Raw genomic sequence first — 71,585 nt, 5'->3', positions numbered from 1 at the left:
TCGCATTTCAGCTGAAAGCTGATTTGCAAACACCTCCTCTATGGGGGATTGAGGTGGGCTCCCTAAGATGGTCGTAAGGGCCTCAGTCCTATCAGTGAGATGAGTGGGAGCAATCCCCTCTCGGGAGAGATGGAGGACTCGAGCAATGAAATCCTCTGAAATGGAAATAGGGACATTTGCTACAGTCCCTTGGATACCACCGCCACCCCGTGTGACGGTCCCATAAAATTTTCTAACTAACCCTGGGTATGTAGGGAGGTCAAGTGAACAAAAATACTCTAAGCCCTGGGCCCTAAGATGATGCCCTAAGGTGAACCCTTCCCGGAAGAGGAAGTCAAAGTAGACTTTCCTCCCGGTAGTGACAACCCTCCCGGTGTACGGACGCGAGGGAACCGGCCTAGACGGAGAAGGAACCGGACGTGTTGGCCTCACGGGTTCGTTCCGTGCCTTGGACCGTCTCTCGGCGCCGCTCGCGGTGAGAGATCTCTTCCGGCTCGGGATAACGACTTTCCTAGGCATTTTGACCTAAAAATCGAGGGAAGGACAAGAAAAATAGGAGAAAATATGAGAGAAAGGGCCAAAAATGGGTCGGGGACGATGTAGGAGATGACTCTAGGGCTTTTGAACAGTGGCGGCTGAAAATAGAAGTGAAGAAAAAAATATTTTGCTTAGGGTTAAAAGTCGGATTTCCGACCTCGAGTCGACTCCTAAACATGCGCGAGTCGACTTGCCCACGAGCCGACTCTAAAATCTATTCGAGTCGACTCGAACTCTGGCACATAACCAAAAACTCAGTTAATTTCGTGCCAAAGGAGAGAGATATGGAAATCTTTAGAACTTAAGGAATGATTTGATGACCATAGATGAGAAATCCTATATCCAATATAAGCTAATCATCAAAATCAATGAATTATAGGAGAGTATCACAAAAATGGATCAATCACTTCTAACCCTCTTCTAAGAATACAAAATCGATCTTCACTCAAGAATTTTGTGAAGATATCGATAAGTTGGTCATCAGTACAAACAAATTCAAGCATCACATCACCATTTAACACATGATTTCTTATGAAGTGATGCCTTATCTCAATATGTTTAGTTCTTGAGTGTTGAATTGGATTTTTAGTTAGATTTATGGCATTTGTATTATCACAATTTATGGGAATCTTATCTTGTTTAATGCCATAATCTTCAGGTTGTTGCTTGATCCATAAAATTTGAGCACAATAACTCTTGGCAGCAACATATTCGGCTTCAGCCGTAGATAGTGCAACCGAGTTTTATTTTTTGCTAAACCATGAAATTAAGTTCTCTCCTAAAAATTGACATGACCCGCTGGTGCTTTTTCTATCAAGTTTACAACCAGCGAAGTCTGAATCAGTGTACCCTATTAAGTTTATGCTTGATTCTTTAGAAACCATAGACCTATGTTTTTTGTTCCTATTAGATATTTAAAAATTCTCTTAACTGCAATTAGGTGTGATTCCTTAGGATTAGATTGATATCTAGCACACAAGCATACATTAAACATGATATCAGGTCTACTTGCTGTAAGATATAATAATGATCCTATCATACCTCTATACAGCTTTTGATCTACTGATTTACCTGATTCATCTTTGTCTAGTTTGCGTGATGAGCTCATGGGAGTGTCAATTGACTTGTTTCCATCCATATTAAACTTCTTTAGCATTTTCTTGATGTATTTAGCTTGATTGATGAAAATTTCTTCCTTGGATTGTTTGATTTGAAGTCCGAGGAAGTAGTTCAATTCTCCCATCATGCTCATCTCAAATTCACTCTGCATTAATTCAGCAAACTCTTCGCAAAGACGATTGTTAGTAGCACCGAAAATAATATCATCTATATAAATCTGCACTACTAACATATTTTTGTTTTCTTTTTTCAAAAATAGGGTTGTATCAATATTTCCTCTAGAAAATTCATAGTCTAATAAAAATTTGCTAAGTCTTTCATACCATGCTCTAGGCGCTTGTTTTAGACCATAAAGTGCTTTATTTAGTTTATAAACATGATTGGGGTATTGATGATTCTCAAAACCAGAAGGTTGTTCTACATAAACCTCCTCATTAATATACCCATTCAAGAAGGCACTTTTTACATCCATTTGGAATAATTTAAAATCTTTATAACATGCAAATGCTAGTAACAATCTAATTGCCTCAAGTCTAGCCACAGGAGCAAAAGTCTCATCAAAGTTTATACCTTCTTCTTGATTATAGCCCTTTGCTACTAGTCTAGCCTTGTTCCTAACCACAACTCCATTTTCATCAAGTTTATTTTTGTATATCCATTTAGTTTCTATTATTGAGTATTCAGTGGGTTTTTCAACTAAGTTCCATACTTTATTATTTGTAAATTGGTTAAGTTCCTCTTGCATAGCATTTATCCAATTTACATCACTTTCAGCTTCTTCAATATTTTTAAGTTCTAAATGTGAAACAAATGCAAGATGATTATTTAAGTTTCTAAGAGAGGTTCTAGTTCTAACAGGTTGAGATGGATCATCTAAGATTAACTCTTTAGGGTGACCGTGAGCATACCTCCAAGCCTTTGTAAGCCCATGTTCGGCAATTACCATTGGCTTGTTGAAGTTTCTTCAACTTGCTTGGGTTCATCCTCTTGTAGAGTCATGTGATCCATCTTTTCTTCAATTATTCCAATACCCATGATGTGACCTTGGTTATCATCTCCAAAAGTCACCACACCTCCTTTTTTAGGTTCTAGGATGAAGAATTGCTCCTTGTCACACGTCATGTGTCTTGAGCAGCCACTATCCAAGTACCAACAGTTTTTATTGAGCTTGGTTGCAGGACACTCCTACACAAGAAAATCATATAATCTTAGGTACCCAAGTTTTCTTGGATCCTTCAAGGTTAGCTATGTTGGTTCCTTTTGGAACCCAAACCTTTTTAATTTTTCTTTTAGCTTTTATTTTTCTATGGTCACACATATTAGCTTTATGTCATACTTTTCCACTACAGAAATAAGTTACATTTTTAGTTTTACTTTCTCCGGCTTTTACAAAAAAGTTTTTAAGAAATTTTTGCTTATTCTTTGGCTTATACCATAAACCGGCTCTATTAAACACAGCTCTTTGACTATTAAGAATCATTTCTAATTTTTCAGAGCTATAGGTAAACTTCTCAACAATAGGTTTATATTTTTCAAGTTTTTTTGTTAAGTTCAGTTTTTTTGTTTTTAGTAAGCTTAACTCTTTTGTAAGATTATCTTTTAGAGTTTGTTTATTGTTTTTAAGTTCTGAAATTTCTTTAGTTAGTCTTTCTTTGTCTTTAATTTGGGTACAGTTCTTTTGAGTTAGCAATTGGTTGTTTGTTTTAAGTTCTAAGTTCTTCTTAACAATGGAATCCTTTTTCTTAATCAGATTATCATTTTTATGACTGTAGGATTGATTAGTTAGCCTCAAATCTTTGTTTTTAGGATTTATTGATTTATACTCATCCATTAGCTCATTAAAGGCATCATACAATTCTTCAAAAGTAAAATCTAAATGAGTTTCAGATGTTACCTCATTTTCCTCTTGTTCCTCATCCGATGATGATGATGATTGATCGGAGTCTGTCAAGGTGGAGACAAGAGCTTTCTTCTTCTTGTATTTGTTGCCCTTCTTCAGCAAGGGACAGTCGACTCTGAAATGTCACGGCTTCTTGCATTCATAGCATCCGATTTCCTCACTTTTCCTTTCCTTACCTTTATCCTTGTTGAAGAAACTTGAGGAACCTCTCTTCTGATGAAAGGACTTCTTCCGGTTGATGAATCTTCTGAATTTTTGCATGAGAAGAGCCTCTTCTTCATCTCCCTCATTGTCTTCTTCTTCGCTGCTGCTACTGCAAGATAGATCCTTGTTAGAAGAAGTAGATTTGAGGGCCATTACCTTTTTCTTATGAGAGGATTCTTCTTCGCTGTGTTGTTTCATTGTGAGCTCATGCATCATTAGGGATCCAAGAAGCTCCTCGAGTGGCAGCTTGTTCAAGTCCCTTGCTTCTTAGATTGCCGTGACTTTCGCTTCCCATGACTTTAGTAAAGAGCGAAGAATTTTTCTGACAAGATCACTGTTAGTATAACTTTTGCCAAAGCTTTTTAGGCCGTTGACAATATCAGTAAATCGAGTAAACATGCAAGAGATGGTTTCATTAGACTCAATTTTAAATAGTTCATATTTATGAACTAGCATGTTTATTTTAGATTCCTTGACTTGATTTGTGCCCTCGTGGGTTACTTCAAGTCTATCCCATATCTCTTTTGCAGAATTGCATGTAGAGATTCTATTGAATTCATTAGGATCCAAGGCACAATAAAGTACATTCATTGCTTTGGCATTTAGTTGTGCCTTTCTTCTATCATTATCATCCCAATCTTTTTCAAGCTTGGGTATGGCAATGTTATCTACATAGATAGAAGGAGTATATGGTCCATTAACTATGATGCTCCAAACATCATAGTCTTGGGCTTGGATAAATATCCTCATTCTAGCATTCCAATAGGTATAGTTAGTTCCATTGAACAATGAAGGCCTATTGGTAGATTGCCCCTCACTAAGGGAAGATCCAAAAGGGATTGTCATTTTAATCTTTTACTCTTTTGGGGATTGGAACACCAATCGATATAAGAACACCTGCTTTGATACCACTTGTTGCCCAAGGAGACAACTCAAGAGGGGGGGTGAATTGGGTTTTAATTAATTATTGACAAATTAAAACTTAATGAGTAATTAATTAAATCTATTGCAAGCAGGTTAAATAGATTACTAGATGTAGTGAATGGAGAGAGTGGAAGAGACAATTAATCAATACAAACACAGGAGACTTTATAGTGGTTCGGAGCCAACTCTTGCTCCTACGTCCACTCCCCAAGCCGCACTTGGGAGTTCACTATAATCCCTAGGATTACAGCCGGTTGTTTTACAAGTTCACAACCCAACTTGTTATTTTCGCGATATCACAACGAACTCGGTCGATTTTCACAGGCTCACCGACTAGAACCATCCGATTATTTTTTCGGGATCACAATCAAACCCTTACACCGTTGGTTTTAACTTTGGCTTACCAACAAACCTTACAACCCTTGATTCAATCCCCTGATTGAATCAAGTAAGAAAAACAGTTTGGAAAAATCACAAGGAAAGCTTCTAAAAAGCAAATGTGAATAATATTAATAGAGAAAGGTTAGAAGCCCTCAAACAAATTTCGGAAGGAGAAGTAGGGGCTTCTTGATTTCTGAGTCTCCTCTTGAATGCACAGAAGATTGAATGACAGTAGTAGAGCCTTGATTGCGAAGGAAGTACTTGTCGGGTTGAGTTGAATGCACTTCTTCCTTCTTTTGCTTGTATTTTCTCTCTAGAGGATCTTGGTAGTTGAAAAGCTTTAATGCACACAATGGAATAGCTCAATCCTTGTCTACTACTGTTTACTCTGGCTATTTAAACTGTTCCCTACGGAAAATAGCCATTAGACACTGATTTGTAGCCGTTCTGTACAGTCTGCACATCCTGACAATGTATCCGTTGGGGTCGGAGTTGACTCGCTCCATCTGAAGTCGACTTGGCTGTTGTTGGAGTCGACTCATGCTTCACTGGAGACGACTCGCCCACTGTTCAGGATTTGAATTAAAGTGTTGTCCCGTCCTGAAGTCGACTCGGACCAAACTTGGAGTCGACACGCCAATATCTGGAGATGACTCGGCACTTTTGGAGACGGCTCGTTTCCAGGGTTCGAGAAATCCATTTCTCTGCTTTTCTCTCTCGAGTCGACTCGGGTTCTTTTGGAGTCGACTCGACTCTCAGAGTCCGAAAAGCCGATCCTCCGTCAGTTGATTTGAACTGCCTCGGAGTCGACTCGCACTTTGTTAGAGTCGACTCAGCTCTCAGAATCTGAAAATCCGATCCTCTGTCTGTTGATCTGAACTGCCTCGAGTCGACTCGCACTTTGTTGGAGTCGACTCGGCTGACTTGGGGGTCGACTCTAGAATTCTTAGAGTCGACTCGTTCACAGGGTTACTGAGTTTGGTTCTTTGCCTTTCAATCTGCTTTCCTCTGAGAGTCGACTCGGGCATAATTATGAGTCGACTCGCCAAATGTCGGAGTCGACTCGCATCCTTCTGGAGTCAACTCGGTAACAAGGTCTAAAACCTATCTCTCTGTCTTTCTGTCTGTTACTCCTTGGAGTCGACTCGGAACTGTCGGGAGTCGACTCGGCAAGCATCGGAGTCGACTCGAAGCCTTCTGGGTCGACTCGCTGACAGGGACTGAAAACTATCTTTTTGTCTTTCTTTCTATTCTCAGACGGAGTCGACTCGTAGAGTATCGGAGTCGACTCGAGCTCGTGCCAGAAACTCTAAACCACTTGGAGTCGACTCGTAATCTTCCGGAGTCGACTCGGGATTCAGACTTTGGTTCATATAGAGTTCAATACTTGTCCAAATTATTTTGAACCAAAGCTTGAGGCACTAAATTAGAAATACACAAATATTTGCCTGAAACACTAAATTGAATTCATTAGTATAACATAAAATATACTCAAATGCTTTGAGCTCATCAAAATTAAATAGGGGTTTAATCAATCACTCCACAAGGTGATTTAGTCATTTTACCAAGAAGGCATGATTCACAGGTTGTTAATGATTCACAATCATTAACATTGAGAATTTTCTCTTTGCTTAACCTGTTCATCCTGTTCTTGTTAATATGACCTAGCCTATGATGCCAAAGATAGATATCCATGATATTATCTATTCTATGGCACTTACTTGACTTGTACATTATATTAACAAGCTGTGACAATATGTATATGCCATTACTCAATTGTCCATGTATGACAGTAACACCATTCATAATGATATCACAAGAACATTTCTTTATTGAGATTTCATAATCGTTTATGGCCAAAGGCCTACGAAAATTACATTCAATAAGAACGTAGGACAATAGTGATAATCACTCAAGACAACTACATGAGAATTGAAAACAAGTTTGAGATTTCATAAAGCAAGAATTGGAACAGATCTTCCATCTCCAACATTCAGAAATCTCTCACTGTTTCCAAATCTTCTAGTATCTAATACCCAGGTCGAATTATCACATATAGAGAAATTACAAGGTGTTATCATATAAATACCTTAATCAGCAACTGATTGCCCTTTTCTCTTACTTGGCCTGATCGGGTCAAGTGAGGCAAGGTACTGAGGATAATTCCTCTTCTAATACCCCTGCTTCTTACAATAGAAGCATTCTGCCAGATTGTGGTCAGCCTTAATCTTTTTGGTCTGACTTGGCTTAGCACGTTGCACCTTTTTCTTTTGATTCTTATTTTTCTTCTTTCCCTTCTTAAAGGTACCACGACCCTGGACGAACCTCCCACTAAATTCACCGACCCTTTTAGGAGTTAGTGATCCTTCTCAAAAGTTTGTAGTAAACCCAACAATTGGTGATAATTTACTACCAGTTTCGTCATATGAAAGTTGGTGAGAAATGGGCGGTACGAACCTGGAAGAGAATTCAGTATAGCATCCTTCCCCAATTGATCATGTAGGGAAAATCCGAGAGTGCTTAGGCGCTCGATTAACTCAATCATGTACAATATATGATCGGTCACCGAAGCCCCATCCTTCATACGTGCGCTGAAAATAGCACAACTAGTCTTGTGCCTTTCAACGTCATCAGAAATACCGAATGATTCATTCAACACTTTAATGATGTCTTCCGGCTGCGCATTCTCAAAACACCTACTAAACTCATCATTCATTGCAGCGAGCATAATGCAACGGACAGTGATATGATCACTGAGCCACTTCTGATAAGTATCTCTGACTGTACCCCGTGCATTAGCAGCGGGCTGCTCAGGTGCCGGATCCGTTATCACATAAAGGATCCATTCATGCTCTAGCACAATTTTCAGTTTTCTATACCAATTATTGAAGTTGGGACCAGTCAACTTGTCATTATCCAATAATGAGCGAAATGACAAACTTGGGGCCATTTTTGCATAAAAAAAAATTTGGCTATTAGTATATGAATTGACTAAACATATTAGACTTGGACTTTAGTCTAAAGATACTCCCACTATTTTATACAAATTGGTAGCCTCTATCTCCAATTCGAAAAATTACTCCTAATTCTTTAGTGGGCACTAGAACCCAATAGATCGCATATAGGCCCGAGTGTGACTCGGCTAACCCATATGCACCTATTGGTAGGTTCTAAACCAGTTGCTTCACCAAACAACTTCTAGTGATAATTTTGCCCTAGGTTCTTCGGCAGACGTATGGCGCCTCCACTGAATACCCTAGTCAGGTCCAACCATTAAATGATAGGGTTAAGTCTAATCAACTAATAGACGACCAAGCCCGAGTGTGGCTCGGCTCATCTGACCTCCTATTGAAGGTACACTTAACTCATCATATATTGAATGACAATTCCAATGCATGATAAGTACCAGGCGTGTCGCGCCTCCAATAATTATCAAAACATTGGACCTATTATCACCCAACTTAATGGGAGGCTATGACCTAGTTATCCCCATAACCATTTCATTTTAAGGATCTAATAATTTTAGAGAATTTCATAATTAGGATAGATGAAAAGATCCGGTTAGTCTAATTTCTCCCACCGACTTCACCAAATCAGATGAGACTCAAACCAGTTAAGGAGGCACCTAAATCAGTCAAACTGATTTTTCTTATAGGCATAGGCTAACTCGAATCATTAAGTAATCCAATCAAAATGTGATTGACCATGTCGGCTAGGTAAGTGAGATCGGTGGAAGGGATATGCCATTAACTCGACAAAAAAGAATTAGTGCGAGTAGCTCCCAATTAAAAACCACCGGTCAAAACTGCCAAACTTACCTTAGACACCGACTGGTTAATCAATTTCGATTTGATTACTCAAATAACTCGGGCTACACCTCTGAGCCTAAATCAAGTTTCATCTTGGTCTAATCAAAGACAAGGACTTGATCCATTTACTGATTTCAGTTTTCAGTCAGATCGTGATGATAGCAAGAGTGTGTCTGGATTTGTTTTTACCCTGTATGGTGGGGCTGTCTGTTGGAAGAGTTCCAAATAGACTAGTATAACGGACTCTGTGTGCGAGGCAAAGGAAGCTGTGTGGCTGCGGAAGTTCATTGCTGAGCTCGGAGTTGCACCCTCCCTTGATGGACCAGTCCCACTATACTATGATAGCACTGGGGCCATCGCTCAAGCTAAGGAACCAAAGGCACACCAGCGCACCAAGCACATTCTGCGCCAGTATCACCTTGTTCGTTAGATAGTAGAACAAGGTGACGTTGATCTTCAAAAGATTGACGGGAAGGATAACTTAGCCGACCCCTTCACTAAGGCCCTCAGTGTAAAGGAGTTTGACTATCATTACTTGAAGATGGGTATACGATACTGTACTGATTGGCTTTAGGTCAAGTGAGAGTTGTTGGAAATTGTGTCCTAAATCCAATCAATTGTTGATTGTATATGTATTTGAATCAATTATAAATAACATGGTATTTATTTATCACCAGAACATCTTCACAAACTCCGATGTGATGAAGTCCTTAGGACTGCTTTGTGTAATGAAATATGATTTTGTCACACAGGTCCTTAAATGTTCATGACCGTATGATATACTATTAATAGGACGATAGTATTATCGGGCGTAGGTCATTGTATATCATATTTGTTGGTTGTCTTCCAAACCAAAGAGTATAGAGATACTAGTATGGTATACAGGTGAATGGTAGTGTACGTTCACTGAATGTGACCAATTGACGGACTCTCTCTTGTCAAGAGTTGTTCCGAGTGGATATGGGTATATGTATCCTTTAGACCTGAGATTGCAACCGGTGGCTTGCAAGCAACTCACTATACTTTGGTGCCGGATTACCTGAATTTCTAATCCAGCGACGAAAGGTTTCTGGGTCCAGTCAAGTACTTGTGGTAGTCAGTTGCAGATCAAGATGGGATTGACCTCTCTTAGAAATAAGGGTGGATGCCTTGTGTTTTCAATTAAGTAGTACCCTGGCCAGGAAAAGTCAAATCACTATCACTTGACTTATTGAATTGAAACATATTTCCGGATGGATCGTTTCAGGGTAGACAGACTCTGAACCCACCCTGGGCATTTTCTGGTCAAGAGGATGAATTATGCGGTAACCATAGTCCATAGGTTCTAGAATGTTGCTTTGCATCTATTCGGCCTATCCGGTCGTCGGGTCCCATTGCTAGATGGTTACTTCGATTAGTGCAGGAAGTATTCTTGTACTATCGGCTTAGGTTCGAACCTGTGAGGTCACACGCTTAGAAGTTTCTGGATTGATCAAATGGCTGATTGACGATTGAGAATCGTCTAGAGGTAAAATAGTCAATGTGATTGACTGATTGCCCTAAGCAATTGTTGCTTGGAGAAGTTAATTGGTGATTGGATCACTGATTAGACTCAATTTGATTGAGTAATAGAGATTGAGCTTGACCAATTTCAAATATGATTTGAAATTGGTAAAACCGTATTGACACCAAAATTGGTTTGGTGAAAATGTCTAATTTGCCCCCAACCAAATCAGATTTGGCTTGAGTCAAATTGGATTAAAATCAATTATGATCCTAGTATGACTAGAACTTTCTTCCCTATGTGGGACCCACATACTGTATGTGGGACCCACGTCCTGCCTAGGTGGGACCCACATACTGTATGTGGGACCCACGTCCTGCTTAGGTGGGGCCCACATACTGTATGTGGGACCCACATTCCGATCGCCCTCCAGGCCACCTCACCCCTTTGCATGCGTGACACGTGGTGGAGCAGGATACCTCTTTTGCTTGCATGCGTGACACGTGGCGGAGCAGGGCACCTCTTTTGCTTGCATGTGTGACATGTGGCGGGCCTGGACACCTCACATTCCTCCTGATGTCATCTGCCTCATGTGGTCATCCATGACATCGCCCTTCAGGCCACCTCACCCTTTGCATGCGTGACACGTGGCAGAGCAGGACACCTCTTTTTCTTGCATGTGTGACATGTGTCCTGGCAGGACACCTCACAGGACACCTCATAGGGTCACCTCACCCTCTTCTTGGCCTATAAATAGGCCACCCCTCTTCCTTCTTCTTAACACATCAAGAGCACTAGAGAAAGAGAGTGAGAGGAGAGAGAAGCTCTAAAGGTAAAAACCCAAGAAGGAGTTCTTGAGCTGTGAAGGTCCATCTTCTTCCTTCTTCTCGCTTTCAGCCAACCTTCTGCCTTCCTGCGAGCTAGCACTTTCCGGAAAGCTGATCATTCCGGAGCTTCGCGTGGATGAGTCATCGAGGCCGGATGCTTGTGCGGCTGCGAAGCATCCTTGAAGGAACCTCCTTCTAAAGGTAAGAGATCTGATCTCTTTTATGGTTGAGATATGATCTCAATCTTCAAATCACAAGAAGTTGTGATTTATGCATATTTATTTAAATCACACAATCCTCGGGATCTTAGGGCTTTGTGATATTTGGTGTCAAAGCAAAGGATTAGTGGAGACTATCCGATTTCCGGGAACTCTCACGCGTGATCGTGTGACAAAGCGTGGCTCTCCACCCGGGGGCTCATATGATGAGTGCTTTGATAGGCACACGCGGGTGTCACCCTATGTATTGGGACTAAGCCTGCGCCACATGTGATGTGCAGTTGAAGACTGTCTTCAACTGGTACCAAAGTTAAAATATTTAAAATATCAAGCATGTTATGGGTTAAAATGTTTAACCCGTTCTTTCCGCATAAAAATTTTCTGAAATTCATGCTTAGCCCTCTGCACGCACACCATCACAACATACATCTTATGTATTTGTTTTTTCACTTTTATTTTCATATCTGATTTGTTCATTAAAATCAGAGATCATATGAATCATAAATTTTATTTAGATCCAATCTAAACAATATTATGATTTCAGATTTATTTATGTTACAAATCCTAACACAAACATGCATCATATGCATCCAAAATTTCAGATCTACTTAATCATGCATAATGAGCATTTAAATCAATCATAAAAAGCACTTTAGATCTAATCTAAATATGTTAATGATTTCATATTTAATTGCAAGAATTAAAACATAAAAGTTTAAACATGAACCTGTCTCTGATACCACTGAAAGTTAAATATTCTAGGTTCTTCGATGTTTAGCATGCTGAATTTTTTTTTTTTTTTGAAAACCATGGCTGAACCTGATCGGGTTGCCTACGCACCCCTTCACAAGGGGGATCAAGCCACACGTAGTTCTTTTTAAGTTTCAAAAATGCAGCGAAAAAATCGAATCAAACAATTTAATTCGTGCATGCTTACAAGATCAAATCTAGAAATCAACATTGCAAGAACACATAAGATTATGCCGGAATCGTTTAAACAATTATGTTAAAAACTTTATGCATGATTAACTATCAGATCTGAAAGATAAACACTCTATTCTGATTAATCTCCGAATATCCATCGAATGGATTCTGGAGATAACTCCGTGAGGAGCCCCAAAGGAGGATAAAACCACGGAGAATCGGACCTAGACCCTGACTCAAAAATAAAAGATTAATATAGAATTAATATCTTTTATGATGGAAGAAACTTTTGGATCTGATCCTTGACTTCGCAGCCACGCACACGAATGGCCTCTACGAGAAGTACACGCGAAGCTCTAGGTAGATCGTTTTCCGTGGGAGTGCTAGCTCGCGCAGGAATACTGCAGTGGCTGAAGCTTTCTCCTTCTAAATACTCAACTTTTGATTATTCTTCAAGAAGATGGAGGATGGACGTGAGGATGAAGGATAAGAAGGGATGGAGGCCCTCAAAAATTTTTTTCAGAATTTTTTGAAACCTCTAAATATTGTATATCTTGAACCCAAGGCATGGGGGTCTTTTATAGCTAAAAGACCCCCCCACGCCTCACACCTAATTTAGCCAATTAATTTGGCTGATAAAATCCTTAAAAATAGGAATTCCAAAAGATAGGAATTCATGCATCCAAAGTTTAGCCGCAGACCACCCTATTTCATGCGCCATGCAATCCCTACAAATTAGAAAATTCATATAAATATTTTTAGGAAGATTTGAGGTGCCATTTTTATAGAAAATATAGCCCCACGCCTCCTCTCATCTCATGCCAATTTTCAGCCAAAAATAAAGAGAATAGGCATGAAAAATATTGGGGATAAATCAAGGTGTCATTCTTCTCCAAGAAGATAAGGATGGGTTCCTAAAATTTAGGAATTCTTCTCCTTATCCAATTCTGATTATTTGGACTCATAATCCTCATCAAATAAGGTCTTCTAATTGATTTGGATCAAGCACAATCCAATTGGGTCAAGCTTAATCTACTTGGGTTGAACCCAATCCAATTAGGTCAAACCCTGATGCAGCCCAAATTGAATCCTATTCAATTTGGCTCAACCTAAGCCTAATTACTCAATGAAATTGAGTTCATTAGCAAACTAATTGCTAATTAATTCTCTAATAATTCAATAATTATTTTAATGCAACTTTTGCTTAGGATAATTTGTCAATCGAATTGACCAAATTATCCCTGAATGATTCTTAATCATCAATCAGCCATTTGATCAACCTAGAAACTTCTATGCGTGTGACCTCATAGGTTCGAACCTAAGCTGGTAGTATAGGAACGTCTTCCTATACTAATCGATGTGACCATCTAGCAATGGTATCCGACGTCCGGATAGGCCGAATATATGCGAAGCAAATATTCTGGAACCCTGGACTATGGTTACTATATAATTCAATCCCTTTGACTCCTAATGCCAGGATGACTTAGAGCTCACTGTCAACCCTATAATTAGTACATCCATTATGTGATTAACTTTAGATATTCCGTGACTCCTCACTGGGATTACCCTGATCAAGATTTTGCTAAATTAATCACAAGACATTATCTTCTATTTCCAGGAGGGATCAATTCCATCTCGACTCACAACTGACTACGCAAGTACTTGACTGCACCCAGTGACCTTCCGTCACTGAATTAGAAATTTAGGTAGTCTGGTACCAAAGTACAGTGAGTTGCTTGCTAGTCACAGGTTGCTATCTCAGGTCAGAGGGCCAAACTTATACCCATATCCACTCGGAACATCTCTTGACAGTAGAGCATTCCGGAATTGGTCACGTTCAGTGAAATGTACTCCTACACTTCACCTGTGTGGCATACCAGTGTCTTCACACTCCTTGGTTAAGAGAACAACCAACGTATATGTCACACAACGATCTAATCTTGATAATGTCGTCGTCCTGGTAACAGCATATCATTTGATCGCGAATAGTTTAAGGACTTGAAGATAAATTCTTATTTATCATAAAATAAGTCCTAAAGACTTCATCATATAAGAGTTCATTTGAAGATGTACAATGAAATGATGAATAATGCCAAATAACACTTTATGGATTTGTCAATTCATTTACAAAATTCAATCATCAACATGTTGACGATTGACATTTAGGATACAATTTCTAACATGTGCGGCCCGCCGTGCGGGCGTGCGGCGTCTGTCGCTCCTCGGGCTCGGGGCGTGACAGATTTGGTGGTATCAGAGCTCAGGTTTCAGATTTCTAGGAATTGTGTTTGAAATAGTCAGATGGAGTTTAAGTTTTAGGATCTTTAGGATTCGTCGGAAAGTTTAAGAGATGGGTAGACATTAGGCCATTAGACGAAGGTATTTATTTGCTTTTGCTATTGATAAAATTATGTTATTTTATCAAAATTTTGAAATGCTAAAATTAGAATGCAACCTAATTATGGCTATAACCAAAGTGTGAATAAGTTATTCTAAGAGTTTTCTTGATCGAGCAATTTGTATTTCAAGTTATGATTAATTAGATTTTGACTAAGTTAAGTGAAGGAATATTAGTCATGGGATATTATCGTGCAAAGTAATTATTTTAGAAGTTTAACTTGATATCAGGCACTGTGGATATTGCTTCTAGTTGAAGTTAATTATTTTGGTGACAAGTTAAGGTTCATTTATAAAAAGTTGTTTAAAGTTTGGACTAGAAAATATTTTATAATATTCATTGAAATATTCTTCGATGATTGAAATCTGTATGTGGATCATGCATGAAGGTCTTATATAGAAGAAAAATATATTTGGGGATGAGACTTAAGAGTTCTTTTTTTCGGCTCTACTTGAGACTTAAAACTTTATAGCTTTTCTGTTTATAATCAAAATTGGTATTTTGATAGAAAGTCAATTAATAAATTCTGAGAATATTGGTGGATTAAAATGTTTTTGGGTTGTTCAAAAAGAAAAGATTTGAGATGGTTGAATATGCTAATGAGTAAGTTAATCTGGAATCTTTTAATTCATCGGGGCATAGAATTGATATTCTTAAAAGAGAAGACAATAGCAAATTATTTATTGTCAAGAAAATCTAGTGTTGGTTTAGTTTAAATTGGATCTAGAATATAATTACTTGATCATATGATGGTACAAATATGGCAACTATCTTAAGGGTTAATCATGACCTAGTGTACTTGGAAAGCAAGGATAAAATTTTGCTTGGATATTAAAAAAAAAATGTTGATGATCGGGGATCATTAAGAAATTTTGGAGAATATTGATTTGAGTTGCGCGGCGGAAGTTTGATGGACTGAGTAAATTTAAACTGGTCAAAAATATTGACTGTGTTTTGATAACATGTTATGATGAAAGACTATGTTGTTCAATAATGAAAGATTTTGTTAATAAGGGAAGGTGAATACTATTGATTCTCAGGTCAATCATGATATGTTTATGTTATCTCTTGGATAGACTTTGCTATTTTTGCGTATGCTAAGAAAATAATAATAATAATAATAATAATTTGAGCGTATCATGACTTGGGTTAGTTAATTGTTGACCAAATATTGTCTAGTTTGTTAAGTATCTGAATAAACCATGCATTATTTGCTCCCATCTTATGATTTATAAGTTTAAGTTAAAAGCTTTGTGGCATATTGAATCATGGTATCGATACTTTGCCTTCTCGGACTTGTTCTTGTGATTTGATGCAAATCATTTTTGAGATAAACCGTTGCTATCTAATGACCATCAGTACATGTTCATTTTGTGAATTACATTCCTAGCCATATAATGATTTGACTCTAAGGTTGGTCATTATCCTTTGAGCGATCAGCACACTACCATGATAAGTGTATGAGATCTATTTCATTTCAAGTTCTATCCCAAACACAACTAATTTTAATCAATCCTATTGTGAATCAATCATGATCCGATCTCGAGTGAACATGCATCAAGATGATAATTTCAATCTAAGATTTTAGTTAGTCACTTATTTAGTGTTAATCTTGCGAGTTTATATGAAAGTTTTGATAATTGATTCAAAGTTATCTGTCACACTAATTTTTATCGAGGAGAATGAGATCTTGGATTTATATTATTTAATGGGCCGAGCATTTCTAAATTTGAAAGGCCTAGATCTCTTAAATTTCGAGGACGAAATTTTCTTAAGGGGGAGAGAATGTGAGATACTGGGCTGAAGCCGGCAGCCCCAGCCGACTTCAGCCTAACACCCCTTTTGGAAGGGGCAGAACAGGGGATCGCAGACGCGATCCCCTCCACTTCTCCGGGCACAAGGACGCGCGGACACTCCGCAGCTACACCACGGTGGTTTCGCGTCCACCCCGCGGCCGCATGAGCGGCCGTTGATCTCACCCCACCGCCGCGAAAATTGCGGCGGAGAGTCGTTGAAATGGGGCGATAAAACCCCCGTTCTTCCTCTTCCTAAAAACACCTCCGAGCCCTCCTCCCTCTCATCCATCTCCTCCTCTTCCTCTCCCTTCTTCTTCTCCTCCCTCTCCTCTTGCTTCTCAAGTGGCCGGCATGCCGCCCGATCAATCGTCATCACCCATACGCCTTCCCTTGTTTTGAAGATTCACATCACCTCGGTTCTGAGCGCCGCCGCCGCCGCTTGACCGCCGGATCGAGCCTCCCACGGCCGAGATCTTCTTCCCACCGCCTCTGCCACCACCGATAAGCTTCTTCCGCTCTTCGATCTCAACCTTAACCATGCTATTTTCCTCCCTTTGCTTTGGCCCCAACCGAGATCACTCGGTTTCCCTCCGACGCCGGGCACCGCAGCGGTCGGCTGGCCGTCGACCGGGCGACAGCCCCTGGCCACCTAGACCGGCCACCCTGCCGCCCTCCTCCTCTTCCGCTCTCCCTCTTGGTTTCCTGTCCGTGGGGGGGGGTTTGGGGAAGGAGGAGGCCCATCATGGGCCAAACGAGGCCCGTTGGGCCCTGATTATAGGCCCAACTTGGGCCCAGTCTAGCCCGGTTAGGTCCAGTTGGGCCATACCCTATATGGGCCCAACTTGGGCCTATTTGAAATCCGAATCCGAAACCTGAAACCCAGTTCAGACCCAAAACCCGAAATACGAACCCGTTTGGCCAATAAATGAAATTTTGCAGTTAAGCCCTTGGCAGTATATTATTTCACAAAAGGGTCTTCTGTAATTTGTATTTGATCCCTATAAAAAAGATTTATTACATAAAGGTCCCCAACTATATTTATTTGCTCCCTTTACTCAAGCTTTATTATGAAATAGTACTAGATAATTAGGTATTGGCTCCTGAAATGAATTTTTATTGTATAAATGAACCAATTAGAAGCCAACCTTGGGGGCCCTATTGGGTCGGGTCTATGCGGGCCCATTAGGCCGTGTCCGATGTGGGCCCTATCGGGCCATGTTCATTATGGACTAACTCTGGGCCCTGTTGGGCCGTGCCCAGTAGTATTATTTCTGGATTTTGCTTAGCTCTAAAATTAACAAAAAATTAATTAAATTTAAACAGGTGAACTTGATCCGCCTATTTGAAGTAAGGGTTAAGCGAGAAGAAGTAAGTAACTTAATACTTCAAGTGTGATTTCCAAATTGTTTGATAAACTGATTAAGTTTCGACATATGTTTTGTATTCAATAAAATGAGTATGGCATGTTAAATTTTATTTGAAAATCATGTTATATGCTCTGAAATCCATAAAATATGACTGTACAGTTTATGAAATCTATTTTTATATATATGCATTCTCAGCATGGCTATAATCTATTCTGTTCTATTTTGGCCCCGCCAATAGGGATTATACGTTGGACCTGTCGACTTGTAATCTGTGAGGAACAAGTTTCAACACCGCGCCATCGGTGATTAGAATAGTGGTTTCTGGACACCGTTGCCACCGGTGACTAACAATAGTGGTTTCTGGCACTCTGTGCAACCCACGCCACTAGGTCACATGGTCGTAGCCTATCATGTTGAGATTCTGGTATCAGAGTTTTCGAAAAAATATTAATAAGTTTTGAAAACAGCAAAACGATGTTATTTATGATTTATTCCAGACATTATCCTGTATTTTGATCTGATATGCTCTGACCCCATTTTGGGGTATTTCGTTGCTTACTGGGCTAGTGTAGCTCATTATTTTATTTTCTCTGTTTTTCAGATCCAGAAGCTTGATCGCACGGGATTGGGGAGTGCGTTAGATTTTTCGATGATTTCTTCGGTTATTGGCATTTTAGTTAGATTAGTTTGGACATTCAAATTATGTTAGCAAATGTTATTTTGGAATTTTGTAAGACTGCTTTTGAATGACTTTAATTATTTATGTCAATTTTGAACATCTGTGATTGCTCCGATATGTTCCGATGCCTTGCATGCCTGTGCGGCCCGCCGTGCGGGCGAGCGGCGTCTACCGTGCCTCGGGCTCGGGGCGTGACAGGTCTTTGCTTGATCTCTGATAGGGTTGGTAAGAAGTGAATGAGGATTTCTAAATGTCGCTGCGCTAGAGCCAGACGTAGACGTACTTAGGTGATCTATTGAAGCACTTTTCTGACAAGTCGGCATTGCAGCCTTACTATCTTGTGCCAACTTTCTTGCTAATTTCAGTGAAACGCATGGATCATACTTCTCCCTGAATAATTGATAGTGCATAATCTTGACATAGCATGTTCATTGCGTGTAAAATAAGTTTTTCTATGAAATAAAATATATAATGCATAGAATGATACATGCAAGATGTTACTACTTGTACGAACCCTATGCTCATATTGCGACCTCACATATTTAGCTCAGGGGAATATTTGTCTCCACAATATCTTATTATTCTTAACACTCCTTTTTCTTATTTTTAATTTTTTGTGAGATACAGAAGATCTTTATCCATGACAGATGCAGGTCAAGAAGACTTGCATAGTAACAAACACACAACAAAAAAAGGAAGCCGCAACATGAAGGGAAGCCAAACCACACAGCAAACAAAGTCATCCAAATGAAACTCTAGTTCTCCAATTTCTCCAGTGGACTTGGATGCTCACTCTGAATTTGGACCACCCGCTTCCATGAAGGCCGATCCGAGATTGCTTTCCACCACCTCGCCACATTCTTCCTTGAAGTGAAAAGCTTGCGTCCCCTCTCTGTCTTGGTAACAAGGTAGTGTGCGTTGGGGAGGTGTGAGAGGTCGGCCAGCGTGAATTCATCCCCTGCCAAGTACTCGTCCTCTCCCAGCCTACTTTCATAGATGTCAAGAACATCGGCCAGCTTCTTCTCATTTCTCTCGATCAAAGATTGATCAGGATGCAAGCCTAATGGTGTTGCGAAGGCCAGATGGAAGACTAGAGTTGAGCTTGGAGGGTCAAACATCCGAGCTTCTGCTTGCAGCCACTGTTCAATCGTTGCCCTCTCGAGAACACCAGTTCCAAAAAGGGTCTTGTTTCCCATATCAGGGTACTTCTCCGAAATGTGCCTGCAAGCATCTCTTGAATCTGGAAGCATGAAAGAACCACATTGCCTTTGGATGTTAATTGGATTCCCATACAAAATCAATACATAAGAAAGTATCTGGGGACAACTTACCAACAAAAATCATGAACTTCCCATCTTTAAAGATTACTTGACCAGTAGGATCCTGCTAATTTGAATGGAAGAACCAGCAGTAGTTATCTTTGCAGTGCTACACTAGTATTACTACAACTTGAAGAAATGTGAGGCAGTAGTTTGTTTTTTTTTTTTTTTAATTTCAGGTGAAGAAATGTGAGGATAGAATTATCAAAATGACTTGCCTGTAGCCTAAGAAACTCAGGGACCACTGGCTCTCCCTTGAACTTGTCGGTACGAATGAGTTGGAAGTCCAAGTTCTTCTCGAAGAGGCATGTCAGCACCCTGGCAACATCTGTGGATGTTGGCTGTCCAAATACCTTCAAGGCCACCATCCTCACTCTCTCCCTCTTGTTCGGTCTCGCAAAGGCTGAAACCGCACGGAAGGATTACATGTCCTGGGGGGGATTTAAGGTGGCCGGTGATGGTTTCTGGAATTAAATGCTTGCTTGTTTAGAAGGCAAAAGAGAGAATAAGGCTAAAGGAAAAGTTAAGGGTGCAAAGCTTGAAGCAAACAACAGGTTTAAGGGGTGTAATCAGTGGATTTACATAAAGAACATGCCACATTCTCCACTTTGAGCATAATTCTTTCTCCACACAGCAAGGAAGGTAGAAAAAGAAAGATGTTTGAAATAGCATGTACAAGGATTGGAGTCCACGAACTAATTAAGGAATTTGTTAGGTGAGATGAAGAAAGTTAGCATCAAATGACATCATATAAGAAGATTTCCATCCCTTTGCTTGGGCAACAATTCATCAAATCTATGCTATCTGCACTCGGCAATGATAGAATTAGTCTCACTTCTCAAAAAAAAAAAAAAAAAAAAAGAAATTTCTAGAGCCAGTTTCTAAACATACAAACTCTAGAAAGGAAGGTTCACAATTGCTTGCACATGGAAAGGAATCAAGGCTGGTTCAATAGACAAGGCCATATCATATAGTCTGCTAGCTTAGAAAGATTGGTGGTTGGCTCCTACTTACTGCTATTACTCTTTGGGTACCCATAGAAGTTGCTTTTGCTTCTGTCGCCGAAAAACTCCAACCGTCTCTTTGCCCTTTTTGTCTTTATCTCCTCTTCCACTTCTGCCTCCTTCTTTGTCGTCCTAGCTATTCCAACCTCCTAGACCTCCCGACTTCTCCAACCTCCTCTTATGTGTTAGCTTCTATATAATTTCTTTGAGATTTGGATATAGGATTAAGATACATTATGGTGCATGAATTAGGGCTTAGCTCCGATAGTCATACCCCGCTCAGTAATTAAATATTTTAGGTTCAATTCTTGAATAGTGCCTCTTAATAATTTACATATGGATAATTATAATTAGGGGTGCAAATGGATCGGGTCGGGTCGGATCCTGGGTGACCTCGATCCGATCCGGTTTTTTGTTCGGATCCTAATTTTGGACCCAGACTCGATCCAGTTGAAGATCGGGTTGGGTCGGATCGGGTCGGATCCGAGTCGGGTCCGGATCGGGTTCGGGTCCGAGTCGGGTTGGGTTCGGGTCCGAATCGAATCCATTTTTTTGTGCCTTTGAGAAAGAATTTGGACAAATCTAATTTGGTCATATCATAATTATGAGGTGCTGGGTCACCCATGACTTGAAAGACTTGCAATTGACCTCCAATCAGAACAGATGACCCATGACTTACTAAGTCGGCCTACAAGCCAAATTTCATATCACACTATTTTTTGTCTATATGACTGATTGGACGGAACTTGGTGTCTCCCAGTTCCCCTCTGACGAGGACAAAAAAAATCCCAGACCTTCTTCCAAAATCCAATCCCATTGCAGAAAACTGGCACATGACCCATATTCAGTTCAGTGTTCCCTCACTTCCTCCCTGCAAAAGTTAAAAAAACAAAAACCAAAACACAGAAAGAAAAAAAAAAAGGCAGTTACTGAGACACCATAGGTATCAACAGTGTAATAGATCGAGAGAGGATCCTGACGGACCAATAATACAAAAAAAAAAAAAAAAAAACTCTCTTTTGCTTTCCCCCCCTCTCTCTCTCTCTCTCTCTCTCTCTCTCTCTCTTCGGGTCCATTTGGATCGGGTCGGGTCCGTTCAGTAAACCCAGACCCGACCCAAAAAATAATTCGAGGCCAATTTTAGAACCCGACCCAGACCCGCGGGTCCTAAAATTCGGATCGGGTCGGATCTACGCGGATCGGGCCGGGTCGGGTCTACGCGGGTCGGGCCGACCCATTTGCAGCCTTAATTATAATGCGAGTAGATCTCTCTTACATGAGGATCTATTAAAACACTTTTCTGATAAGTCGGCATTGCAGCCTTACTATCTTGTGCCAACTTTCTTGCTAATTTTAGTGAAACACATGGATCATACTTCTCCCTGAATAATTGATAGAGCATAATCATGACATGGCATTTTCATTGCATGTAAATTAAGTTTTCCTATGAAATAAAATATATAATGCATAGAATGATACCACTACAGGAAAAAGGACTTTAGCCGACGCTTTCGTTGAGCTTTGGCGACGCTAATTAGCGTCGGCTAAAACACCCCCGACGAATCGCCAAGCGTTGGCAAAGCGTCGCATATACGAGAGTGGCAAAAGTTTTTGCCGACGCTTATAAAGCGTCGGCAAAAACATGCCAGAAACATGGCTTTACCGCAAAAAAAGCGTTTTCCCCGACGCTTTTTTGCGTCGGTAAATCCATGTTTTTTCGACGCTTTAAAGCGTCGTCGGAATTACCTTTCCCCGACGCTTTTAAGCGTCGGCAATTGCTCAATTGCCGATGCTTTTGAAGCGTCGGCACAAGCGTGCCGGTGGTGCCCCGACCTTTTTTACCGACGCTTAAAAGCGTCGGGAATTGTCTTTTTTTAAAAAAAAATAAAACAATAATCCGTATTGTAAAATACAAATTACAAAACATATATTATAACAATATGAACCTGTATTACATTGAGACATTGACACAAATACTCAGATCATTCAAAATATGAATATTGATATATCTGATTAAAACTCCATATTTTTGAGTCATGTATCAGAAAAGCTGCCATACAAATTACAATGTACTCTAAAAAAGCAAATTACAATGTACTCTGAAAAAGCAAATTACAATGTACTCTAAAAAAGCAGAAACATATACATATCAAACTCATAAAAGATAATCTAGAATGCATCAGGGACGGGATTCAGCTCCATCATCATCTCTACTAGCGTTTGAAGTATCAGGAATCTACAAAAAAAATAAAAAAAAACTTTAGAAGTTAAGAATAATGTGATACATTAACTCATATATCATAATTGATAATATGTAAAATATTAAAATACATATAGTTATTTACCTGAGAAGGGAGAAACCGTTGTAACATGGAAGAAATATTCGTATGCTGAGACTGCAAATTTGCTTGATTTTGCTTCAACTCATCAATAGTTGCTTGAAGCCGACGAACTTCTGCAGTGTTACTAGATTCTCTGGCATTTCTTGTATATGTGCCCACTGAAGACAACTGAGTGGGGGTAACTCCAACGCCGTAACCCCTCACTCGACCATAATGCTCTGGGCCCATCAATTCAGCGAGCACTTCAGCTTCAATATTATGGGTCGCGTCGGATGATGATGACCCCCCGACGCGCTCCGAAATAAGATTTGTTGCCCTATCCTATATCTCTCCAAAAAAAAATCAAATTAATGTATGCGAATAATAGAACCAAAAAAAAATACAGCACAAGTCAAAGATGAATACATACAACTATATCTCTTGACTCCTCTCGGACAAAGCTGCCATCTCGGTGGGTGTGAGTCATCCTATAAAACTCCACCCTACCAGGCTCCCTCCCATTATCATCCACCTACAACAAAAAGTATATTTCAAGAGTATACATGCTATATGATAGAATAATTTAAAATAAATTTAAATTATTTCAAGAAAGCTTACGAATTCAGCTCTACGCCTCGCATAACTCATGGAGCCTGAAGTGTGAGGAACAGTCTGTGATGCTCGAGCAGCTCTACCAATATTGGAATATGTCTTCCCCGAAAAACAATAAACAATGTAATGCATAAAATGTATTAATTTTTAATCTATATTAATAGTAAATACAATCTAAGGTATTGAAAAAATATACACAACCTGAGCTCTCTCGGAAAATCAGTAGTGGACAAGCTCCCTCCACTGATGAGAGATTACATCTGGAGGACAAACACGGGCCACCTCCTCTTCAGTCATGCCCTCGTGCTTCCAATCCGCCTTTAGCTTCGCCTTATATTCTTTCCATTTGCGGTTGACGGACTTCAGCACCCAATCATGGCTATTTGCAGGCAGGACAAACTTTGTCTACATCAAAGTCAAAAATGTTATATCAATGTTAAATCAAAAAATAATTGAAGATAGTAAGCAAATTCAATTCTTTACCTCAACAACTCTAAGAAGCTCAACCTTATACGAAGGAAGCATTTCGTTCCATTTCGTATAGTTGAGTGGACACAATTGTCCCTTCCGCGCAACCGATCCTAAAAAAGTTGATAAAATGCTTGCAGCATTATTGATGGGCTGCCCCAGTTCGTTGCAATGGACGACAATCTTCTCATCCTCAGGTAGGCTCCATACGTCCCGTGCTCGAGTGGGCCCTCGTGTTCTCCTCACTCTCCCCAGTCCATCTATAAAATAACAAGTCCATTAAAGGTAAATGATTTAAAATAGTTAGAACTGGAATGAACATCTAGCCATTAAAAGCAAATGATTTAAAGCAAAATAGTTAAAACTGGAATGAACTTACTTTTCTTGAAACTGGAATGAACTAGATGCCAGTTTTTGGGTCTTATATGCAGGTTTTGTTACATTTCTTTCTCTTGGACACTGTAATGAACAGCCCAGGACAATGTAGTTTTTCTTTCGATCCTATTGTTGTTATCTATCTGGGTCTTACATGCAGGATTTGTTACAGCCAACTATCTTGGATATGGTAATGAAGGCTGTGACTGTATTGAAACAGATGCTCATATTGACACCATCCTCTTGGATTAGTATGGGGTTTTGCCACAACAGGTGGTGGTCGGGTTATGATATGTTGTTCCTCAAATTTCTGAAAGGATGGGATCCTTCTTTTTCTATATTTTTCAGGTTCCGTTGATTGGTGTTAGGGGGCTCTACATCTCTGGATTTTCTTCAGCCCAGTACTGTTGATCAACTGTTGTTATTGTCACTAGGTGTCACGCCCCGAGCCCGAGGCGCGGCAGACGCCGCACGCCCGCACGGCGGGCCGCACGGGCGCGCAAGGCAGCAGATCATATCAAAGCAGATACAGCTTTTCAAAGATAACATAATTATTTAAATTGTTCAAAAGCGGTCTTACAAAATTCCAAAATAACATATGCCAACATAATTCAAATGTCCAAACTAAACTAACTAAAATGCCAATAACTGAAGAATCATCGAAATCTCTAACGCACTCCCCAATCCCGTGCGATCAAGCCTCTGGATCTGAAAAATGGAGAATACAGAATAATGAGCTACACTAGCCCAGTAAGCAACAAAATACCCCAGAGTGGGGTCAGAGCATATCAGATCAAAATACAGGATAATGTTTGAAACAAATCACAAATAATATCATTTTTTTGTTTTTATAAAACTCTGATATCATAATCTCAACATGATAGGCTACGGCCACGTAACCCAGCGGCATGGGTTGCACAGAGTGCCAGAAACCACTATTATTAGTCACCGGTGGAAACGGTGTCCAGAAACCACTATTCTAATCACCGGTGGCGCGGTGTCGAAACCGGTTCCTCACAGAATACAAGTCGACAGGTCCAACGTATAATCCCCATTGGCGGGGCCAGAACAGAACAGAACAGATCATAGCCATGCTGAGAATATATATATATAAAAACAGATTTCATAAATTTTTCAGTCATAGTTTACGGATTTCAGAGCAAAATTTTCAAATGAAATGCCAGACCCATTTTACTAAATACAAAACATATTTCAGAATTTAATATATTTATTTGAAAATCACACTTGAAGTATTAAGTCACTTACCTCTTCTCGCTTAATTCCTACTTCAGGCAGGCGGATCAGGTTCACCTGTTAACATTTAATTAATTTCTTTGTAAATTTCAGAGCTAAGCGAAAATCCAAAAATAATACTATTGGGTTTCGGGTTCGGGTTCGGATTCGGCGTTGAACTGGATTTCGGGTTCGGATTTCAAATAGACCCAAATTGGGCCCATATAGGGTATGGCCCAACTGGGCCTAACCGGGCTGGACTGGGCCCAAGTTGGGCCTGAAATGGACAGGGCCCAACGGGCCCAGTTTGGCCCGTGATGGGCCTCCTTCTTCCCCCAAACTTCCCATGGACAGGGGAGATGGAAACCGAGAGAGGAAGGGGGAAAAACGGGGTGGTCGGCCTGGGTGGCCGGCCTAGGCGGCTGGGGGCCGTCGCCCGATCGATGGCCGGCCGATCATGGTGGCGGCCGACGGCCGCTGCGGCTCCCGGCGTGAAGAAAACAACCGAGAATGGTCTCGGTTCATGAGGCCAAAACAGGGAAAGAAACATCATGTTATTGGGCATGAAAACGAAGGCAAGAAGGAGGAAAGCTCACCGGCAGTCGACAGAGGTGGTGGGTCTCGGCCAAGGGAAGATCGATCCAGTGTCAGGCGGCGGCGGCGACGCTTGAACCCAAGGAGATGGGTCTCAGAACAGGGGGTGGCCGCGAGGGGGATCCGGCGGCGCTCGGTCGGGAGGGTACACCGGTCGGAGAGGAGGAGGAGGGAAGGAAGAAGAGGAGGAGGAGCTCGGGATGCCCTAGGGGAAGGAGTAGATGGGGCTTTATAGCCCCATCGTAACGGTTCTCCGCCGCGAAAATCGCGGCGGTCAAGCGAGATCCACGGCCGATTCACGGCCGTGAATCGGCCGTGGATGGACTAGGAGGGGCGCCGCGGGGATCTCGCGGCGCCCTTGCCTTGTTTACCCCTCCGGAGGAGCCGGAGAGGATCGCCCACGCGATCCTCTGTTCCGGCTCCTTCCCCAAATGAATCGGGGCTGAAGTCGGCGAGGGCTGCCGACTTCAGTCCCGTGTCTCACATTCTTCCCCCCTAAAAAATTTCGTCCTCGAAATTTAACATACCTTAGCTTGCAAAAAGGTCCGGATATTTTTCCTTCATCTCGTCCTCCAGCTCCCACGTGGCCTCTCGTTCTGAGTGATGGCTCCACTGGATCTTAACATAAGGAATCGTGCGCCTCCTCAACACTTGCTCTTTTCTATCAATCACACGTACAGGCTGCTCAGGATATGTCAAATCTTCTCTAAGCTGCAAGGGAGCCACTTCTACCACATGGCTCATATCTGGAATATACTTTCTTAGCATGGAAACATGAAAAACATTGTGAACTCCAGACAGTGAAGGTGGAAGTGCCAATTTGTAAGCCACTGCTCCTACTCTTTCCAGAATCTCAAAGGGGCCGACATAGCGTGGACTAAGTTTTCCGCGTATTCCAAATCGCATCACCCCTTTAGTAGGAGACACTTTCAGAAACACATGATCTCCGACCTGAAATTTCAATTCCCTTCTTCTATTATCTGCATAACTTTTCTGTCTGCTCTGAGCTATCCGGAGGCGTTCCCTGATCAGCTGGATCTTCTCTACTGTTTGTTGCACAATCTCGGGGCCCATAATTTTTCTTTCACCAACATCATCCCAACAGATAGGTGATCTACACTTTCTTCCATATAGAGCCTCATAAGGTGCCATTTGAATACTTGCCTGGTAACTGTTATTATATGCAAACTCAACCAAAGGCAAGTGACGGTCCCAAGAACCTTTCATATTCATTACACAAGCTCTTAGCATATCTTCCAAGGTCTGAATGGTTCTTTCTGATTGGCCATCAGTCTGAGGGTGGAAAGCTGTGCTGAAGCTCAGAGTGGTCCCCAAGGCTTTATGCAAACTACTCCAAAAGTGAGATACAAACCGCGAGTCCCTATCGGAAACAATGGATACGGGTACCCCATGCAACCTCACTATTTGTTCAATGTAGAGCTCTGCAAACTTTTCCAAGGTCATTCCTACTTTGAATGCCAAAAAGTGTGCCGACTTTGTCAATCTGTCCACAATCACCCATATAGCATCATAACCTTTAAGAGTGCGAGGCAACCCGAAGACGAAGTCCATAGTGATGTGTTCCCACTTCCATTCAGGAAGTGGTAGGGGCTGCAACAACCCTGCCGGTCTTTGATGCTCTGCTTTAACTTGCTGACATGTCAAACACCGAGCCACAAATTGTGCAATTTCTCTCTTCATATTATTCCACCAAAATGTACCTTTCAAATCCTTATACATCTTAGTACCCCCAGGATGCACTGTATATCCAGTATTATGAGCTTCCTTCATAATTTCATTCTTTAAATCGGAGTCATTTGGAATACACATTCTGTTCCTGTATCTCAATGATCCATCCTCATGAAGTCTGAATTCTGATTGAGAACCTGATTCAATATCACTTCTAAGCTTTTGCAACTGAGGGTCATCTGCTTGAGCAATCCTGATCCTCTCTATCAAGGTAGGTTGGACATGTAAGTTTGCCAATTGTGCATCGGAGTCATGCCAACATACCTCAATTTCTGCTCTCCTCAGATCTTCCAGAATTTTCCTCTGAGAGGTGAGTAAGGCAGCAATACTACCAGTGGATTTTCTGCTCAGTGCATCTGCTACGACATTAGCTTTTCCCGGATGGTAATGAATAGACAAATCATAATCCTTCAGTAACTCTAACCATCTTCTCTGTCTCATGTTTAGTTCCTTCTGGGTAAAAAGGTATTTCAAACTTTTGTGATCAGTGTACACCTTACAAGATTCACCATATAAATAATGTCTCCAAATTTTTAATGCAAACACAACAGCAGCAAGTTCCAGATCATGAACGGGGTAGTTCTCCTCATATGACTTTAATTGTCGGGAAGCATATGCAATAACCTTATCATTCTGCATCAGTACACAACCCAATCCTTTCTTTGAGGCATCACTGTAGATGGTATAACCTTCGCCACTAGAGGGAAGGGTAAGGATGGGAGCGGACACCAAACGTTGCTTAAGCTCCTGGAAGCTCTGTTCACATTTATCTGACCACTCAAACTTAACTCCTTTACGAGTTAATCGAGTCAAAGATGCAGCAATAGAGGAAAAATTCTCAACAAATCGTCTATAATATCCTGCTAGGCCCAAGAAGCTGCGAATCTCAGTAACACTATTGGGTCTGCTCCAGTTGACCACTGCCTCGATCTTCTTTGGATCCACATAGATACCCTCTTTAGATATTACATGCCCTAGGAACATCACACTGTCTAGCCAGAATTCACTTTTCTTCAACTTACCATACAACTGCTCTTGTCTTAGGGTTTCCAGTACTAACCTCAAATGTTGCTCGTGCTCGGCCTGGCTCCCAGAATAGATCAAGATATCATCAATAAAGACTACTACAAATTTGTCCAGAAAGGGTCTGAACACCCTGTTCATCAGATCCATAAAAGCTGCAGGGGCATTTGTCAGTCCAAAAGGCATGACCAAAAATTCATAGTGCCCATAGCGAGTACGAAAAGCAGTTTTAGGCACATCTTCAGCCCTTATCTTTAATTGATGGTACCCAGAACGAAGATCAATTTTAGAGAATATCTGAGCACTCTTTAACTGATCAAATAAGTCATCAATTCTTGGTAGAGGATACTTGTTCTTTATTGTTGCTTTATTTATCTCTCGATAATCAATACATAATCTCATACTACCATCCTTCTTCTTTACAAATAAGACTGGAGCTCCCCAAGGTGAAACACTAGGTCTGATGAAACCCTTATCAAGAAGATCCTGCAACTGCTCCTTTAATTCTTTCATTTCAGCTGGAGCCATTCTATAGGGGGTCTTAGAGATTGGTGTGGTACCAGGAATTAAATCAATTGCAAATTCAATTTCTCTATCTGGTGGCAAGCCAGGAAGGTCTTCCGGAAAGACATCAGGGTATTCATTCACTACTCGAATATCTTCCAATCTTTGATCTGATTGTCTGGTGTCAACCACTGTGGCAATATACGCCATACTCCCCTTTCTAAGCAGCCGCTTAATTTGCATAGCGGAGACAACTCGAGGGGAGGTATAAGCACCACTCCCTACGAAGCTGAATTCGGTATCTCCGGGGATCTGAAAGTTTATCCGTTTCTCATGGCAATTAATGGTGGCAAATTGTGATGCTAACCAGTCCATACCGAGGATTATGTCAAAGTCATGCATATCTATAACTATTAAATCAGCAGGCAAGTCTCTACCTACAATCCAAATTGGACAAGTCTTGCAGACCTGATTACCAATCATCCCACTCCCTGCAGGAGTGCTAACATGCAGATCATACTCTAATTGCACACAAGGCAGATCATGTTTTTGCACAAATGTAGATGACACAAAGGAATGCGTAGCACCAGAATCAAATAGTGTATGAGCATAAACAGAAGCAACTGGCAATGTACCTGACACCACCGTGTTGGATGCCTGAGCATCCTGCTGAGTCAGTGCATAAATACGACCCTGTGTGCGCAGTCTCCCCCCTTTCTGCTGCTTAGGAGAAGAAGGCTGAGCTGACTGAGCCGGAGCAGGAGAAGCTTGCACTTGCTGGTTTCTTGAAGTTTGAGGCCTCTGAACTGATCGAAGGTCCTGTTGAGGACACTCAGCTACCTTATGACCCTGCTGGCCGCATCTAAAACAAGCACCAGATAATCGTCTACAGTGTTCAGTCTTATGCATACCACCACATGCATCACACTTCTGCTTCTCTTGCTGAATAGTCTTTCCATCAGATCCTTGCTTCCCTGATTGCCAAGATTGGTTATGTGATTTTGCAGTTTTGCTAGAATTCTGTCCACTGCGAGCATCATAATCTCTGCTTCTCTTCTTTTGTTTCTTATCTTTGGCATCATAGGTTTCTTTCCAGACAATTTCCAGATTCTTAGCCCTGTCTACCAGATCATCATAGTTTGTGGAGTTTATTGCGGCCAAACTCCGACGTAAGTGAGGCTTCAATCCTTCTTCAAATCTCCTCATCCGAGACTCTGCATCCATGACGAGGGTGGGAGCAAACCGAGATAGCCTGTCAAACTCTGCCTCATACTCATCCACAGTCATAGTTCCTTGATTCAGATTGAGAAATTCCCTCTCTAGCTCCCTCAGGCGACTGGAGGGAAAATACTTGGAGTAGAATGCTGTGCGGAATCTCTGCCAGGTAAGCGCCTCATGCTCGGGTGCCAATGTGCGCTCCACAGACATCCACCAATGATGAGCTCGGTCCTGAAGCATATAGGTGGCAAATCTGACCTTCTCTTCATCGGTGCACTCCATTGCCCTGAAGGCTTTCTCCATTTCATTTATCCAGGTTTCGGCCTCTTGAGGACTAGTGGTGCCTTTAAAAGCCGAAGGTGCCATTCTCTTGAATTCTGCTATACTCCTTCTTTGCTCAGGAGGAGCAACATCCTGCTGGACTGGTTGCTGAGGTTGTTGCCTCTGTTGTCGTACTAACCCGACGACCTCCTCGATCAGTTCGAGCACCCGAGTTTGATTTCCGGCGGCAGCTTCTGGAGTTGATTGACCCTGGGTCCCTGAGTTATGCGGTGCCTCGCCCGCTTGGTTAGTAGGGGCTCTTCCCCGAGGGCCCCTGACCATCCGATTCAGGCTACGGACACGACGAGGCGGCATTCTGATTCAGTAAAAATATATAGATATTATAAAATCAGCCAAACAGAAAAATACGAAATAGTTAATAAAATAAATAAACATTATCCCCTTATCTGGTTCCTACCCATCTCTCAACCTTTCTGACGGATCCTACGAATCCTAAAACTTAGGCTCAATATAATTGTTTCAGTTACAATCCCTAGTGATCTTAAACCTGAGCTCTGATACCACCAAATCTGTCACGCCCCGAGCCCGAGGCGCGGCAGACGCCGCACGCCCGCACGGCGGGCCGCACGGGCGCGCAAGGCAGCAGATCATATCAAAGCAGATACAGCTTTTCAAAGATAACATAATTATTTAAATTGTTCAAAAGCGGTCTTACAAAATTCCAAAATAACATATGCCAACATAATTCAAATGTCCAAACTAAACTAACTAAAATGCCAATAACTGAAGAATCATCGAAATCTCTAACGCACTCCCCAATCCCGTGCGATCAAGCCTCTGGATCTGAAAAATGGAGAATACAGAATAATGAGCTACACTAGCCCAGTAAGCAACAAAATACCCCAGAGTGGGGTCAGAGCATATCAGATCAAAATACAGGATAATGTTTGAAACAAATCACAAATAATATCATTTTTTTATTTTTATAAAACTCTGATATCATAATCTCAACATGATAGGCTACGGCCACGTAACCCAGCGGCATGGGTTGCACAGAGTGCCAGAAACCACTATTATTAGTCACCGGTGGAAACGGTGTCCAGAAACCACTATTCTAATCACCGGTGGCGCGGTGTCGAAACCGGTTCCTCACAGAATACAAGTCGACAGGTCCAACGTATAATCCCCATTGGCGGGGCCAGAACAGAACAGAACAGATCATAGCCATGCTGAGAATATATATATATAAAAACAGATTTCATAAATTTTTCAGTCATAGTTTACGGATTTCAGAGCAAAATTTTCAAATGAAATGCCAGACCCATTTTACTAAATACAAAACATATTTCAGAATTTAATATATTTATTTGAAAATCACACTTGAAGTATTAAGTCACTTACCTCTTCTCGCTTAATTCCTACTTCAGGCAGGCGGATCAGGTTCACCTGTTAACATTTAATTAATTTCTTTGTAAATTTCAGAGCTAAGCGAAAATCCAAAAATAATACTATTGGGTTTCGGGTTCGGGTTCGGATTCGGCGTTGAACTGGATTTCGGGTTCGGATTTCAAATAGACCCAAATTGGGCCCATATAGGGTATGGCCCAACTGGGCCTAACCGGGCTGGACTGGGCCCAAGTTGGGCCTGAAATGGACAGGGCCCAACGGGCCCAGTTTGGCCCGTGATGGGCCTCCTTCTTCCCCCAAACTCCCCATGGACAGGGGAGATGGAAACCGAGAGAGGAAGGGGGAAAAACGGGGTGGTCGGCCTGGGTGGCCGGCCTAGGCGGCTGGGGGCCGTCGCCCGATCGATGGCCGGCCGATCATGGTGGCGGCCGACGGCCGCTGCGGCTCCCGGCGTGAAGAAAACAACCGAGAATGGTCTCGGTTCATGGGGCCAAAACAGGGAAAGAAACATCATGTTATTGGGCATGAAAACGAAGGCAAGAAGGAGGAAAGCTCACCGGCAGTCGACGGAGGTGGTGGGTCTCGGCCAAGGGAAGATCGATCCAGTGTCAGGCGGCGGCGGCGACGCTTGAACCCAAGGAGATGGGTCTCAGAACAGGGGGTGGCCGCGAGGGGGATCCGGCGGCGCTCGGTCGGGAGGGTACACCGGTCGGAGAGGAGGAGGAGGGAAGGAAGAAGAGGAGGAGGAGGAGGAGGAGCTCGGGATGCCCTAGGGGAAGGAGTAGATGGGGCTTTATAGCCCCATCGTAACGGTTCTCCGCCGCGAAAATCGCGGCGGTCAAGCGAGATCCACGGCCGATTCACGGCCGTGAATCGGCCGTGGATGGACTAGGAGGGGCGCCGCGGGGATCTCGCGGCGCCCTTGCCTTGTTTACCCCTCCGGAGGAGCCGGAGAGGATCGCCCACGCGATCCTCTGTTCCGGCTCCTTCCCCAAATGAATCGGGGCTGAAGTCGGCGAGGGCTGCCGACTTCAGTCCCGTGTCTCACACTAGGAGCCACAGACTTATTAATGGGTACTCATCTATGTTCCATAAGTCAATGAACTCATAAGTCATTAAAAGCAAATGATTTAAAGCAAAATAGTTAGAACTGGAATGAAAAATCACCTATGTTCCAGTAGCATCTATGTTCCAGTAGCATGTCAATATGGCCTTAAATATAATTTTGCTTAAAACTCACCTGCTTTCTAGATGCAGTCTTGAAGTGCATGTCTCAAACTAAATATGTGATCTTAAACCAATGTGATAAATCTCAAAGCTGGAGTTTGTATTGTATGATATACCCATCCTCTCATTCAGAGAAAGGAGCAAAAATAGACAGTCGTATTCTTGTATAATTTGATCATCACAAAAGCCAGAGGTAGCAGCATGGTCACCGTACTTTTCTCGCCATCGATGAAAAGGAAAGTAACAATTACCAGAAAATAAAGTTATCAGATATAAAAGGTCATGCATGGTTAATCCAAGGCTGCAAAATGCCCCGGTCTCTCACATAAAAGAGTGTACTTATTCTCTTCTATGAAAAAGCCTGTTAAGTTTTACTTCCATGATCCAAGAAGTCAACTTTTAAACAAGCTGAAAGTCGAGTGACCTTAAAGAGAATGGTCAAGAAAGGCTGAAACACTACAAAAAATTGTGTTTTTGCCGACTCTTCCCCGCCGACGCTATCAAAAAGCGTCGGCGAATTTCGAACAGGGTCGAAACTCGACGACGCTTTTTGATAGTGTCGGGTGAAATTTAGAGACGACGACGCTTTAAAGCGTCGTCGAAGGCCAAAAGATACGACGACGCTTTAAAGCGTCGTCGGAGGCCAAATGGAGGGGCACTTGAACTGCGGCACCAGGCACGCCATCCCCCCGACTCTTCTCTCCTCCTCCTCCTTTCTCTCTCTCCCTTTTCGGATCGCCTTACTGACTGCGGGAGATGATACGAGGAAAAGGAAGACAAAATGATGCTCTGCAAAACTTCATCCTCCGTTCTTCTTCCTCCGCTTTTTCCTTCGTTGACGTGAGAGAGAGAGAGAGAGAGAGAGCGCCGGGGTGAGGGTGAGGGTGAGAGGCGGAAGGATTAGGAAACGGATAAGGAACAGAGCGAGAAGGCCTGGTTCCAAGACGACGCCGATTTGCCTTGGGCGAGCGCTAGATAGTGGAGGAGACGACGACGCTTTAAAGCGTCGTCGAAGGCCTGGTTCCAACTCCCCCGATCCCTCCCTCACCCAGCGGCTCCCCCGATCTTAGAGACGACGACGCTTTAAAGCGTCGTCGGAGGTCCCTCCTTCTTCACCCAGCCGCTCCCCCGATCCCTCCATTTTCTGCCGCTCCATCCGCCCACCCCACCATCCGCCGACGTTCTTCTTTTAATCCCACACCGGAGACCCCACCCGTTCTCCCCTAATTTCTTTATCTACTGCACCTTTGGCGTGGGGTGTTGGGAGGGAGAGGATGGGGATCGATCTGAACACGATCGAGGAGGAGGAGGAGGAGGAGGCGGCGGGCCCGCGTCGCCGAGCACAACCTCGACCTCCGCCACTCCGCCTTCAAGCCCACCTTGCCTGCCGCCAAGGCGGTCGTCGACCAGCTCCTCCGGATCGCCTGGGCTTCGAAGCAGGGGCACTCGAGGGCTCCTCCGGATCGCCTGGGCTTCGCATGCATGGCCGTCTGAACCAGCCCAGCCACCACATGGCTCCATCGAGGGTGGGGAGACCAGATCCCTTCAGCTTCTCCTGGGTGATTTCATCCATCCTCCGAGCCATCTCGGGACTCATATGGTTCCTGCAATCCCCCACCTCCCCTTTCCTGAACAGCGACGCATTCCTTACCTCGTAGACCGGGATTTTTCGACGTCCCGTCCTGTTCACCTCCAAGTTCCTCAAGTTCTCAAAGCTACGGAGCCTTACAATGTCCTCCAAGACCCCTTCCTTCTCTTCCTCTGGCGAGAAGGGTTTCGCCGTCGTCCATGGCGGCCATGCCCTGGTTCCCCTCTTTCTTTTTTAATTTTTTTTTTAAAAACAGGTTGCTAACGCCGACGCTTATAAGCGTCGGCGTTGAGTATTTTCTCGACACTTTCATTAGCGTCGGGAAAGTCCTGTTTTTGCCGACGCTTTCTCTTAGCGTCGGCAAAAACCGGACCCACGCCCACCTGCCCGACGTTTGACCCACGCTTTGTGAAGCGTGGGCTGGGAATTCGCCGACGCTTATAAGCGTCGGTAGAGACAAAAAAAAGCATCGGGATTTCTTCCTTTTTTTGTAGTGAAACCTGTCAGGAAGGGGATCTTTTCCCTCCACAGCAGTAATATCCAGCAATTATGTCCAACATAGACAATGATATCAGAGCTAAGCCAGATGAAAACATGGAAAACTTGGTCCTTATGACCTAATTGGACCAGCCCGAAACTTTTTCTTTAGGTACTTCTGCAGTTCACGAAAGCCTATGCAAATGAAAGGGGAAAAGATACAGACAAGAAGTCGATGCAAAAGGAAAGGTCAAACTATTTGAAGGCCCATAGAGAACATACCTGTTCCAACACCACCCACAAGTTTAATTCTGAAAAAACAACCAAGACATCTGCCATTATCATATGGATGCTAATCTAGTAGCAAATGCAGAGATCTAACATAAACAGCACGGTTGAACTTCATATTGTCATAATGTTCCCACAGTGAAGTACAAATAACCAGACAATTTTGTTGTTAACCCAACTTTAATGATGATAGCTACACATATCTCTTTTCTAAAAAAAAATACGGGAATAGAATATGAGAAGAGTGAACATGTTACTAAGAGGGCAGAAAGCAAAACTAGTGTGTTAAGGTTCCTCTTTTTTTTTTTTTAATTTACGCAGCGGATGAATCATACACGTCTAATGTGAATACATCCAAAAAAGTCAAAATACTTCCAATATCCAAAATCATCAAATATGCCATATGTAATGTACTTTTTTAAAGGCAAATGATTTAAAGGCAAAGGATTGTAAATCAAATTACCCAGGACGTCCACGTCATCCGTGTCTGGACGATCTGCAGGTGGAGCGTGCTCCGACTGGGACCCGGACTGAGTATGGGGCTCATCGGGCTGCTGGGAACGATCAGAAGTAGATCCCACGGATGTGTGCTGAAACTCAATATTTCTGAAACGTCTTCCTCGCGGCATATTGTAATCTAGTATGCACAAAAAAGAATCAATATTAGTTAAATATTAAAAGTACATTACTTTTAATATTCTTATAAAAGAAGCATTTGATGTAGGAAAGAGCTCTCCTTGTCATTTGTTAGGTTGCCTGTACTTGCAGTCACACATAATAAAGAACTCAATCAACTCTAGAATAATTTGAAAGAACCTGTCACTGCATTTGAAAGGCTTTTTTGTTAGGAAAGGCTTTTTTGTTTCAGTTAGTCGGCAGTCACAGTGATAAAGGCATCAATTGTATTGCAAGGTGAACAGTATAAGCTTAGATTCCAACTCTAGAATAATTTGAAAGAACCTGTCACTGCATTACTACCCAACACGTATTGAAAAGTTGATTCTTTTTTTCTTCTCTCTCACTTTGAAAAAAACTGGGATGGAAGTATGGCAATGGTAAGGTAGAATACATACAGCTGGAAATTATAATGAAAAAATGCATCCTATTCATACTTGATATAAAAACATGCTAACATGACGTTTGGCATAATTCCTTTAGCAGCACGAATGGATATGATTGTTTTGGAAGCATTTTTGCCATAATAACTTAAGGGGAAAAAAAGAACTAGCCATATGGGGACGTGAGCAGGCACCACCATGTATTCCACCCTAATGGATTGAAGGAATAAAATATAAATCAACAAAAATTTAGAGATAGTGCCACATAAGGAATAGACGTTCCCCTGAAAGAGATGCTAGCCGGTTTGATTATGTGATGACAGGATTCTAATGCATGTTAATTTTTCATATCTTGTTAACTGGAAAGAGCAATTTATCAATGAATAACAAGTCAACCTTTTCCACAGAATCTTCAAAATGAAAGATTCGTACTCAAACAAGGGAAGTATAGTTTTTACCTGATCAGATCCTGGACTAATTGTAGTCAACAATTGATCAGACCAAAATACAAACTCCTAAAAAAGTTGTCCCCATCGAAGAAAATCTTATAAAATTTTAAACAGTCAAAACAACGTCAAAAAATATCAAAACATCCAGACACGCCGGAGTCAATTATTTCTTGTCGATTCTGCAAAGAACGCAGAAAAGAATCATCTGGCAGCAGTGAATGATAAGCTATCTTCGTCACCGTGCTCTGAAATTCTAGTCCTCATAAGCAAACCAGAGATTTAACCGTACATATCTAATGTGAACCCGGCTATACCCCAAGCAAACACCCAGAAAAAGCATAACCACATAGAGAGAAGCCCCAAGCGAGAGGGGGGACATTAAGAAATTCGAAAATATTGAAGGAGATCTAACTGACCAATTTATATCGACGGAGAGTATGAGGATCACTTACCTCAGACGACGGCGATGTCGACGGCGGCGGAGTAGCTACGGCTCGCTTGGGATGGAGGTGAGATGTCGGCGCTAGGGCATCGACCGGCAGAGGATGAGGAGACGGGGCCGGGCGAGAGTTAAAAACAAGAAGAAAACAAAGAGGAGGAGGAGGAGGAGGAGGAGGAGGAGAAGGAAGAGAAGGAGGAGTAGGAGGCTTACCAAAGACGACGGCAAGTTCGACGGCAGCGGAGTAGCGGAGTCTTCGATCGCCGATCGGGGCTAGGGATGGAGGTGAGATTAGGGCTCAGAAGGAGAGGGGGCCGATCGAGCTAGGGATTACCTCAGAAGGAGAGGTCGACGGCAGCGGGGGTGTCGGCGCGCTCGCAGATAGGAAATGAGGAGAGGGGCTAGGGCTCGCAGATGGGAAATGAGGAGAGGGGGCTGATCGAGCGAGGCGTGGGGTTTTAAGTTTTCTAACGACGCTTATAAGCGTCGTTGTTTCTTGAACTTATAACGACGCTTCAGAGCGTCGTTGCAGATAGGAAATCAGGAGAGGGGGGCCGATCGAGCGAGGTGCTGGGGTTTTAAAGTTTATAACGACGCTTATAAGCGTCGTTGTTTCTTAAACTTATAACGACGCTTTATAGCGTCGTTGTTTCTTTCGCTTTTCCAACGCTAACCCAAAGCGTCGGGAAAGGTTGGCTGTGAGCCAACCTTTACCGACGCTTTCCCCTAGCGTCGGAAAAAGTTAGTCGGGAAAACCAACATTTGTTGTAGTGTACATGCAAGATGTTACTACTTTAAAAACCCTATGCTCATATCTAGCTAAGGGGATCTCACATATTCAGCTCACAGGAATATTTGTCTACACAATATCTTATTATTCTTAACATTCCTTTTTTTTATTTTTTATTTTTTGTGAGATACAGAAGATCTTTATCCATGACAGAAGTAAGCCAAGAAGACTTGCATAGTTACAAACACACAACAACAAAGGGAAGCCACAACATGAAGGGAAGCCAAACCACACAGCAAACAAAGTCATCCAAACGTAACTCTAGTTCTCCAATTTCTCCAGTGGACTTGCATGCTCACTCTGAATTTGAACCACCCGCTTCCATGAAGGCCGATCCGAGATTGCTCTCCACCATCTCTCCACATTCTTCCTTGAAGTGAAAAGCTTGCGTCCCCTCTCTGTCTTGGTTACAAGGTAGTGTGCGTTGGGAAGGTGTGAGAGGTCAGCCAGCGTGAATTCATAAAGAACATGCCACATTCTCTCCTTTGAGCATAATTCTTTCTCGAGACAGCAAAGAGTGCAGAAAAAGAAAAATGTTTGAAACATCATTGTCACACTCCTAATCCGAAATCACAAGTTGGAGGTTACGGCAACCGCCACACACTTATAGGGAACTCTCTCCACGAGCATGTAGGCATCTCATCATGATATCAAAATCAGGTAGCGCAAATAATTTAAATAATAATAACATTCAAAATAAATAGCAAAATTAATAAATCAAATAATAAAATAATAATAATATACTAAAATTGAGCATGCAAAATTTATCAATTCAAAGCCAAATCGATATGATATTCAATCACTTCAATTGCAATCCTTGTTTCATAAATTAATTATCTTTCAAACCATCAAGTTCATCTCGACAGCCATGAGCTATGACAACCCTGTGACCGGGCTAGAATATGAGCTCATCAAAGTGCCAACGTATAACCTCCACTGGCAAGATTTTGATATCATATGCCAATGTATAACCCCTACGTACCGGCAGGGTGTCGATATACCAGCGGATAACCCCTACTAGTAGGGTGTCATTATGCCAACGTATAATCTCCATTGGTAGGATATCGATATACCAGCGAATAATCTCCACAGTAGTGTGTTGATATACCAACGAATAACCCCACTAGTAGGTTGTCGATATGCCAACGTATAATCCCTACTGGCAAGGTGTCGATATACCAACGTATCAAAATGACTTGCTTGTAGCCTAAGAAACTCAGCGACCATGCACTCTTCAACGTGTCAATAGGAATGAGTTGGAAGTCCAAGTTCTTCTCGAAGAGGCATGTCAGCACCCTAGCAACATCTGTGGATGCTGGCTATCCAACTACCTTCAAGGCCACCATCCTCTCTCTCTCTCTCCCCCTCTTGTTCAGGGATTACATGTCCGGGGGGGATTTAAGGTGATGATGGTTTCTGGAATTAATTGCTTGCTTGTTCAGAAGGCCAAAATGAGAATAAGGCTAAAGGAAAAGTTAAAGGTGCAAAGCTTGAAGCAAACAACAGGTTTAAGGTGTGTAATCAGTGGATTTACATAAAGAACATGCCACATTCTCTCCTTTGAGCATAATTTTTCTCGAGATAGCAAGGAGTGTAGAAAAAGAAAGATGTTTTACTACAGCAAAAATGGATTTTTCCGACTCTTTGTTTTCGATGCAAGAAAGAAGTGTTGGCAATTTTGTAACCGCATCAAAATTTGCTGATGCTTCATGGCAGCGTTGGGAGAAATTCGAATTTACAATGCTTATGAGCGTCATCGTAATCTGACGCTAAGTTTTGGCCTCGGACGAAGCTTACAAGCATCGTCGGAGGCCAAATCTAGCCTACCTAAGACGACGCTTTCCAAAAACGTCGTCGGAAGCTCTTCCAGCTAAGACAACGCTTTCTAAAGCATCGTTAGAAGCCTAAGTTTGCTATAGCGACGTTTTAGGAAGCGTCGTCGGAGGCCTTGATGAGAGCACAAAAGTGCAATCGTCAGACCATCTTAATTAGTATTTTAGCTAATCATTAATAACAGAATTAACTAATTAATGTTTTATTTGTGCAAGTAGCCCAATCAGCTCGTTCCCCGCATTGTGCCAGCATCCGCGCCGTCCATCAGATCACCATCATCTTCAGCCTTCAATCCCAACGCCCCTAGCCACGTCATCTTCCGCGATCCATTCCAGCAGCCGGTAATCCAGATCCCACGATCAGCAACCGTCCGTTTCAAAGAGTCCCAGCTCCTTCCCAAATCAAGCCGAAGCCCCATCCCAGCCGTTCGCATCACCCTCTTGGCCCGAGGAAGGAAGCTAGCATCTTCACCGCGTCTCCACCGCATCCATGTCAGCGGCCATCATCCCGAATCCACGCTCCCAGCTCATCCCGTGATCAAGATCCAGCGCTCCAGCCCCTCAACTGCGATACCTCCCATGATTCAGTCCGTGATCCCGTCGATCCCGCGTCCGTGAAGGAAACTCCAGCCCCTCAACCGCGATCACAGCAGCACCCCAGTGATTCCCATGCCATGAACGCCCACCCAAAGAAGGAAACCCCTCTCCCGTGATCCAAGCCGCATGCGTCCCCACCTTCCATCCGCATCATGCCAGCCACCGTGCCAGGCTCCAGCTCCTTCCATCACCCGGATCCACGTCTCTCCCAGCAAGAAAAATCCCAGCCGATCCCTCCATCCGTGCCTCCTTCTTCTGTGCACCCTCGGATCAGCCCCTCCTCCCAGCTCGCCCGTCTCCAAATCCCCCGCAATCACCGGCGATTCCAGCTCCTTCCCGTGATCCCAGCCCACGGCATCCCGTGGCATCTGCCATCTTCCTTCTCCATTTGAAGATCGCGTGCCAGCAGCCCGGATTGCGTCCGTGATCGACTCCTCCCCGCGTCTGCCATCTCCCTTCCGCATCAGGCGTCCGTCCGCGGCTATAAAAGGAGAAGGAGGAAGAGAAGAGTGGTGTGCTCGGTTGGGGCTGGTCCAAGGAAGAAGAAGGAGCTCGGCTGCTTCGGTTGATCCAAGGAAGAAGAAGAAACAGAGAGGAGTGTTCATGCTCTGTTTTCAAACAGAGCATAGTGCTTTGTTTTGTTTTTTTTATTCTTTTTCTTTTTCTTTTCATGTTTAGTTTTATTTTTAAGAGCAATGTTTATTGTTTAGTTTTATTTTAATTAAGAGCAATGTGTTGTTTTGATTCTGAATTTTAATTGAGAGCAATGTGTTTTGAGTTTGTATTGAGAACAATGTTTTAAGTTTTAAATTTAGAGAATTTTATTTTGGTGGAGAATTTTACTTTTAAGATTTTATTTATGCTGAAATTTTAATTTCTTTTATGCAATACATTAAATCTTCTTTTATGAAATTTATGTTTGCTTCAATCCTCTTAGTTTCATCCTTTTCAATTCATGCCAAAATTTTCCTTTGAATAGTTAAACATTTCATGAATTTATAAATGTTCTTTGATTTCTAAATACTTGTCTTTTTTTTATTTTTAAATAAAGAAAATTCTCCGGTAGACTAGAGAATCCATCAAACATCGACGTAATGTTTTCCTTTAGTTATTCGAAACTCGATTTTGAATCCGAGTGAACGTTTTTATTTTTAAGCAACTCCAATCGCCTCCCTGTGGATCGACCTCTTACAACCACTATTCTTCGAGTAGGAAAGGTAAGAGTAGAATTAAATTTAAACTTTGTTTGTCGGTTCTAACAACGATCTGTCTAGCGTATTTTTAGTTAGACAGGAATCGGACGAACAGAATTTTGGCGCCGTTGCCGGGGAGGCAAATCGAGAAGCAAGAACGATCACGAAGATCAAATTGGATTTTGGATGCCCGGAGTGAACGCACTCCGGTAGTAAGTTTTTATTTTTATTATTTTGATTATTTTCAGTTAATAATTTCGTAGTTATTAAATTCTGAAATTTGAAATTCGAAAATAAAAAATTTCAAAAAAAAAATAAATATAAAAAATATTTCAAAATTCAAAAATTCAAAAATTTAAATTCAAAATTTGAATTTTGAAATTCGAAATTTGAAATTTAAATTTAAATTTTTTAAAAAAATATAAAAAATATTCAAAAAAAATTAAAAAAAAATTCAAAAAAAATATTATTTTTGCTAGTAGTTAATAAGGTGCAATCCCCCGAGGTGATCATACCTCTATTGGGGCTTCTCACGGAGTAATCTCCAGAGCTTATTCAACGGGCATTCGGAGATTGAGTGACGCATAAGGATTAGTTTTAGTTTACATTCAAGTTATTGCTAAAAAAAATAAAAAAAAATTAAAAAAAATAAAAATAATAAAAATAAAAAAAAAATAAAAGTAAAAAAAATATATTTTGCTTGCTCATTTAATCAATACAACCTAATGACATTGCATAAACTTTAAAAAAATTATTGATTATTTGTTGCATCAAGCATTTGCATAAAATAATTTAAGGGCAAAACCCACTAAAAAGATAAGGTCGGAAAGTCATTACCTGTCCTTAGCCCAAAAATCACCACCTTGCATACTTATCCTAAGCCAAATTAAATTAAAATCAAATTAGACGTTGGCCTTAGGGTTTTCGAGCTCAATTAAGCTCTTGGAAAGAAGCGGCTGAAAGCCACTCCAGTGAGGATTTAGTAATTGGTGATGTCTAGGAAAGTTTTACAACAGTGAGAACTGTTACGGGTATTGTGGTATTGGTGTATCCCTTCTGGCACCACCACACACCCCGGGACTTTTCTGGTCACTGATTACTGGATCGCTTAACTGGTAAGCTCAAGCTTAATCTGAAAGGGAGATTAGGAGCTGTCTAATCTAGGAGAGAATTTCAGGAACTTTTTAACCTGATAAATCTCTGTGCAACTAGATTAAAAGCTACTAAACCTTCTTTAACCTCAAGATTAAAGAGCCAATCTATTGTGTGGTGTTGATTGTGGTCATCTTGGTCTAGCTCTTCTTCTTATCTTTTAGGATTTCGTTTAAAAATTGAGTCTAATTAAGTTGTGGAAAATGTATGCATGGTAGAAGGTCATTAAGGGATAAGTTAACCCCATTTGATCCTGAGATTGACAGAACTTTTCATCACAACTTGCGAAGTGTAAACCAACTGTCAATCTCTACAATGGGTGAACACATTAGAACTTTGAATGAATTATTCGCACCCGCATCCGCTAGTCCCCCTACTTGCATAGTTTTACCAATTAATAATGCAGCCCAATTCGAGATTCGGGCTGCAACAATAAATATGTTACCCAAGTTTCATGGGTTCGAGAGTGAACAACCCTACATTCATCTAAACAAATTTTTGACAATCTGTCAAACGTTTAGAAATCAAAACTTAGATGAAGAGGGTATTAAATTAAGATTGTTTCCAATGACTTTAGAGGATCGTGCTGCTGCATGGCTGTATTCCCTTGCTTCAAATTCTATCACATCATGGGAACAACTATCTAGGAAGTCCATGGCAAAATTTTACCCCATGATTAAAACAGAAAAAATTAAGGATGCTATAAGAACTTTTAGAGGAAAATCAGAGGAGGAATTTTCCCAACTTTGGGAAAGATTTCATGATCTTTTGGTCAAATGCCCGCACCATGGGCTTGACAAGGCTGATCTAGTACATTTCTTTTATAAAGGACTACCTCCGGCACATAGAAACATGATCGAGTCCATGCACAAGGGTAGGTTCATGGACCAAACCCCGGATCAAGCCTATGAATTTCTTGTTGACTTAGCCGAGAACGCCCAAAATTGGAGTAGCTATGGTGAGGAAGTAAATAGAGATGAGTTCGGGTCTAGAAAACCGGGTAATTATGAAATGAAAGCAGACCCAGAACTCAAAAATGTCATGTCCAATCTGGTGACTGGAATGAACAACTTAAGCAAAAAGTTTGATGCTTTCACTGTTTCCACTAGCTCAAGTTCATATAAAGAGTTAAATCCCATCATGAAAGTGGATCATGAGTTACAAAGTTTATGTATCTTGTGTAACAGTTCTGAGCATCTAGTGGAGTGTTGTCCTAGTTTACCCACCATAAAGGCCGAGCAAGCAAATGCTCTAAATTCATATAGTGCCTTTAAGAAGCCCACTCCCAACTCGTTCAGCCCAGTTTACCACCCTGATAATAGGTTCCACCCAAATTTCTCATACAAGCAAAATGAACCTATTCAGCATCAAGGTGGTCCACCAGGTTTTCAGAACAACTTCCCCAGGATAGATCCACCACAAATGAACCAACCTTTGGTTCCATCTGTACCGCCTTATAATGCCCCTATCCCACAGCAACCTTCACAATTAGAAACCATGATGGCTAATATGATGAAACAACAACAAGATTTTATCAAGCAACAACAACAGACCAATACAGCCCAAGCCCAGACTAACCAATTCCATGCGCAAGCAATTGCAAAACTTGAGGTTAGTCTGAGCCAAATAGCTAACTCTCTAGGGGATAGGAAGAAAGGTGAACTACCTAGTCAACCAGTGCCTAACCCTAGTAGACAACAAAATCAAGGTCAGATAGGTCAGTATCAGATTGATTCTAATGGAAACCAGAACCATGAAGTCCAAGCAATTACTACTTTACAGTCTGGCAAGCAAGTGGACAATAAGGTTCAACTTTCTATACAAGAAAAAGAAGAAAAGCATGAACCGAATCCCACTCAGAAAAAGGCACAAGAACAGAAAACACAAGGAATAGAGGAGAAACCAATAGAGACATACACACCCAAGGCTCCCTTTCCCAGTAGACTTCAGGACTCAAAGAAACAATCTAACTTTGATGAAATCATGGAAGTCTTTAAAACTGTTCAAATAAATATACATTTTCTCGATGCCATAAGACAAATTCTCTCCTATACAAAATTCTTGAAAGATCTCACCACGGTCAAAAGAAAAATCAGTATTCCTAGGCAAGCTGTTATGGCTGCACAAGCCTCATCTCTCATTCAAATTGCCCCGAAATTCAAAGACCCTGGTTGCCCAACTATTGAAATAAAAATAGGAGAGACGATCATCCAGAGAGCTCTATTAGATTTAGGAGCCAGTGTAAACCTACTTCCCTACTATGTGTACCAAAAATTAGGTTTGGGGAAATTAAAGCCTACAACTATTACCCTTTCCTTAGCAGATAGGACAGTGAAGTACCCCAAGGGGATTGTAGAGGATGTAATAGTGAAAGTAAATGAGTTTTACTATCCTGTGGACTTCGTTATCCTTGAGACTGAACCTGCAATACATCCAGACAGTCACACACCTATAATTTTAGGTAGACCTTTCTTAGCCACAGCAAATGCTGTGATCAACTGTCGAAATGGGATGCTGAAGTTATCTTTTGGCAACATGAAAGTCGAGCTTAATGTCTTCAACATAAGTAAACAACCACCAGACGACAAAGAAATCAATGAAGTTGACATGATTGAAAGTCTGGTTCAGGAGACTTTCTTACAAACTTATAATAAGGACCCTTTAGAAGCTTACCTTGCCCATTCCGAGGAAAGGGTCAAGCATGCGCCTCTTAGTTCTGTTCCCCTTATGAGCATAGATCGTCATCAGCCGACTGTTCTTCATCGGACTCTTCCAAAACCATTCTTAGATAATGGTTGAAAAAAGGAGGATTTACATTTTGTCTGGCTGAAGACATAAAACTTAGCGCTCTTTGGGAGGCAACCCAACATGTAAGTTTCTTTTATTAAAAAAAAAAATCATCAATAAATTACTAACATGCAGGTCTGGGGGATTTTGCCCCAACTTTCAATTTATCCACCCATATCAGGTACTTCTCCTCTGTCCTATTACTGCTTTAAATTTTCTTTAACATTGAGGACAATGTTAGATTTAGGTTTGGGGGTATTTTTAAGCATTTGAAATTTTATAAAAATTTAAAAAAAAAAAAGAGTTTTTATAAAAATTTAAAAAAAAAGAGTTTTTAGGTAAAATTTTTGAAAAAAAAAAAAATTTACAACACACAAGGTATATAAAATCTAAGAGCCCAATGACTAGTTGGAAGTAGTGCAAAGTGAGTTCTTTTTATTAAGTTCTTTTTAGTGAGTTGTAAGCTAATTAGTGCTTTGAATTTCACAACACATCTGGCCTGCACTTTCTAAGGTATAAGGTTCGACATTATGTTGAGAATATGGTAGCAATCTCGAATCCTGATGAACCATCTTTTTCTGATCCAAAAAAAAAAAAAAAAGAAAAAAAAAAGGATTTAGTCAGGTACATCGAAAAGGGCTACCTATTGTCAAAGGTCAGCGGGCTTGTGATGAGGAACCCGAGCATAGGTCCGTAGGGGAGTCTTGATGCCCGACACCTCATGCCAACTGGTGTGAGAATTGTCGACTAATTGCTCGCTACATGGAGGAATCATCACAGGAGTAAAAGTGCACAATATATACATTATCATTTCCCTTTAATGCAAAAAAAAAAAACACACACACACAAAAAAAAATGTATATTGACCTTAAGAAAGACAATAGTGTGAAAGCCGTCGTTGTAAAAATTCGAGTAAACTGGAATATTACAGATAAAGCCCATGAGGTATTAAAGTAAACATCCACAGCTCTCGAAATCCTGCAGAAAAGATGATTTTGAATCAGCAAATAGGTCTCGTCCGACCAATTCTTGGAAACTACTAATATTAGCGATATTTTGGAGATCCAAAACCTTAGCTTGTGCATGGTCCAAACTTCACTGAGCACTCAAGAATAAATAAGTCTTACAACTTCCTAACGGAAAACCTAATAACTTCAACTTAAATTGCATACTAACCTAGAAATTGGGCTACTTAGTAATTAAAACCTTGTGTGCTTTTTATCAGTTATGTACTTGAAATTAGACTTTCATAAAACAAATTTTATTTTGGGATTGAAGTTTGTGGGTAACTTCACTGCAAACCCTCACGAGACAACACTCGTCCACTAGGGTTTAACGGCTTGTTGCACGTGCTAAGTGCAATCGTAATGCTCTACGAAAGTGAGTATTTATCTTAGCTCATGTATATTTATATATATATATAATAAATAAAACTTTTGCACTCCCATTTTATCATTGTCGCACTAAATTGCTAGAGACTAGCAATAAGCTGGTTGAGGGGTGTGATGAGAGCACAAAAGTGCAATCGTCAGACCATCTTAATTAGTATTTTAGCTAATCATTAATAACAGAATTAACTAATTAATGTTTTATTTGTGCAAGTAGCCCAATCAGCTCGTTCCCCGCATTGTGCCAGCATCCGCGCCGTCCATCAGATCACCATCATCTTCAGCCTTCAATCCCAACGCCCCTAGCCACGTCATCTTCCGCGATCCATTCCAGCAGCCGGTAATCCAGATCCCACGATCAGCAACCGTCCGTTTCAAAGAGTCCCAGCTCCTTCCCAAATCAAGCCGAAGCCCCATCCCAGCCGTTCGCATCCCCCTCTTGGCCCGAGGAAGGAAGCTAGCATCTTCACCGCGTCTCCACCGCATCCATGTCAGCGGCCATCATCCCGAATCCACGCTCCCAGCTCATCCCGTGATCAAGATCCAGCGCTCCAGCCCCTCAACTGCGATACCTCCCATGATTCAGTCCGTGATCCCGTCGATCCCGCGTCCGTGAAGGAAACTCCAGCCCCTCAACCGCGATCACAGCAGCACCCCAGTGATTCCCATGCCATGAACGCCCACCCAAAGAAGGAAACCCCTCTCCCGTGATCCAAGCCGCATGCGTCCCCACCTTCCATCCGCATCATGCCAGCCACCGTGCCAGGCTCCAGCTCCTTCCATCACCCGGATCCACGTCTCTCCCAGCAAGGAAAATCCCAGCCGATCCCTCCATCCGTGCCTCCTTCTTCTGTGCACCCTCGGATCAGCCCCTCCTCCCAGCTCGCCCGTCTCCAAATCCCCCGCAATCACCGGCGATTCCAGCTCCTTCCCGTGATCCCAGCCCACGGCATCCCGTGGCATCTGCCATCTTCCTTCTCCATTTGAAGATCGCGTGCCAGCAGCCCGGATTGCGTCCGTGATCGACTCCTCCCCGCGTCTGCCATCTCCCTTCCGCATCAGGCGTCCGTCCGCGGCTATAAAAGGAGAAGGAGGAAGAGAAGAGTGGTGTGCTCGGTTGGGGCTGGTCCAAGGAAGAAGAAGGAGCTCGGCTGCTTCGGTTGATCCAAGGAAGAAGAAGAAACAGAGAGGAGTGTTCATGCTCTGTTTTCAAACAGAGCATAGTGCTTTGTTTTGTTTTTTTTATTCTTTTTCTTTTTCTTTTCATGTTTAGTTTTATTTTTAAGAGCAATGTTTATTGTTTAGTTTTATTTTAATTAAGAGCAATGTGTTGTTTTGATTCTGAATTTTAATTGAGAGCAATGTGTTTTGAGTTTGTATTGAGAACAATGTTTTAAGTTTTAAATTTAGAGAATTTTATTTTGGTGGAGAATTTTACTTTTAAGATTTTATTTATGCTGAAATTTTAATTTCTTTTATGCAATACATTAAATCTTCTTTTATGAAATTTATGTTTGCTTCAATCCTCTTAGTTTCATCCTTTTCAATTCATGCCAAAATTTTCCTTTGAATAGTTAAACATTTCATGAATTTATAAATGTTCTTTGATTTCTAAATACTTGTCTTTTTTTTATTTTTAAATAAAGAAAATTCTCCGGTAGACTAGAGAATCCATCAAACATCGACGTAACGTTTTCCTTTAGTTATTCGAAACTCGATTTTGAATCCGAGTGAACGTTTTTATTTTTAAGCAACTCCAATCGCCTCCCTGTGGATCGACCTCTTACAACCACTATTCTTCGAGTAGGAAAGGTAAGAGTAGAATTAAATTTAAACTTTGTTTGTCGGTTCTAACAACGATCTGTCTAGCGTATTTTTAGTTAGACAGGAATCGGACGAACAGGCCTAATCGCACTCGGCCTAATCTCCTCCCAAGATGATGCTTTGTAAAGCGTCGTCAGAGGCCTACTAGCAAGGGCACCCCAAAACAATAAAATCCCTAACACCCAACCGCCATCATCCCAACCAAAATTCCTAACTCCTTTCGTTCCTCCGGACCGTCTCTCATCCTTTCCCCTCCGCTGTTTTTGCCTTTCCGGCATCCTGGTCCGTCGACGACTGAATTCTCACCAGAAAATGGGGAGGCCCCTTCGGGGAGTCGGAGATCCACGCTTCTTTGTTCCCTTCTCTTAGGAATAAAATAGTCTAATTTCCGTTCTTCATATTCTGCTTTTTCTAATAGCACGAGATAGATAATAAAAAAATATTACAATTAAAAAAAATAACACAAGAACAAGAAGAACAATAGATGCCCCATTTATTGATATTTTTTTTATAAATTACAATAGAAAGTATATGCCCAAGTTATATGATCTTTCTTTTACAATAGGAATAACACAGGAAGGAACCTTAAAGAATTGTTGGGCTACTTTCTAGATCTTTCTTTTACAATATGAGCTTCTTTGCAATTCTCCAGTATTTTTTCTGGAAGAAACCAAGACAAGAACCTTTTAACAATCCAATACCTCTCTAATTTTGAAGCTTGTCGGCGATGGTCATGATGAAATCAATCATGTGGCGGACGCGGTGGTTCTGGAAGAGGCGCTCCCGATTGTTGGTTGGCTCGCACGGGAGCTCTTTGACGACGAGACAATCGAGGCCCTCCACCTCCTCGTGGGCAGCCCGCGTCACCTCCCCTCCGCTGCGACTTGGAGAGAACACCCCATACCTTAGCTTGAAGCCTAGAGTCCTTGAGAAGCCTCTGGAAGGATTGCAAAAAAGCGGTATTCACACGAGCAATCTCGTCGTCGCCGCTCTCTCTCTCTACAGTTGGATACAGATTTTTTTCCCAAAAAAATTAATTAGGCCTTTTATTTTTTTAAAAAAAAATAATTCTAATGATGCTTTAAAGTATCGGCTTATCTTCGATTTCTGCCGGCGCTTATAAGTGTTGGCGGACACCAAAATAGGCCGACGCTTATACATAGCTTTAGTTTTTTGCTGACGCTATCAAAAAGCATCGGCAAAAAAAAAAATTCACTTCCACCTATCCGACGTTTTTGCGACGCTTTTCGTACCATCCGTGCCAAAATTACCGACACTTATAAGCGTCGATACAGGCTCTAAAATGCATAGAAAAGACTTTTTTTGTAGTGTTTGAAATATCATTATCACGACTCCAACCCGAAATCACGAGCTAGGGGTTACGGCAACCACCGCACACTTATAGAAAACTCTCTCCACGAGCATTCAGGCATCTCATCATGATATCTGATAGAGGGAAAAATGGATTGTTCAGCCCACAACTAAAAGGCCGCCCAGTTTTGGCCCAGTAAATACCAACAATGAATGACTAAATCTTCACTTCGGCCCAGAGTCAGCTTGTCCTCGGAACTCCCCCAACTCCGGACATTCGCCGACTCCCCTGACCAAGTTTGAGGTGCCTCCAAGCAAACATCGACCAGTCCTGACCAAGTTCAAGATGCCGACCCCAGCAATACACAGCATACGCACCGATCCTCGAGCTCGGAGCGCTCCCTCGAGTGCACCTCAAAACCTGAAAAACCGAGCCATTCTCGGTCTACACCAAGCCGGCCTCACTAAACACATGACACGACTACTTAACGAGCTCGGCTTCGCCAACAACCACATCCACGTGCGGACTTACACCCAGCTACGTGGTCGTACTCCATCACACTACCGTGTCATGTCTCCATAACCGGCCAACAGCAGTCAGACGGCACCTTGACTACTTCGGCCATATCCTGTTGTAACTGTCAAAGCCCTACCGTTCTTAAAAAAGGGCTGTGCTACACGCCATCCATCTCAGAGCCATACCCCCTCATGATGGGGACTGACAGCGCCTCCGTCACCTGGGCCACTCCACCAAGGCTATAAATAGCTCGGTCAGGTAATTCCTAAGGGACCTCTCTTTTTGGCGGAACCAAATTTGCCCACTCTAACTTGATCGTCGGAGGGCCCTCACCGGGAACACCAGTGAGGCTTTGTGCAGGTCCGCAGCCATCGCGTAGGAGGCGGCTCCCATCTTCCTCTTTCCAGTACCGATAGCTCCCTCAGCTTCGCCAGCGTGGTCACCCTCGGGCCAGATTTGAACCACAACATATTTGGCGTTAGAGGAAGGGCCTGAGTCGTGATCGCGAGGATAATGAGCCAAGGGGCCCCAAACGCATCGAGCAGCCGGGAATCAATACCCGACTGCTCTCTTCAAGATCCACCTCCTACATCACCCGTTCCTCTGGACCAAATCTCTCCAATCCAACCAGGGCAGTCCTACCTGCTCGCCCAGCAAGTCCAAACCCTGGCCGTGGTTATCCAAACCCTTCATCCGGCTGGAGCTCTGTGAATCACTGAACTCAACAAAAAAGGTCGAGGAAGCGGAGCGACAAATCCAAATGCTTTGGGATCAGATCACGGAACTACCGGCCCGAGGCTGGCGATCCCGGATGTAAATTACTCCCCTAAGGGATGACCTTAAGTCGGGGCTTTCTCCCTTAGGCCGTAACCTAATTAAGTTATCTTCCGGAATACTCCCAAGGTGTCTCTAAAGTATCTTAGGAGGCTCAGCACATATTCGATGTCCCGGCAGCGCAAATCGTACGCCTTGAGGAGCATCTACAAAGTCACCCTTTGAGCTCGGCTCGGGGTGCCCTGCGGCGTCAACGGGGAGCTTAGAAAGAGCACCCCCGTCCACAGGATTCTACGAGTTCGCCCCTGATCTGAGTGGAGGGCATCTACAAAGTCACCGTTTGAGCTCAGCTCGGGGTGCCCTATGGCGTCAACGGAGAGCCTAGGAAGAGCACCCCCGTCCGCAGGATTCTACAAGTTCGCCCTGATCTGAGTGGGGGGCATCTACAAAGTCACCCGTTGAGCTCGGCTCGAGGTGCCCTACGGCGTCAACGGGGCGCCTAGGAAGAGCACCCCTGTCCGCAGTATTCTACGAGTTTGCCCCTGATCTGAGTGGGGAACATTTACAAAGTCACCCTTTAAGCTCGGCTCGGGGTGCCCTGTGGCATCAACGGGGAGCCTAGGAAGAGTACCCCCGTCCGCAGGATTCTACGAGTTTGCCCCTGATTCACAAGATGTTCGGGTAGATGTCTATCCCCGAACTTATTATTTCCGAGGTGGCTTCGGCCCCTCGGATAGATTTCTAAGTCTCGAGGTGGCTTCGGCCCCTCGAGCTGGTTTTTACGTTCGGGTAGATGTCTATACCTGAACTTATTATTTTCGGGGTGGCTTCGGCCCCTCGGATAGATTTCCAAGTCTTGAGGTGGCTTCGGCCCCTCAAGCAGGTTTCTACGTTCGGGTAGATGTCTATCCCCGAACTTATTATTTCCGAGGTGGCTTCGGCCCCTCGGGTGGATTTCTAAATCTTGAGGTGGCTTCGGCCTCTCGAGCATGTTTCTACGTTTAGGGAGATATCTATCCCCGAACTTATTATTTCCGAGGTGGCTTCGGCCCCTCGGGTGGATTTCTAAGTCTCGAGGTGGCTTCAGCCCCTTGAGCAGATTATCATGTTTGGATAAATGTCTATCTCCGAACTTATTATTCCCGAGGTGGCTTCGGCCCCTCGGATGGAATTCTAAGTCTCGAGGTGGCTTCGGCCCCTCGAGCAGGTTTCCACATTCGGGTAGATGTCTATCCCCGAACTTATTATTCCCGAGGTGGCTTCGGCCCCTCGGGTGGATTTCTAAGCCTCAAGGTGGCTTCGGCCCCTCTAGCAGGTTTCTACGTTCGGGTAGATGTCTATCCCCGAATTTATTATTCCCAAGGTGGCTTCGGCCCCTCGAGTGGATTATTAAGTCTTGAGGTGGCTTCGGCCCCTCGAGCAGGTTTCTACGTTCGGGTAGATGTCTATCCCGAACTTATTATTCCCAAGGTGGCTTCGGCCCCTCGGATGGATTTCTAAGACCCGAGGAGGCTTCGGCCCCTCGAGCAGACTTCCACGTTCGGATAAATGCTTATCCCCGAACTCATCTACGCCCTTGAGTTAACAAAAGCCTCCAGACAGGCTTCTATCCTTAAGATAATCCACGATCGCTTCTTTCGCTCTCCCGGGCAAGGCTTGAAACGGCCCGGCCCGCGCTATTAAATGAAGAGCTGCGAGCTCGTTACACGAGATTTATCCTAGGGGTATACTGAACTTGGAGTTCCTCCAAGTACTAAGTGCAGCTCCTGCTATGTAAAACGGGCTCGAGTTTGGGTCATATAATTCGAATCTTATATCCAAGCACGAGACAGAACGAACTCAAAACATTTGCTAAAAGAAAAAGGGACTTTATTGCAAGAAAAGGCCGAAGGCCGAATACAAGAGCACCCGACCTCACGGTTGGAAGAGTTACAAAGGGCCTAAACGGCCAACCTTACAAAAAGAATAAAAATCAATCGACGTGGACGACCTCCGCATTAATGTCGGTCGCAGCCTCCGGCTCAGCTGCAACTTCGGGAGCACCATCCCCGCCAGCTGCGGTGGCTTCAACTCCAGGGCCGGCCTCAGGAATGGCTGATGATTCCATTCCATTGGCTCCTATGGAGGCAATCTCCGGCCCGATCTCGCCAGCAACTCCAGCGGCATCCTATCCTTTCTCAACAGCCCCATCCGTGATCGGTTCAAGGCCGCTGAGGTTGACCTCGGGGCAGAGCTTCTAAACTTGGAAAGGACAATTGTCGAAACTTTGGATCATGGCGGCAGCAGCCCCTTCGGCCAGTTCGGCGATATATTCCCCTGACTGGCGAAACTTCTCGACGGCCTCACGGGCGGATGATTTCGCCAGGCCCTCGAGCTCCCCGATCTTCAACTCCCGCTCCTCCGCCTCGCCCCGAAGGCGGGCTAGAGCGGCTTCAATCTCAACAATATGGCTCACTGAGGACGAGCAGGCTCGAGAGTGCTCAGCCTCCATGACTTGGATCTGAGCAACCTTATCCTTTATTATGGCTTCGGAAGCGCGCACCTTCTTCTTGATCTTCCGAAGCCGTTGTTCTGCAGCAGCAGCTTTCTCCTCGGCTTCATGCCGCTGCTGCTTAGCGACTGCCACTTGACCCTCGTCTTCCTGTTGGCGTTGCGCAGCAGACGCCGCCCGGCCTTTAGCCTCTTGACTTTGGAGCTCGGCACGCTCCGTCCTCAAACAGAGTACCTTCAGCTCCTCCCGATTGGCGAGCATGTTGGACATCAACACGTCGACCACGTGAAAAGACTGGCATAGAAAGGGAGGTGTCAGCGAAAGTTAAACATCCACAAAACAAAAAAGACAAAAGAATGAACATCACTTACCCGTATGCTCGTCGAATAGACATGATCGACGAGGTTGCCAAGGTCGCACTCCATCAGTGCGCGGTCACATGGAAGCATGATGCTGCGCACAAGTCCGCGGGCGGCCTCTTCAGATCTGAGGGTTGAATCGCCCTTAGGTACGCGCCGCGATGACTCCCCACCGAACTGGGGAATCATTGGCTCAATTACCCTCAAGGCCGGAGCCTCGGAGGGAGTCACAACCTCAGCGCACTCCGAGAATGTGGGAGGAACTGAAGTCCCAGGCCCACACCTCGGTTCAGAGTCTGGCCAAGATGGTCGAACTGCGGCGGCGATCTCCAAGACTTGGTCGGTCGACGCAACCACCACCTGGGCAGGGAGATCCCCCCCAGTCGTCGACTGGGGCACCTCGGCCTCTCCGACGGGCCTCCGGCTGGGCCCAACCAAAGTGGGAGCAGCAACTTCTCCCTACCCGACTTCATGGACGGAAGTGACTCTCGCCTTTTTCGGCCTTCCCTCAAGATGGACCCCCTCAGGGGCGGCCCTCTTCCTCTTACAGATGGCCACCAGCGTCTTGGTATCGAAAATCATACCTGCGATATCTAAAGACAAAAAGTTTTATCAACATTCTCCACATAAAAAAGAATGTAGAAAAAGTCAAACTACTCTTACCCTCGGGACAGGCCGGACTCAGGCCAAGATTCACCAAAGCCTCCTCGCTAAGCAGGTTGGTAAGCCGAGGAGTCTCTTTCAGTCCGAGCAAACTATCTATGGTTTTCTGCTCGGACTGCGACAACTGCGGGAACCTATTATTTATCGAGGCCAACGGAAAGCTCGAGGTCGGATTAAATCCCCACGACCGCTCGGAGGAGATGTAGAAAAAGTTATCCTTCCATCCATGGATGGAAGTGGGCAGGCCCCCAAATAGCTTGCGGCCTTCTCGAGGGGAGAAGTACCACCACCCTTTATCTACAGGGTTGCATTTTAATATAAAGCAGCTCCTGAAGACGTTCACCAAGCGGGGGAGGCCGTGCGCCAGGCAAAGGGCAAAAAAGCCGATGATTAATCTCCATGAATTCTAGGCGAGCTGTGCGGGCACCAGGCCATACGCCGTCAGAAGCTTGCCCATGAACCTATGTAGAGGAAACCTCAGCCCTGCTTGGAGTGTATCTACATACACTCCGACCCAACCGTTTGGGGGATTGGTAACTCGGCCCCCGAGGTTCTGGAGTTCAAGAACGAACTCCGGAGGAATGAAAAATGGGGCTCAAATCGAGCCCAGATCCTCATCGGTCATGAGCGAGCCGGTTCCATACAGGCTCGGGCCCACCTCAATTCCGACCTCTTCCACCTCAGAAGAAGCCGGAATTCATGATGGACCTGCATCGAACATCGATGCCCTCGTTGGCGAGTCCATTGCCCGGGCTTTGAAACTAAAAAGGAGGAGGAAATCGAAAAACTCTCCGAGTGACCGAATGAAAGGATAAAATGCCAACCCGAAAACTCGCCAGAAAAGACAGATGAGCAAAGAAGGAGAGTGACTCCCGGAAGGAAAAAACAACGGATGACGCAAAGGCTAACCGAGAACTCCCAAGAACGTCCGAAAAAGAATTCCAACACTCCGGCGACGGTGGCTAAATCGGGGCAGGAGGAAGGTCAAGTAACGATCCTACGACCCCTTCTTCAGGCCTTATATAGGCCATCATAGCAGCTCCGATCGGGCGACCTAAATAATCGTACGGTCCAAAATTTGCCATGTGGCGAACCCTAAGACGGCATCAACAAATCTCTCCGAATCGCCTCACTAAATGCGGATCATTATGGAGGGCGCTCTGGAGCTCGAAATATTGATGATTGACCTCCCACCTTCCGCTGGATGAGATGCATCAAAGAAGGGAGCATTAATGGCCGACTCTAAAGGAATGCTTTGGGGGATGGAAAATTAATGATCGAAACTCTCCTCGTCCCAATTCAACCACTTTCCAGAAAGAGACACCTATGTGGAATCCCGAAAAACTCCTGCGGCGAATTCTATTTCCAAAAAATCTAGCAGCTCGGACACCCCGATTCTGTTGTCGAGCTCTCAACCAAGAAGTGCACTGAGGCCTACCTAGTCCAGTGAGCGCCTCCTCTTGTTTATGAAATTAAAGTACGGGACGATCAGGAGTCCGACTACTTCCATCGTTCGAGCAACAAGGCAGCTCGACCTCGGAAGTGGGGGGCAAATGATAGAGGGAAAAATGGATCGTCCAACCCACAACTAAAAGGATGCCTAGTTTTGGCCCAGTAAATACCAATGATGAATGACTAAATCTTCACTTCGGCCCAGAGCCAGCTCATCCTCGAAACTCCTCCAACTCCGGACATTCGCCGTCTCCCCCCTGTTAGGATCCCTCGCATGACGCAAAAAATTCATGATCATTCTGCATGCAGCGGAAGACATGCGCGAGATCCCGTTCATCGTATGAACTTATTTTAAAACATCGTTCGTAGATAGATTAGGATTAAATTCTTTTAAACCATTTTTAAATCATTAAGAAGATCAGATCTTCACCTTGTGCGGGTAGATGATCACCGCAAACTGATGATCGTGGTATTTTATGGAGGTTCGATGGAAGCTGCACATGCGTACGGCCTCTACAGGTATCCACACAAGGCAGAGGACTGATCGAAGCCTTCGTATCTTTCCAGGATGATAGCTCCCTTGCAGAGATGGCTTTGGATAGCTAAAGACCTCCCTTTGAATCAACTCTTGATTGCCTAAGGGAGGAGGAAGAAGAAGGATGGTTCTATAAAGAAGAACAAAAAGCCCTTGCAGCCTTTTATTTTTCCTTGCGTTGGAACCAAAAGAAAGGATGAAGGAGGCCACGCCAAGGCTTCTTTTTCTCCCTTTGTCTTGCAGCTGAAAGGAGGAAGAGGAGGGGAGGAGTTGCTGCCGAATTGCCAAGGAAAAACCTAGAGAGGAGGGGTCAGAGGCCTCCTCCCTTTTTATTCCCTAGCGGACCATTTAAATTCAAAGAGAGGAGGGGCGTACGCCCCTCCTTTTCTCTTCACGCAAGCAAGGGAGGGGCGTACGCCTCTCCCTCTTATCCCCTTCAATCCCACACCCCACTTAATCATATTAAGTGGGGTGGGTTTAGCCACATAAATTGAAGCCCAATCCTTTTCTAAAAAGGATTAGGTGAACTCAATCTTCCTTTCATTCAAATCCTAATCTAATTAGGATTTAATTGAACCATGATTCAATTGAACTCTTCAGTCCTAATCTAATTAGGAGTCATTAAATTAATTAGATTAAAATTAATTAGGACTTAAGAACTTCTAATCTAATTAGGACTTATTAAATTTTAGTCCTAATCCAATTAGGACTTTAGAAATCCTACTTCAAGTAGGACTCTAATTTAATTTGAAATCCTAATCCAATTAGGACTCCAAGAATTCTACTCCAAGTAGGACTTGTGATCAAGTCCAATTAATTAAATTAAATTGCAATCTAATTGAAATTATTCCTTCTTCAACTCACTAACTCTTAGCGGATTAACCAATTATCAATCAAATTGATTATTTGTGATTCCTAATCACAATTCAAACATCGGATCAGTCAATACCTCTAATGTGTGTGACCCCATAGGTTCTATTCTGTTTGGTGTGAGATATATTGCGATCTCTATCATAATATCATTGAAAACTCCTTTCAATGGGTTGGAACAATTCTAACTCAACTCACCAGGGATCATCGACCATCAAGATGGTCCCTGTGAGTCTCACCATCCACCAGTGACACCTAGCAGCATGTAGTGGCTACCCAGCAGAATGGAATGATGAACCTCTAGGTGCAGTTATCGTATGATGCAGTCCTTCTATCATGGATTCCTACAGACCGAAGGTCATGGATAACTCGTCAAACTCCGTCGTCTGTCATATGTCTAGATTTATTCGACTTAAGTTCGAGAGTGGAAAACTCTTTCTCCACTGTAGTACTGCCCTGGTCAAGGTATTATGAACTCAGTCTTATAAATCACATAGGATTACTCCTCATCTATCAAGGTCAATAGATTCCTTGTAGGTGCATACCCTACTCCTACAGTGAACCTACTGCAGCCAATCTACACTATAAGGATCCATATGACTAGAGACCATGTATATGTGTAGTCAAACTACAATAACCTCACTATGAGTAGCCGAAGCACCGCAGGTCAAAGGACGAGTCACACTACTGCAACATCAAGAAAGTCACTGACGAGTGGATAGACATCCAAGTGGCTTTTTATCTTGGTCACGCTCAGTACCCTTATTTTCTAACAAGCACTTGCACTATCACTTCAGTATCCCTACACTATGGACTCGAGTCTCATCCATCCATAAGAAAAGCGATCTGTGCACTGATCTCATCGGATCAATCACCGTCCTCATAATGATCCATTGATCATGAGCATTTAGAAATTAATCACCAATGATACATGGCTCAAATTCTCAACTCTTGAGAATATGTATCATCATCTTATTAATTTCTTGGATGATTCATAGACACATAAACAATATGAATGAAAAATATGCCCATTTATTATTCAATAATAATAAAATCAAGTATAAAATTATGTCCTAGAATTAATAATGTGTCAGCCAGATTGGCTTCTAGGGCATACATCTAACACTCCGACCAAGTTCGGGGTGCCTCCAAGCAAACGTCGACCCGTCCCGACCAAGTTCGAGACACCGATCCCAGCAATACACAGCATACGCTCCGACCCTCGAGCTCGAAGCGCTCCCTCGAGTGCACCTCGGAACCCGAGAAACCAAGCCATTCTCGGTCTACACCAAGCCGGCCTCACTAAACGCCTGACGCGACTACTTAACGAGCTCGGCCTCGCCAACAACCACATCCACGTACGGACCTACACCCACCTACATGGCCATACTCTATCACACTGTCGTGTCATATCTCCATAACCAGCCAACATCAATCAGACAGCACCTTGACTACTCCGGCCAAACCCTGTTGTAACTGTCAAAGCCCTACCGTTCTTAAAAACGGGCTATGCTTCATGCCATCCAGCTCAGAGCCATACCCCCTCATGATGGGGACTGACAGCACCTCCGTCACCTGGGCCACTCCACCAAGGCTATAAATAGCTCGATCAGGTAATTCCTAAGGGACCTCTCTTTTTGGTTGAACCAAATCTGCCCACTCTAACTTGATCGTCGGAGGGGCCTCACCGGAAACACCGGTGAGGCTTTGTGTTGGTCCACAGTCGTCGCGCAGGAGGCGGCTCCCGTCTATTTTCGGTGAGGCTTTGTGTTGGTCCACAGCCGTCGCGCAAGAGGCGGCTCCCGTCTTCCCCTTTCCAATATCAGCGGCTCCCTCGGCTTCGCCGGCATGGTCACCCTCGAGCCAAATTTGAACCACAACAATATCAAAATTAGGTAGCACAAATAATTTAAATAATAACGTTCAAATTCTATTTAAATAGCAAAATTAAAAGTCTTACAAAACTAATAATATTCCAAAATCTTGCATCAACTCTAAAACAAAATCTAGTCTAAATAAAGATGTCAAAATTTTATCTCTAATTGCTCTCTCATAATAAATCTCTGAGTCGAGCTAATTCTTTAGATCTGTAAATACAGTAAAAAATCGTATAATGAGCTAGACAACCCAGCAAGCAATGAATACTTTAGCTAGATAAATCAAACACTAAAATAATAATAATATACTAAAAATGAGCATGCAAAATACATCGATTCAAAGCCAAATTGATACGATATTCAATCACTTCAAATTTCAATTCTTGTTTCATAAATTAATTATCTTTCAAATCATCAAGTTCATCTTGACAGCCATTAGCTTTGACCATATTTATACCTTATGGCTGGGCTAGAATATGAGTTCATCAAAGTGCCAACGTATAACCCCCCTAATAAGATATTGATATGCTACTGTATAACCTCCATCGGCAGAATTTTGATATACTAGCGAATAACTCCCACTAGCAGGATATCGATATGCCAACATATAATCTTCACTAGCAGGATATCGATATACCAACGAATAATTTCCACTAGCAGTATATCGATATGCTAGCAAATAACTTCACTAGCAGGATATCGATATGCTAACGTATAATCCTCACTGATAGAGTGTCGATATATCAACGAATAATCTCCACTAGTAGCGTATCGATATACCAATGAATAACTCCTACTAGTAAGGTGTCGATATACGAGTAAATAACCTCCACCGATAGGGTGTCAATATACCAGTAAATAACCACCACTGGAAGGGTATTGATACATAGTCTGGCTGTGAGTCCAAATCCATTTCAAAGCAAAAATTTATTTTCACATATTCAGTGTTTCAAATTATAAGATACATAAATTTTTACGACATCGAAATCAATCGAACATAATCCATATTAAAATCAATATGTTTAATTAAGAATCATACAATATTCTAAAAAGGGGCACATATAATAACAAAATACTATACATCAACTTCATAAATCGAGTATAATTTAATTAAGAAAATATCTATAATTTGCAGATAGATCTAAAAAAGAGTTATATTACATATCTTGTGGGCAAATCTAAAACATCAGTCCAATCAGTTTCAAAAATTCTTCTAAGATTCTAGAATTTTAAAATTATTGAAATTGACTATGATCATTCCAAAAATAGAAATTCTAATTTCAATACTCTCATAGGGCTGAAGCGGGAGTGCCAGATACCACGGTTGGTCTAATCAAAGCAAAACTCATCTAATTATGTTAGAACTAGAATACAGATGGTTCAATAAAGATCGGAGGTGACCAAATCTAATAGTATCTAAGAAGAGCCAAGATGGGGGCTGGCATGTCTTCCGTCGAACATGGATCAGGGTCGTTCATTAGGATTGAACCAGTATCACGAAGAGAAGTACCTTACTAGGTTTATCATCTCTAAAGAGAGTAGAAAGAGAAAGTCCAGTAGAGATAGAAAAATAAGAGAGAAAAAGAAAGAAAAGAGAAAAGAGAATTTCAATTCAGGTTAAATCAAGAGCCTAGGTTTGGTTGCCAATGGCACGGGTCAACTTAGATCAATCAACATATCTAGCCATGAGCCAAAAGAGAGAAATAAGAGAGAGAGAAAGGGTGGGGCAAGAGAGAGAAAAGAGAGAGAAAGAAAGCTTCTTTCTATAACCAAGGAAGAGGAAGGAAGAGGGTGGCTGGTGGTGATGCCCAGGGTTAGGGGCCTATGGCCGGCCAACAAGCAACCAACGGTCGGCGATGCCAAAACCAACAAAAATAGAGATTGCGACCCCTTAAACTATGAAACCAATGTATTTCAGTGGTCGGAGCTCCGGCCACAGCTTCCGAACACCATGAGGGATCGATCACAAGACAACTAAAAAGTTTCAGTTCTCCCAATTCTGAATCATATCCGTAATTTGGAACATGATTATTTTTTTGCATCAACTAATGTTAATCTGTCACAAGATCATAAATTACTCCACTTTATCCATAGTAGAACATTTGAGAATAAAATATTCTTCAAGATTGATAATTATTCTTGAATTGTTTCAAAAGCATAAACTATAAATCTAGCAGAAAAGAGATCTATATTAAATATTTCAAATCCAAGATCAGCTAATGCAAAAACCAATATTCTATTAATCCTAGACTTAAGAAGCCAGATTTCTCTCTCTTTTTTTTGAATAGTAGATAGAAGAACGTACTAATAACACAATGATATCTATATCAATCAAGAATCAAAACACTATTCCTTTTCTTTAACAACAAAATTTTCCTTAATAAGAAAACCCATCAAAATATTGCCAAATCACAGAATTAATATTGTTGACCAACTTAAAATAAGTTCAAACCCTCACACTTTCTCATAATTTATGAAACAACTTCTGAACAAAATACTAATCTACATTGTAAGTTGAAAAGATCTAAAATTTCAAATTTCAAGTAAAACAAAGAAAAAAATTCTTGAATCTCATCCTCAAATATATTTTCCTTCTATTCCACAGTTTCATGCATGATTATCATACAAATTTCAACCTCGAAGAATATTTCAATCAATATCATAAGATCTTTTCTAGTTCAAACATTAAACAACTTCTTATGAACGAACCTTAACTTGCCACCAAAATAATTAACTTTAAACTAGAAATAATATCCACAGTACCTGATATCAAGTTAAACTTCCAAATAATTATATTGCATGATAATATTCCAAGACTAATACTCTTTCACTTAATTTAGTCAAAATTTAATTAATCAAAACTTAAAATACAAATTGCTCCACCAAGAAAACTCTCAAAATTGCTTATTCACACTTTGGTTATGGGCATAATTAGGTTGCATTCTGATTTCAATAAAAATAAAATAAGCATCACAAATAAGATTCAAATAAGATAACAAAAATTAAAAACAAAAGCAAACAACGACATATATCTCTTTGCCTAATTTCTACCTAACTCTCAAACTTTCCAACGAATCCTAAGGATCATAAAACCTAGGCTCTAATCCCAGCACATCTGTCACACTCTGAACTCAGAGCATGACAGATGCCGCATGCCTGTGCATGCAAGGCTACAGATCAATAGTTCTTACAATAGTTTCAAAGTAATATATGCTAACATAATTCAAATAATCTAAATAATCTAACTAAAATGCCAATATCTGAAGAATCTTCAAGAAATCTAGCACACTCCTCACACTACAGTAAAAGGGGAAAAAGCCGACGCTTTTTTTGGCCTTTACCGACGCTTTCAAGCGTTAGTAAAAACCATCCCGATGCTTTCCTAAACGTCGGTAAAGCGTCGCCTATGCTACAGTGGAAAAAATATTTTTCGATGCTTTCAGAAGTGTCAGAAATTAGCGACGCTATATAGCGTCGATAAGTTGAGCGTAGCGATGCTTTAAAGCGTCGTTAGTTGCAATTTAGTGACGCTTTAAAGCGTCGGTAAATGTTCGTTTTACGGATGCTTTAAAGCGTCGCGAATTGGCGTCTGTTCAGGATTTTAACGATGCTTTAAAGCGTCATTAATCGGAACGTACCAATGCTTTAAAGCGTCGCTAATTGACATCCGTTGGTGCTTTTAACGACGTTTTAAAGCGTCGTTAGCATATTATTTTTTAAAAAAAAATTTAAATAAATTTTAAACTTTTTTTACAAAATCAAAACCACACACACTAAATGAGATATACACATGGCACAATCAAACATATTTATCTAAACATTCATATTGTCAAATTACATTCATACTGTCAATTTAAGTTTACAATGTACTTCGAAAAGTATAAAAAAAATACATACAAAACTCCAAAATAAATGCTTCAGGAGTCGATGGCATCACCATCTCTACGTGCAGATAAGTATCAGGAACCTGTAATAAAAAAAACTTAAGAAGTTAAGAATACGAAAATTATTAAGCTCTTTAATAAAAATATGATACTCTTGTTAAATGTTCAAGTAGACGTAGTAATTTACCTGAGGAGGGACAAACTGATGCAACAAAGATGTAATCTAATTAATCTGAGCCCTCAAAGATTGTATCTCTGACTGGTGGCTCTGTTTCAACTCTTGTATCTCTGCCTTCAGATCATTAACCTCTGCAGTGCTACTACTCTGTCTAGCATCTTGAGTATATCTACCCACTGTAGACAACTGAGTGGGGGTAACTCCAACGCCATAACCCCTCACTCAACCGCTCCGAGCCCATCAATTCGGTAAACACGTGAGCTTCAATACCTCTGGTGTTGCCGATTGAAGATGACTCTTCGATACGCTCTGAAATAAGGAATGTAGCTCTGTTCTGTATCTCTCAAAAACAATCAAATTAATTTTTAAAAAATTGAAATACATGAAAAATCATTGCACAAATTATTAATGAATACATACAACTATATCTCTCGACTCCTCTCGGACAAAGCTGCCATCTCGGTGGGTGTGAGTCATCTTATAGAACTCCACCTCACCAGGTTTCCTCTCATGGTCTTCCATCTACAACAAATAGTTTATTGGAAGTGCTATATATCAAGATACATGCTATATGATACAAGAGTTTCAAACAAACTTACGAATTTAGCTCTGAGCCTCGTATAACTCTTCAAGCCTGAAGTGTGAGGAACTGTCTGAGATGCTCGTGCGGCTCGACCAATGTCAGAATATGTCTACCACGAAAAAAGTAAACATTGTAATATATTAATTGTATTAAACATTATATAAGGTATTGAGAGAGAATACACAACCTGTCTTCTCTCGGAAAACCAATAGTGAATAAGCTCCCTTCACTGATGATGGTATACATCAGGAGGACAAACACGAGCAACCTCCTCCTCTGTCATACCCATTCATATTAGATTTCTCAAAAGCAAATTTAATGAAATTCTGAACTCCATTCAAATATTCGTCACTGTATCTCGACTTATTTATCCAATTTTTGTCCATTCTAAAAAAAAACAAGGTAAATGATACAGTCAAAAATATGCATACGTACACTGACTCAAGCAAAATTAAGTTAAACAAACAGCACTTAATCAATTAATTCAATGATTGCATAGCCTACAATTAATTAACTGACATGGTCTGAATTTTGACTAGCTTTAGATAGTAAAGTAGACCAACCTCAGCAGGATTCTAAGCCAATAGAGATCTATAATCATTGCATGCGAAAGATAAGAGTAGCTAACTAGCTATACGTATCAAAACATAGGAACAATAAAGCCTTCAATTAAGCATACAGCCAGATAATCTCAGGTTAAAATGCATGAGATGAATTAGAGAGCCATGATGATCTCCTTACATACATATATGTATGTATCAACATGCATATACAAGAATAATACTCAAAGAAGAGATAATATTTCATATTAAGCAAATAGGAAACAAACAGAAAAATGATCATCATTCAAGAGAAGTCACCTGTATCAGAAATTTCAATTCAGAAGTAAATGAATGCTTCAATTGAAATCCCTTGCCAATTAAAAAAAACTCAAATATTTAACTTTTCCATCAAGCATCAATTACATACTGCAATTAAAAAAAACCTGATCACCAATATACATAAGGCAAGCCCAAGACTATAGGATGTAATTATGATTAGTATCCATGAATAATACTTTCTGCACTTTGCTTTTATATTCATATTTAAGGACTCTACGATGATTTAATGATAATATATGACATGGAAAAAATAAATGTACTGATCCTTATATTCAAGCATTTCATTGTAGCATTTCCATATATGACCTGTATAATACTCAACAAATTTTAAAAATGTATGGAAAGCACATCTCTATAAAGAAAACTAATTGTGTAACAAGAACAACTTAATAAAAATAATAAGGCAGATGCCATGTTTTGTGACTTTGTTGTGATCTATTGGTTCTACTGTAACAGACTAGAAGCTTGTTCTATTATGTTTCATGTTTGTCAGCTATCTACTGTAATTGAAGCTTGTTCTACTGTTCTGATTCCTTTATGCTCCTATGAATGCGTTTAGAGTGTACTGTGGGTTTCTTGATACTTATTGGGTCATTCCAGATGTTAAATTGGATGTTGGTCGGGCACCAACAGAACTGGTTCTCTTTGTTGTTGAAGGTCTGGATAAAAGAATGTCTGGTCTGCTTCTGAAACATAGTTTCTGGAAAATCATCACTGGAGCAAAACTGGATTTATAATCAAATGTCAGGGACGCCATAGTGACTTGTTTTCTGGATACCATCATTTGCTGTCTTTATAATTCTTTTTCACTGTTTTAATTTGATCATTTGACTAGGATTTCTTCCCAAGACTGTTGGGATATGACCTGGTCCATGATGCTGAGCTTCAAGTACATGGTGCTAAACTGATCTCTTTCGAGGCTAATGCCTCGTACGTGTCATTCCAGGTTGCTAGGGAAGAAAAATTGAACATATTCCAACCCTGTGTTATCAAGTTATCAAGTTAGAATGACTCTCTTTGCAGTTTGCCAAATGCTCTTACATAACTCTGTGTTGCTATTAATGGCGTACCATGATAAACCCATGTCGTAGTGTCAGATAATCAACTTTTGGAACTGATCTCACAAACTGTCTAAAGAAACACACCTGTCAAAAAGGATTAGACTTTTAAGTATAAGGCAGAAGTTTAAGAAATAATCGTCTGCAATTTGGCCGTTCTATAGCAAATTGTTTTCAGAAATGCATTGTTGCATTTCTTGTTGTATTATAGAGTATATCTACCAATCTGTATGCACAACCCTTCCTATGGTATTGAATCAGAGTTTCGGTATTTTACTGTATATATTGGGTTTTATGATGTGCTATTGAGATATTTCGTTCTCTCGGCACTTATCCTTGAAATTTCTTTAAGAAATCAAATAACAGAAAGTAGATTATTGGCTAGCTTGGAAGTAAGTAATTCCTTTTCTCTGTTAGTGTTCGAATGGCCTATTGTTTAATAGATTAAAATAATTTGAGCCTGTGTTTAGCTGATTAAGCATAATGGCTCTTTTCCTCTTTGTACTGGTGATTAACGAATTGTCATTATTTACAGAGAAACCATATATTTCCAAAACTACCACCTCAAAACTTAGAAAATAAGCTAACAAAGCAAAGGAAACGCCAGAATCTGTACATTTACAGAGAATTCTAAAGCATAAACCAGAGATTAAAAAAGGGACAGAGGGAAACGAGTTCTCAAGTACCTGATAAGAGAGCAAGTCTTCCTTTGATAAATTTTCCAAATTTCTAAGCCAAAGAAGAGATCAGAAGAGCAGTAGATCTAGATCGCATGCAATCACTCCAATCCACTGAAATGAAAAATATTAATACAGTAATGAATGAACATTCCTAAAATAAGGAGACAGAAAGAGAAAGATATATATATATATATATATATATATATATATATATATATATATATATATATATATATATATATATATATATATCCAGGCAGAGCTCTCTCCTTCTGAAAGAAAAGAAGATAATCCTATGATCCTATGATCGAAGCAAGAGAAGAAGATAATCCTTGCCGGCTCCAAACTTCAAACGTCGTGTGAGTGCTCTGCGGCGGAGGAGGAGGAAGTCGTCCACGAAGAGGAGGCCAACGGAGAGGGGAGGAGAGGAAGGAGATGCGGCGGAGATCGGTGAAAAGGGCTGAGGACGAAAGGGGTAGGTCGCCGTGAGTTAGGGATTTAGGGCTGTGGGCTGTGGGGGGAGGGGGTCGATTAGGTTTTGTGTGGGAGGAGTGAAGTCCGACGACGCTTATAAGCGTCGTCGTATTTTTACCTATACCGACGCTTATAAGCGTCGGTAATGGTTTTTTTACCGACACTTTTTACAAGCGTCGGCGGTTACTGTCGCAAAAAAAAATGCCAACGCTTTTATGTAGCGTCGGCAATATAGAGTCGCCAGAATAGAACCCTTTATTGTTATAATGTCAGTCCCGTGCGATTATGCATCTGGATCTAAAAACAGAAAAAAATAGTAATGAGTTATATTAGCCTAGTAAGCAACATAATACCCCATAGTAGCATCAAAGTATGGCAGATATTTAATTAAAATATAAAATAATTGCTGAGAAATAAATCATCAATAAACATATTTTTTTAAAAAATTATTATTATTTTCATAAAAACTATGATACCATAATCCCAACATCAATAGGCTATGGCCACGTAACCCAGTGGCATGGGTTGCACAAAATGCTAAAAATTACTATTATTAACCACCGGTAGCAAAGGTATCCACATACTACTATTCTAATTACCAGCAGTGCAATGTCAAAATCTGTTTCTTATAGATTACAAGTCGACAAGGCCAACAAATAATCTTCATTGCTGTGTGGGAACAAAAGACAGGCTTCTAGAGAACACATGGAAGGGTCAGCTTGGACTTGAGGGACAAATGAGCCGAAGCCAAAGGAGAAGCCAAAGTAGGCGAGGACCCTTCCATAGGGGGAAGGAACTTGAGTTGCTTTAGGAGGCAATTAATGTTTTTTCACAAAGGAGACACGATGGAGAGGAGATACATTTTGGGTTTGGTCTCAAAAAAAGTACTTTTAGGCCCCATCGGAAATATATTTTAAGTTATAAATTTTTTTTTGGATCAAAATACCCATAGTAAAATATAATAATTACAAAAAATAATAGTATTAATATATAATAATAATATTTTAGACTTTATTATTGATTTATAATACAAATATTATATTATATTATATTATATCATATCATAATACATTGATATGTTATGTTATATAATATCAAATTATATTATATTATTATGTTATAGTATACAATATTATATTACTATATTATAATCATATTATACTATATTATATATTTATGTATTAATGCATATTATATTTTATTATTCTTTGTTGCATAATACTATGCAATATCCTTTATGGTCATTTTGTTATACCAAAAGTACTTTCTCAGTTTGTTTGCCAAATATATTAAAGTCTCACAACACTTTAGAAATGTAGTTACCGAATAGTAAATAGCTTTTTATAAAAGCTCTACTTCAAAAAGCTATACTTTTGAAAGCTCTACTGCCAAATGGGATCGTAGTTAAAGAAAAAGCTGCTTTCATCAAGAAAGGTTTGGAACTTTGGAAAGGATCACTTTCATGCCTCTCTGACTAATGTTGACTAAGGTTCATAGGATTGTTTGGCATAAAAAGGAGTAAAGATTGGTAGTTGGCCCCTACTTGCTGCCATTACTCTTCGGCTACTCATAGAAGTTGCTTTTGCTCATGTCACCGGAAAACACCAACCATCTTTTTCCCCTTCTCTATCTTTATCTCCTCTTCCACTTCTACCTCCTTCTCTGTTGCCCTACTGTTCCAACCTCCTGGACCTCCTCGACTTCTCCAACCTCCTCTTATGTCACCATTCTCCTATTTTCACCTCTGCTAGCTTCTATATAATTCCTTTGAGATTTAGATATAGGATTAAGATACATTATGGTGCATGAATTAGGGCTTAACTCCAATAGTCATACCCCATAGCTCAGTAATTAAATATTTTAGGTATAATTCTTGAATAGTGCCTCTTAATAATTTAGATCTGGATAATTATAATGCGAGTAGATCTCTCTTATATGAGAATCTATTGAATTACTTTTCTAACAAGTCAGCATTGCAGCCTTACTATTTTGTGCTGACATTCTTGCTAATTTTAGTGAAACACATGGATCATACTTCTCCCTAAATAATTGATAGTGCATAATCTTGACATAGGACCTTCATTGCGCATAAAATAAGTTTTTCGATGAAATAAAATATATAATGCATGGAATGATACATGCAAGATGTTACTACTGGTACAAACCCTATGCTCATATCTAGCTAAGGGGATCTCACATATTTAGCTCAAAGGAATATTTGTCCCCACGAAATCTTATTATTCTTAACATTCCTTTTTCTATTTTTTATTTTTTGTAGATACAGAAGATCTTTATCCACGACAGATGCAAGTCAAGAAGACTTGCATATAGTTACAAACACACAACAACAGAAGAAGCCACAACATGAAGGGAAGCTAAAGCACACAGCAAACAAAGTCATCCAAACGTAACTCTAGTTCTCCAATTTCTCCAGTGGATCTGGATGCTCACTCTGAATTTGGACCACCCGCTTCCATGAAGGCCGATCCGAGATTGCTGTCCACCACCTCTCCACATTCTTCCTTGAAGTGAAAAGCTTGCGTCCCCTCTCTGTCTTGGTTACAAGGTAGTGTGCGTTGGGAAGGTGTGAGAGGTCAGCCAGCGTGAATTCATCCCCTGCCAAGTACTCTTCCTCTCCCAGCCTCCTTTCATACATGTCAAGAACATTGGCCAGCTGCTTCTCATTTCTCTCGATCAAAGATTGATCAGGATGCAAGCCTAATGGTGTTGCGATGGCCAGATGGAAGATTAGAGCTGAGCTTGGAGGGTCAAACATCTGAGCTTCTGCATGGAGCCACTGTTCAATCGTTGCCCTCTCGAGAACACCCGTTCCAAAAAGGGTCTTGTTCCCCATATCAGGGTACTCCTTCGAAATGTGCCTGCAAATATCTCTTGAATCTGGATGCATGAAAGAACACATTGCCTTTGGATGTTAATTGGATTCCCCTAGGAAAATGAGTACATAAGAAAGTATCTGGGGACAACTTACCAACAAAAGTCTTGCGTTTCTCATCTTCAAAGATTACATGACCAGCAGGATCCTGCTAATTTGAATGGAAGAACCAGTAGTTATCTATCAAGTGCTGCACTAGTATTACTACAACTTGAAGAAATGTGAAGTAGTAGTTTGTTTTTTTCTTTTTTCAGGTGAAGAAATGTGAGGATAGAATTATCAGAATGACTTGCCTGTAGCCTAAGAAACTCAGAGACCATGCCCTCTTCCTTTAACTTGTC

The 71,585-nt window shown here is 41.8% G+C and overlaps 4 protein-coding genes and 1 long non-coding RNA gene across 6 annotated transcripts in view; all 5 read right to left on the bottom strand.

Moving 5' to 3' along the window:
* Positions 1–19,124: 19,124 nt before the first annotated feature.
* LOC149753246 (glutathione S-transferase F10-like) lies at positions 19,125–20,824 on the bottom strand. Its single transcript, XM_089923806.1, has 3 exons — positions 20,104–20,824; positions 19,898–19,949; positions 19,125–19,806 (listed from the first exon to the last, which is right to left on the bottom strand). Exons 1-3 carry the CDS (start codon positions 20,251–20,253, stop codon positions 19,322–19,324), a joined length of 687 nt encoding a protein of 228 aa, XP_089779932.1. The 5' UTR covers positions 20,254–20,824; the 3' UTR covers positions 19,125–19,321.
* Positions 20,825–23,002: 2,178 nt separating this feature from the next.
* Positions 23,003–23,982, bottom strand: LOC149753245 (uncharacterized). Its single transcript, XM_089923804.1, has 4 exons — positions 23,829–23,982; positions 23,641–23,742; positions 23,235–23,552; positions 23,003–23,125 (listed from the first exon to the last, which is right to left on the bottom strand). The coding sequence occupies exons 1-4, from the start codon at positions 23,952–23,954 to the stop codon at positions 23,069–23,071; spliced, it is 603 nt and encodes a 200-aa protein (XP_089779930.1). The 5' UTR covers positions 23,955–23,982; the 3' UTR covers positions 23,003–23,068.
* A 42-nt stretch (positions 23,983–24,024) lies between these two features.
* On the bottom strand, positions 24,025–38,942 carry LOC149753244 (uncharacterized). Its single transcript, XM_089923805.1, has 5 exons — positions 38,415–38,942; positions 38,215–38,285; positions 36,719–36,892; positions 24,306–24,550; positions 24,025–24,227 (listed from the first exon to the last, which is right to left on the bottom strand). The coding sequence occupies exons 3-5, from the start codon at positions 36,882–36,884 to the stop codon at positions 24,042–24,044; spliced, it is 597 nt and encodes a 198-aa protein (XP_089779931.1). The 5' UTR covers positions 36,885–36,892; positions 38,215–38,285; positions 38,415–38,942; the 3' UTR covers positions 24,025–24,041.
* Positions 38,943–64,389: 25,447 nt separating this feature from the next.
* Positions 64,390–68,048, bottom strand: LOC148703070 (uncharacterized). Of its 2 annotated transcripts, none has more exons than XR_015988375.2 (6): positions 67,884–68,048; positions 65,446–65,534; positions 65,275–65,367; positions 65,096–65,197; positions 64,685–65,009; positions 64,390–64,580 (listed from the first exon to the last, which is right to left on the bottom strand). It is a non-coding gene; the product is annotated as an uncharacterized LOC148703070 (long non-coding RNA). The 2 variants fall into 2 exon arrangements; XR_015988374.2 differs by having other exon boundaries at positions 64,685–64,984.
* A 2,149-nt stretch (positions 68,049–70,197) lies between these two features.
* The window catches only part of LOC120105988 (glutathione S-transferase F10-like), a 2,096-nt gene continuing 708 nt past the window's right edge, over positions 70,198–71,585 (bottom strand). The window contains exons 1-3 of the mRNA XM_039118804.3: positions 71,538–71,585; positions 71,341–71,392; positions 70,198–71,249 (exon numbers count right to left, since the gene is read on the bottom strand). The exon at positions 71,538–71,585 is cut by the window's right edge and continues 708 nt beyond it. Coding sequence (XP_038974732.3) covers positions 70,765–71,249; positions 71,341–71,392; positions 71,538–71,585 — 585 coding nt within the window. The 3' untranslated portion in view covers positions 70,198–70,764. The remainder of the gene's footprint in view (positions 71,250–71,340; positions 71,393–71,537) is intronic.

This window comes from Phoenix dactylifera, chromosome 6 (assembly GCF_051530095.1).
Source record: "Phoenix dactylifera cultivar Ajwa chromosome 6, Ajwa_hap1_PhDact_Kaust_v1.1, whole genome shotgun sequence".
Classification (NCBI taxonomy): Eukaryota; Viridiplantae; Streptophyta; class Magnoliopsida; order Arecales; family Arecaceae; genus Phoenix; species Phoenix dactylifera.
Note: the sequence above shows the minus strand (reverse complement) of the source record. Positions and strands in the feature narration are given on the sequence as shown.

Coding starts and splice junctions, on each gene's coding strand:
- LOC149753246 (XM_089923806.1), bottom strand. CDS start 20,253: ATGGTGGCCTTGAAGGTATTTGGACAGCCAACATCCACAGATGTTGCC. Junction 19,950..20,103: donor CTGAGTTTCTTAGGCTACAG/GCAAGTCATTTT, acceptor TCAAATTAGCAG/GATCCTACTGGTCAAGTAAT. Junction 19,807..19,897: donor GAAGTTCATGATTTTTGTTG/GTAAGTTGTCCC, acceptor TCATGCTTCCAG/ATTCAAGAGATGCTTGCAGG.
- LOC149753245 (XM_089923804.1), bottom strand. CDS start 23,954: ATGCATTACATTGTTTATTGTTTTTCGGGGAAGACATATTCCAATATT. Junction 23,553..23,640: donor AGGAGTCAAGAGATATAGTT/GTATGTATTCAT, acceptor GGAGAGATATAG/GATAGGGCAACAAATCTTAT. Junction 23,126..23,234: donor AACGGTTTCTCCCTTCTCAG/GTAAATAACTAT, acceptor TTTTTTTTGTAG/ATTCCTGATACTTCAAACGC.
- LOC149753244 (XM_089923805.1), bottom strand. CDS start 36,884: ATGCCGCGAGGAAGACGTTTCAGAAATATTGAGTTTCAGCACACATCC. Junction 24,551..36,718: donor GGATGACGTGGACGTCCTGG/GTAATTTGATTT, acceptor GTTATTTTATAG/ATGGACTGGGGAGAGTGAGG. Junction 24,228..24,305: donor AGCTTCTTAGAGTTGTTGAG/GTAAAGAATTGA, acceptor ACTTTGATGTAG/ACAAAGTTTGTCCTGCCTGC.